A 66,693-nucleotide genomic window follows, 5' to 3' on the forward strand; every position below is an offset into this window, starting at 1 on the left:
AAGCTGCCGCTACTTCGATCGCCTACCGAGCGTTCCGAGTCTCGCTGAAGGACGTCCGGCTCGTCGTCAAAGGTCTAGGGCCCGGCCGTTTGGCCTCTGTGAAAAGTCTCCAACAAGCAGGTCTCAATATTGTGTCAATCACCGATCACACTCCGGCTTCCTTATGTCCTCCTAGACCTCGGAAGCCGAAAAGACTCTAGTTTGTTTAGGATAAGATATGGAGCATTCAATAAATGTTTTAAGGTCAGTTTCTGCCTGGCTCAAAGCCTTCTTCATGCTATCTTCCCGCCCAATATAATCTCTCGTCGCTTGGAATGGTCAGGGGTTTGGAACGATATGTGTTCGAGTTTTTTTCCAGCCGTCGTTCCCGGAGGTTCCAAAATTAAAAGGAAAGGGAAAAGCCAACCGTGAACTCGTCGTACACAACTACGAACATATTTATTTACACTTGCTAGATCTAGAAGTTCCAGTGATGTGGTTTCCATTTTAAATGCATCATCATACATTGCATCATCAATTTTACGTCAAAGAGACGTTTTCAAGTTTTCGCCCTTGTCGCAGCAACGCTCTAGGAGTCTATTCCTTTTTGCACTACGAACGGTTGACGGCAGGTGCTTGTATCTTCCCACGGTTGCTACTCGCTGTCGTTCTCCTAGTCCAACAGGCTTCATCTCGAGACAGTTTTTTTGGATCGATTTCTCGGATTTCAGTGTTTGCAATTGCGTCTATCTAGTGATTCTGCGGTGGTGATCCACTATGAACTTACACAATAGGCGTGCTCATTCGTCGTTGTATTCCGTCTATACAGATCATCTACATCACCTAGTACTTTATTCCGGTTACCCTCGACCACCTGCCTACCATATTGCATCCGTGAATGGGTCTTCGCCGAGGTTGTTTTTGCATAAACATTATTGTTGGTTTCGTTTCCTTCGAGTTTTTGTGTTCGTCTACGAGTCCGTGTTTGTAGCGCTCAGTGAGGGTGTCTCTGAGTGAGATTTCGGGTGACCCGATAGATAGATACGGTTCGACTGTATAGTTTGGAATGTGCCGCGACACCCCTTATAAATATATTGAATGTAGTATTCTATCACCTGCCGTCGTGATTCTTCGCTCAAACACTATTTTCATCGTGCAACCCGGTGCCGTCGATTTTCCCCCTCGGCATGCTCGATGCATATTCAGTCGTCCTTCTTCAACTCAATAAGCGCTTACAGGTCGATCCGAAATCTCGGAATGGTGAATGTTCCTATAAACTCGGGCGAATCGCCTCCCAGGCCGGGAACGTAACGAAGACCACACACACACACAAACCTTCAACACCAACTACACTTGCCAATGTGTGGCGTCTGGTCGTTGAATCGGGACTAAACCATTGGTTCACGGAGAAAACCGCGAAACCGATGCCTTTTCATCGTTGAATTAGTCTTCATTATTGTGGCAGCAAAACGTGAACAGATTTCCAGGCCGGGAGACGACGCTCCATATTCTTCGCCTCGTATTGCTCGTGTCCATTTCCCATAGTTAATGCTTAGTTATTATTTTTACAAGTTCGATCTGGGTGCCGAAAGCTCAGCACAACTTCACTAAAAAGTCGGAGCTCCGACCAGCTCGATCCTTGTCTATCCAACAATTATTGGAGCTAGCTAACACCTCTACTTGCCTGACCTTAAATATCAATCCATGGTTCCCATGATCATCGTTCTCTCTAAATATTTGGCTCCTGCTAATGATTGGCTCTTTCTCTTCTAGGGTCGAAGTGCTGGATCTGCCCGCATAGCAGTCCGCGGTACACTCAATAGGAGTTGGGGTGATGAAACTTGCAGCTCTAACATCTTAATCTTGTTTGTTACCATAATAGACGAATCCCCATCGAGGTCATGGCGGGGTACGTTTCAGGTTTCAGAAGATTATTCTTCCATACCATCCGATCAAACTCGGTCCGATCACTCCTTATGTCGTGGTAGTAGTCGGGGGAGCTAAACAATTTGGCTAACAACAACAACACAACCCTGTCTAGGATTTGCATCAGTCCAGCCTTTTCATCGATTCTCAAACCCAACAAGTAAATTCTCATCCTTGAAAGGCTCCGTTCGGCTACACTAAGAATTCAGTGCTGCATGTCAGGGGTGTTTGTTGCAAGAACCTGAATTTGCATGTATTGCGCGACAACTGTCCTCTGCTCCAGATGACAAACGGTAACGATAACACAAGTCTCTCGGCCGAACCAACCGATCCAATCAATGAAAGTGATACACAGAGTGATCAACGAACCAAGTGAATGATCGACCGACGGGTAAATGCAGCGTCTACGGGGAAGACGAAGGCAATCGGAGGTCTCAAACCCTCTCAAAGATGCCTTCCCCTAGAGTTTGTACTATCCGACAACTGTTAGTCAAGGCGGGAGCCTGGTCGGTGCATAGACGTTTCTGGCTGAGACTCGCTTGCCAATATTCATAGTATTCTTGGTAAAGAGTCCTCGGGTTTTCAGAGACTCGTCAAGTCGCATCTCGAACGTACCTACTGCGCCCCTCAAATGCTCGAGCATAAAACTTGCCCTAACGCCGGTAAAAAGCGGACGTATTGTTTGGCACTAGATTATTCTCCTGCGATTCTCTGAGCTCGCTAATGACTCGATGAGCGGTACTGGTTATCGATCGTCGGCAATGCTAGCGACTTGCACGAACTCTTGGAAAACATTGGATCTTCACGCAGAGCCTTCCGATATTCGCTCCTCGTTTCTCCCCTCCCCATTCATTGCCGCCGTCGTCGTCGTCGTCGCTTCCGCTTCTCTTCGCTCCAGGGTAGCCCTGTTTTTCATTGAACGTGACTCTAGATTTAAGGCCTAGTGAAAAGCCCCACAGCTCGCTTTTCTCGTGGTACTGGACTGGTTTCGCTGGGTTCTGGTGGTCGCTCATCGTGGAGCTTTCGCTCGGGCGAATTCCATTCACCTCCCTCAGACGAATTCCGTCGACGATCTACGTCTACGATGCGCATCCCTCAAACTGTTCCTGGTGAGACGTAGTGCTTACTCGCCGTTTTTGTCTAGTGGTCGGCATCCGCGCCCCGCGTGAAAACCGACTACTTCGCTGTACCGGTAAGTCCTAGCGTTCACATGTTCTGCGTGAGGTTATGCACGGTGTACAAGTGTGATTTCAAGCTGGATTTTTGCGTGAATCCTGTCGAACACAGGGGGCATACGAAGGGCTTTTCCCGGGTATGAACCCGCATGTGCCTTTCCATGTCATGTCGGGACGCAAACTGTTTCAAACACACCTCGCACGTCTTGTCCTTACGTTTCGTGCCAAGGGTCGCATCGAGGATGCTCACTGGAAAATGGAAGAAGAAAAATTACTGAATGGAGGCCTTCGACAGCGTCGATCTCCCGACGGGAGTTTTCCCAAGGTTTTCCCTCCCTCTCCGGGGGAGACACAGGTTCAGAGGAGCCGTGTCAACGGAGCGGCCCCTGTCCCGCCGAAACTCGATAATAGTGAGAGCGACGAAAAAACTCACGCATATCCTTCTTGAATGCTCCGTTGGCCAGGAGACCCTGGGGTGACAGATGGGCGGTTATGTGGTGCGCAGTCATCAGATGAAGTTCTGCGAAGCTTTCTGGGCATTGAGGGCATTGGTAGGTCTTATTCGCCGAAGAAGACGAGTGAACTCGAAGTTCATGGCGTCTCCAATTGCCTTTTTGGATGAACTTTTTGCCACATGTACCACATTCATACGGCTTTTCGCCTGAAATTCCGAAAAATCGGATATCGGTCTAAAAAGATCATGCCTCTGCGATATATCCATGGAGCCTTCCTGAGTGGAATTCCCATCCAACCAGCCCGCGAAAATCCGCGCAGAAGAACTGCCCTCACCTGTGTGCGTCATTTGGTGATTTTTCATACTACCGTGATGTTCGGTAGAGTAGGGACAGAACGCGCAATTGAATTTGCCGTTAGCGTCCCGTTGGAAGCTCTTAGCGAAGTCCTGACGACGTTCCTCGGCCAATGACGGATTCTCCTCATCGGATTCGATCTGGGCGATTGCTTGAGGTGCAGAAGGCGGAGTACGCGCTACAACCACTGAGGGTTTAGTGGTTACAGTGGCTCGAACTTGCACCTGAGTAAGAGGTCCAGTGGGCGAGCCGGGGGTCGTTTTCAGCCATGTCAGAAGAACGGGGGTACGGGTGACAGCTGAAAATGTAAATCTCGTTTCAACCACCGTAATCGAGCTTGGAGTTCTGCTCGTAGCGATCGCGACTCTCCGGGAGAGCATAACCGCGGTCCACAGTCCGGCACATCTTTTCTGCATGCCATGCCGTCGACGAGCCCTCCGCGATCCTTCGGCCTAATCCCCTCGGAGCGATAAGGGAGATTTTTTTCTCTGCGAATCCACAGGATCACGGTAGAGCTGATCGGCGAGAAAACCAGAGTAAAAGGAATTGATGAAGCGTTTCTGCGGCTACTCACAACGAAACCGTGCCATACTCAAAATGTGGAAATCAAATCAAATGTTTGCTAGCTACGAAGATCTCTGCGACGATGGCGAAGACTCGATCACGGTTTCTGGAACACACAAAGAAAAAATTAGAAATTTCCTCGTGTCTCGGGGGGGAGTCCGCGAGCGGAATGCGCGATGATATCGTGCGCAGAGGATTCACGGGGAGCGGCGATTTCTCCCGGAACGCTTTCCGAAGAGCTCCAGAGTTCCTCTGATCACAGGGGAAACTCCGCGAAATTCCGAACGTTTCACCGCATCACCGAAATGTTCCGGCACGCTCCCGCATTGAGACCCGGAGCGAGCGCGGAGGAGAGTGCGCGCACGGCTCCTCGGGATCGCGCTGGAGTTCAATTGAAAGGCATCGATAGCGCGGAAATCGAACTCGATGCTCCGCGGCGGAGGTCGTTCGCCGGGTTGGGACCGTTCTTCACTGTGGAACTCAGACACTTCTCCGATGTCGTCCACTTCGGAGCGCGAACACGAGCGCGCATGTTCGAAGCCAAGTGCGCACCGCACCCCCGACCTCCGTGTAGCCATGGATGGAGAAAATGGCTTCCTAATGAGCGTTCGCGCTTCTCTATCCAGTATTTCACCGAATTCCATCGGAACCCGTCGGAGCAGCACGCTCAGACGATCCGATCCGCTCGAGCATTCGATCGACGAACTCAGGAGAGTCGAATCCCTCCATAACCTGAACGTATTTCACCGATGAGTATCCGACCGAAGAATCAATGGGGATCGCGCAGGTAGTCCTCTCTCATCGAACTGTCAAAATAGAACCCATGACGTCATGAGAGCGCCAAAATTCAAAATTCACCATCTCGTCCTAGTTTCGCGAGCCACTTATCCGCGTCCCGTCGAGCAAAAGGCCGTCTCTGCTCGCGGTGGGCTAGTCCCTCGAGACTACCATGGAATTTGTTGCTGAATCCCTTTCGACAAGGACGCAGGTTCGGGGGGCTTGCGATTCCCGCACATTCCGCTTTTCCGATACTCTGAAGGTTCTATAAGAAGACTCGATTACGAGCGTCGGAGCTTATCGATAAAGTGTTCCGTCGGATTTGGTCTTCGTTTTCATTTTGGAATTGTGGAGAGTCTCATCTAGGATGCGGTCTCTGGGTTCATCATGGATTCCGAGACTTCGCGCAGGATCGAAGTTCTCGTGCAGCGCTCTCGGAGTCCGATCGCATCGCCCTCAAAGAACCCGCAGGAGTAACACGTCGAGCATAAACACGTGGAGCAGACAGCCTCCGAATGATATGCTGCTGCCTGCTTATATTCGAGACTCAAGTCTGGAGACTGGCTAGCATAAGCATGGGAAAGCTGACGGACACTTCAAGGGCGATTTCGGAAATTATGATTGAGGTCGCCTCGCACGTCGGTGGGGTCGACTATCTCATGGAAAGCCGAGTGGACCTTAGAAGGATCGGGGGTTGATATCCACTCGAGCTCGGATAGCAGCCTCAATCCGATCACTCACGTTCGAAAACGGCGAATTTCGGGAAGATTTTGTCGTCCTAATACAAACTTTCTCAAGGCGCGAGACTTGAGCCTCATTGAAAGGACATCCAAAAGAGGAACGGCATTCCCTAAACCGGCATCGGACGACATTTGGTTGTGGCTTTCGCAGGTTTCATTATTCGATCTTAGTTCCGATAACATTCATGACGTCTTATTCCGTCATTTTCCCTTCATAACATTCATGGGCTCTGACGCCCGTATGTCACTCGTCTAGGTGATTCCCGTTCAGCGTCAATTCTGTGTGTTCTAGAGCTCTGAGCATATGATTAGATAAATATAAGAGAGCCGTAGGGGTTTCTCGATGGGTTCCACGTTTGGAGGGAGGACTGAGAATGGTTCCAGGAGCAAGAATGTTCGCGCACTACTGGTCTAGAGTTCTGGACCTTGATTCGGAATGAGCTGGAGGTCCCTCTCGACCAGTATGGCTGTAGAGATCGAACGATCCATCATTTTATGATCAAATGGCAGATGAGTCGTGGCAATCGCAAGCTGCGTCAGCTAATTTTAGAACGTTGTCACCAGGCGAAATCCGTCGTGTTCGGCTTCAATCGTTCCTACCAGGAGGTGACTCCATCGATATGATGATTCCCATTCACCGAATCACAATCGGTCATGGGATCGTACCATATGAGGATAAGAGACGCCAGGATCGCAGGGGGCGATATCTGGGAAGCCATGGATCTCATCGACGAAGACTCTCGAGGTCAGAACGAGTCCTTCCTGATTGAGCATGCGCCTTCGAGTCCTTGCGCCGAGCTTCGAGTCCTGAGGGAACGTACCAGGATCGAAAGACGGTCGGAGATCTCGACTCAGCCGATGAGCGAAAGAGACCAAAGCTCAGAGTCAGCTGGGAGTTCGCGTCCGAGACGAGAGTAACGTGATTCTCGCGACACAAGACACTCGCTCGGATCACAGCAGAAATTCCTCAAGCGCTGCTTGGACAAGCAGCTGAATGTTGGATGATTTTCATCGATCGTCGCGATTGGGATCATGAATAGTCAAGCTCCAGCGGGCACCGGCAATTCTGGTTCCCGCAAATTCGGAATTCTTGGATCTCAGTGAGAGCTAGGCCTCAAATAACCCACTGAGGCTTCAGTGATTGGAGGTAGACCGCTGGCCTCAGGAGCGGAATGACTTGAACTTTGGTCTGATTCCGCGAAAGACTTCTGCTATTCACTGAGCTCCCGGATGAGGCTCGGGTGATCCAGAAATCGCCTTCCAGACACGCGTGGAAGGCGAAGTGATGCTCACATTTCTAGTTCGAGAGAAGGAATCTCGATTCCCGCAGCACGGCTGTAGCCTTCTCAGAATAGTCTCGATGGAGCTCTTGTATAGATAATCTACGGTGGAAAGCCAATGGATAGAGGGAATCATTTTTCGCAGAACCAATGGGGAAGATTGTCTGCAGCGATAGCAAGCCGGCTACCACCATCACCAGCAGGCGGAACACAATCAGTAGGTCAAATTGATGGAACAGATGGAGCGCCGCTCGAATACGATGGAAATCTGCTATCATCCATCGACACAGAAATCAGACGTACAATAAGCCTAGCTCGAGAGACTTCCCGATCAATTTTTCCCAACTGCTGGCGGGTATCTGGCCTCGATTTGACTTTTGTGGCGACTGTAAAGGATGACTTGGTTCTTCGACAAACTCGTGATGTCCACCCCTTGCCCTTTCAGCCATTTCGGGGCCTCGATTCCTAGGCACGACAGGAATGTTGCTCCCTGAAGCTCCTCCGTTTGCGTCTTCACTTGGGTTTCCAGTGCGGATATTTCGTGCTCCTGTTTGAAGTCCTCCCTATCATTTTACCAATCATTTACAGCAACAATCAATTCTAGGCTGGGGAGAATTAATTGCTGGTCATCCTCGCCGTGAGATCATGTTCCATTACTGCGAGGCCGTCCTGGTACTGAATCATGCGTAGAGCTCGGAAGTTCGGGCATTTTGCCATGAATGCCTACGGCGGCCCTTTCCGACGCTTCTCCATCGGAAATCCCTACTTGGGTTTTACCGCGCCCGAAGTGCCTTGTTGAGCCACCCGGACCCTGTTTCCCGGGAATTCTGGGAAAATTCAGGGTCTTCAAACGAATTCGGTCATGAATAGGGTCGGCGAACCCAAGCTAAAGGAACAACTAATCTTGCTTCCGATAGGATCCGATGGTCCGCCAAACGTCAAATTGTCTTTCGATTATGTAGAATGCTTCCCATCAGACCAACATCGATCACCAGTCGATGGGACTCCAGGAGGCAACATTGATATCTCATGAAACGGTTGACGAGCGGTTACTTGCGGCGTTGCCCTGCCTATCACGCCTATTCTGAACAGTTTCGATGCCTCTCCTAATGTATTTCAGTGCCTTTTTGCCTGCCTTTTTCGGCATTCTTCAGTGCCCGAACTCCAGAGCTCAAATCATTAGGTTCCAATATCAGAGATTTTCGAAAGCAAACGGGATAGCTCTCGAAGTCCCCCCCCGTAGAGACCGTGAAATTCTGGATTCTTTATCGCAGGAGAACTCAAACAAGCACAGCAGTCGGGAGCTCCTCGTCGCCCCGCGTTTAATGGATATTCCAGCAGTGAATAATGAAAATCTACAGAGGCATCAGAGCGTCCGTTGGCGCGGAGCTTGGTCAAACTTCTCGCGTTTCGTTTAGGTCCCCTAAGGAGCGGGTTCGAGGACCCCCTGGGGCTCCCGAGATCAGTCCCAGGGGAACCCCGGAATGTCGAATGACCATTATCCGCCGAACTCGGCCGACGATCGCATTCCAGCGCCGGGGGAAACCAACAAGGGTTTATATCACTCTAAGATCCGACTTTATCAGGGCTTCTTAAGACTCAGAGCGCCCAGAATCGAAGGAAAAGCGAGGAGCCGCCACATCGCGCCAGAGCTTCGAACAAAGATCACGAACATCATTGTATTCATCGGCATTGTGGATGAACCGCTGCAGTTCGATTTCAAACACTGAAATCTCTCCGTAGCGGGCATCCTGGAAACGTCTCATTCGTATAATTCGACTGTTTTCGGGGGATCGACCCCTATCGGAGAAAAAGACGACCTTTGATCGTGAGTAGCCTCTTTTACGAGCCGTCTCTTGTGGTCGGTCCTGAGCTCCGTGAGAGACCCCACGAGGAGTTTTCGTATTGTCTCCGGCTTACTAGATTCAGCAACCGTTCTTAGTGGCACAGAAGTGTCAACGCGACTATTGCCGAATCGACCACCGTCACCTCAGTATCGGAGAAATCTGCAGGGTTCCGAAGGCGTTTAACGCCGCTACAATGACCTGCTTCGGAGCCAAGAGAAGCCTTGACTGTCTTTGAAAGGTGAGCAAAGCTTGCATCAGCTGAATGTCTTCTGATATGTTGAGGTTGAGAGAGAGGGTAGTTTGCGTTAATTCAGACTTTTGCCGCCACCACCGCCGATTTCATTCACGCATTAGATGAAAAGGATCATTATTATCCAACGACTTCGAACCGCAGCTCGTTTAGGCGCTAAGGTAGAAGCAGCACCTAATACTGCGATTGTTCTCTCGAGCGTGAAGCGGAGTTATAAGTAACAGACCTTTTCTCGGTCCATGAAATGGCGGCTAAAAGTGTAAGTTCAACCTAGTGCAGGAAAGCCTGTTCTCGGGTCCGGCCCATATTTCCCTCGACAAAGAAGTCCCTAATCGGGATTCCTCCCAGCCAATTAGCATCGATCCCACCATTTCCATCTACAGATCGCCGCAGTCTAGACGAGTCACGCGGAAATTCGATCCACAGATCACAAAGTGTCTGGCGGAGATGTTCCATGACTAATGTTTTGCGCAGACTGATTATTGTTTATCGGTCTGGATCTGGGAATGCGGAGCTCCAGACTTGATCACATCGACCGATTCCAACTGCGAACATCGCATTCCCGAGTGACCGATCATAACCGTCCAACTCGGCCTGAAAAGACAGGGAGGGTCCTTTGCGAGCGTCGTGATGGGGAATTTCGCGGGAGCAGATTTCCAGCTCCACCTGGCCTCTAGCTCGTCTTCGGCAATATCGTTCAAAAATGAGCCTCTGATCCGCTGTCGAGAAGGCGTTTGCCACCACTTTGGCACGATACGTTCTATTTCCTACATATTGTTATTAGCGCCTGCCCGTCGATGTTACGGAATGATTTGTTTAGGCACTTCGAGAGAAACGATGTTCAGCCACATTTGGATTTGGAGATTCGCGACATCCGCTGGACAATTTTCGTGCATTAGCGATGCCAGTAGAGAACACAGGGTGAAGAGTATTCATCTCACCGCGAAAGGAGGACACTAGCGACTCTCGGGGCAGCTGGTCAGGTCGGAGGCATAGCGAAATTGTTCTCCATATATAGTGTCTCTCTGCTGGATAGAGCGGACAGATGTTTTTGTAATCGCAAACCGAGCTGATTTCCTCTACCTGCACAGTCGGAGCTCATCACAGTATTCGGTGTTTACGGATTGCCGTCAAGCATTCCGGAGAGGCATTGGAGGGACCTGTTTCCGAAGCTCACTCATGGAGATTCCGCATCGGTGCCCTCGATCGCGGTGCTTGTGAAGAAAAGCGCGAGGAAGACGCGACGTGAATTGTTCGCGTTGATCGCCCGCCTATCCTAGCGGCTCATTTCCCGGATCAGTTGAGAAACTTCAGACGATTTCCTCTTGCTCTCTTCCTCTCCCTATTGTGATCAATTCTCCGACTCGCAGTATAAAGCAGATGGCTCTTGGCCGGATGTCGTAGACCGGCCGCTGGGCACTGTTCGAGTGGCATTCGAGCCGACTGACCGTCGGAATTTCCTTCTGTTGCAGCTGCGAACGAGGAAGAAAATGTACACCAAGTGCTTCAGCTGCGGTGAGGACGGCGTTCTATACAACAGTGAGCAGCGATGCGAGGTCTGCGTGTACTGCGGGGTGGTGAACGCGGATTCGCTTCTGGCCGAGTTGGCGGCTGATTCTGCCGCATCGCTATCGCAAACAGAGACGAAGTTCGGCTTCAGGAGGAATGGAACACGTCAAGCGCTCACGACGTACGCGACGGCGGACTCCAAATCCGGTCTCACGAAAACCGGCCAGCTGGGCAGAGAGTGTCTCGAACGAATCATGGCATCGTACGGGGTTCCGGCTTCAACTCAAGGGCAAGCCCTCCAGATGTACTGGGACAACCTCAGGCGAAGATTCCACTACCGCGAGGCCAAAGCTCTCGCGGGCGCAGTTTTCATGACGATCATGCGCATGGAGAAGCGAGTCGTGACCTTCAAGGAACTTTCGGAATTTTGTGACACCCCCGTGAAAATAATAGGAAGACAATTCAAGCTCGTGCAGAAGGACCTCATTTCAAAAGGTCACGTCTTGGCCCACCAGCCTTCGATCAACGAAACGGTGCAGTCTTCTATCGATCTGTACGCGAACAAAATTCCTCAAGGGAAGCCTCTGAATTTGCCGGAAGTCGTCAAGAAATCCCTGATGCTCGTCGAGTGGATCGACTCGTGCACGATTGTACAGCAATGGCCACCGCATCTCTTCGCACTCTCGGTTTTCTACCTCGCATTCAAGACGGTCAACGTGGCTGATTGTTTCAACATGCAGCTCAAGGATCTCAATAGCATGTACGATCTCTGTCACGAGAAAGTCCTGAGCATACCGACGTTCAACAGGATATCACCGAAATCGCTCGTCCAGGAAATCATCGACGTGATCAACAGCCGGGGCTGCAGCGCAATCTCAGTGACCCACGATAGTTTTTTCTTCCTCTTCGATATGATCATGGAGATGAAACCGGTGTTCGAGTACAAAGTTGCGTCGGAGACGCGCACCACCGAAAACGACGAGGCTTTCAAGAGGTTCCGAGAGGAGAAAGCAGCTCAGGTGAGATGAGATGGATCGAGATGCGTTCGAGGCGTCTCGGAACCCTTTTCTCGCAATCCCGATCGTGAGTCTCCGCGATAGAAATACGAAATTTAAGCCGCTCGCTTTTCACAGGAATTGCGAGAACTGCAGGCAGCGGAAGCAGGGGCTACCGACGATAATCTTTCGGCGATCGATGACAGCGAGATAAGCGAGTACATTCTCTCGGACACGGAAGTCGAAAGGAGGCAGCAAATGATCAATATCAGCAAGAAAGACCCATAAGTTGTTTGTCCATTGAGAATTCGTCTAGGGTATACTGTGCAGCTACACAATTGTTCAAACGCAGCAAACGATTTCTTATAGGGGTTTGCAGATGAAACCGGAAATTTTTTTCAGAAATGAAATTATTTTTCCGGAAAAACTAAGAGGCTGACTTTATTCAAAGTATTCTCCCAGGGAGGCTATGCACCTCTCCCATCTTTCCGGGAGAGCCCGGATTCCTTTACGGTAGAAGTCTTCCTGTTTACTGCCGAGCCATTCATATAGCCATTTTCGAACGTCTTCGTATGTCGAGAAGCGCTGATTTCTGAGTGCGGTGGCCATCAATCCAGATAGATAGTAATCTGAAGGAGCTAGGTCTGGTGAATAAGCCGGGAGGTCGAGGACTTCAAAATTCAAAACAGCAAGAGTTTCCCGGACGGCTTTCGCTTGGTGACTCGGAGCATTGTCATGCAACAAGATGACACGACTTCGATCTCGGTCGCGTTCCGGACGTTTCTGGGTGATAGCGCTGTTCAACTTCATGAGTTGCTCTTTGTAGCGATCCGCGTTAACCGTTTCACCGGGTTTGAGCACAGAAAACTTCCTGACCGGTCTTCCACGCGGTTCATTTTCTTTATTGAAGTTCCCGGCTTTAAACTTTTCGTACCAGGCGTAACATTGACTCTTGCCTAGTGCGCGATCACCAAAAGCCTGAACGAGCAGAGAATGTGCCTCACTCGCCGTTTTGTCCAAGTGGTAGCAGAAAATGAGGGAGCTCCGGCAAACTTCCTTATCTGGCACAATAGTCGACATTTTCGGTCGTATTAATCGAAAATTCCACAAGTTGATTTTCGAACGCGCGCTGTCGTTTCGTAGAGCCTGGGAGGCGATGTAAAAAACGCATTGTGGTTGGCGCGAAAATATGAGCCAAAGCCGAAGCGAGCGCCAACTAACGGATTTTCCGGTTTCATCTGCAAACCCCTTACTCTCAGTGCCAAATAAATCGATTCAATTCGTCGATTCTGTACATAATCGAAATCCTTGGAGCAACTGGTGAATTTCGGTCACGGTAATGAAGATTTCATCAAAAATCGTAGCGCGCTGAATCAGCGCGGGTTTCGTAAACGAATTCGAATGAGCCTGGATAGAATGAAAACAAAGTGTCTAATTACGACTCGATGCCACGAGGAGCTGCTCCCGGATAACACCGCTAATGCTGACTTCCGAGGACTTACCTGGCTCTGGATGTTCACGATGAGCCCGAGTACCCGAGCTTGAGGACATCGCCGTGTGTGTCGATCAAATGTCGGTCCCATTCCCGGGGAAGATCCCAGTAATCTGGACAGACGAGCGCTTCCGCTGACTTTGACGCTATTCGCGCCGAGAGCAATCGCCAACTTTTCAATCGATGAAGAAATTCAATCATAGCCTATCTTAAGCAGTAGGGAGCGATTGTGATCAACACTGTGATGCTGTAAGAAATAACAGTGGACGGGTCAGGGAACTCTATTGGTCCGTCAGGAAAGGGAGCCCAGGCTGACCGCCACCTATTGCTCGAAGCACAAAATCTCGCCTCGAAGTGCCTCGTGTGGCAGTGTCTCCCGCTAAGATTTTCAGCAGTATAACGGGGCATATGCTGCAAGATTAATGTACATTAAGACTATGGGGACGGACATAAGACCAAATAAGTGTGCCGGAGTCGGGTGAAAGATCATTCCCGAATATATTTTCAATAAATGTCCTTCTTTGTGAGGAGAAACAGGTACAAGGAGTCTCGGGCCATGATTTACTCATCCTTTACGGTATTTATTTCGTCGATTTATTGAACGATTCTTCACTCCTCTAGTCGAATCTCTCGATTCCTTCCTCACACCGCGAGTGATCGGAGCACTCATCCTCGGGGGCGACAGCTACGGAGATTCTAGACTAAGATCCAGAATTAATGCCTGATCTGCACGATTCCGCCAATCTCCGAATGATATCAGATCCAGAGGTCGGTAGTCCGAAAATAATGCTCGTATTGAAGATCAGCATTCATCCGAATCTGCTGCAGAGCACGCTGTATTTGAAGAAAAAAAAACGTGAATCGTCGCTTCCATCAGGGCTCGGAGCTTGGGCGACGCTCCTGAAGCCGAAGCTTGGCAGAAAAATCAGGAAGCTGGCACGTCCGCTTGCGAGACATGCGAACGGCGATCGTGAGTGCTCGTCCCTCATCCCACAATCCTAATCGAATAGGAATCGTGGAGACCTCTGACCCGCATCAGAAAACATCATGCAGAAAATTCAGGGCGAGATCGTAGACAATCATGCGATCGAATATCTATTCTGCGAGCTTCGAAAACAAGATACTCGGCAGTATGCATGAATTCGGCCCTCTCAGATCTTTTACTTACCCGAAAATCCAAGACGGATCTAAGATTCCGTTGACTTGCGCTGCGTCGAGACTTGTTCTAACTCGAGCCGAACGAACAAAACTCGTTTTTGAATTGAGGCTTTGTGTCGCCCGGATCAAGTCAGCTGATATCTCTGGGGTCGTGATCCCGCACGGATGAGCTTCTTTCGGACACCGAAATTTCCCTTAAATCTTGCTGACTTCTCCCAGTGCTCCCAAACCGCGGATGGACGGTCGCCTTCGAGGAAGCGGAAAGAGGTGGAAATCCTCCGTCTCCGGACTCCAGAGTACCTCGGAGTCTAGGTCTCGGAGTGGAGTGAATCCATCTCTATCTGTCTCCGATGACGGGCAGCGAGGAATAGTGAATGATGTGAGCGACGCGGGGGTTGGGGGGGAATAAAGCGATGGACGGATCATGCTCACGGAAGAGCAGACACCGGAAACGGTCGTAGCCCGACGACATCCAAGGTTTTGCGGGACGAGACTAATGCACACTATCGTGCTCGCGTTCAGGAAGACGACCGTGCCGCCGCGTTCTCTCCCCGTCGATCGCCCCTGCTCCTCCGCCTGCAGAGCAGAGATGTTTTCGATTCAATCACTCTCAGAGTAGGTGTTGTCTGGTGTTGAATAATTTCGAAGACGTTAGCGAAGTCGGCGCTCTCCCGGCCAGGGCACTCTTCGAGCTTCTCGACCATAATTGACTCCACCCGAGAAGCCTCCCGGTGACTCCGCGTCCGCTCCTCGGAGTCTGAGCCAAAATTCTTGACACATCACCTTCATTTATCGAGCGGCCATGTAGGTGTCTCCCTTGCCAGAACACCGATGTTCGGAATGAGCCCAGCGCCTCGACAAAAACTACTAAAACGATTGGTGAGATCAGCGTTTCTTTCGGCATGGAAAATGAATTTCCACTCACCGATTTAGGAGCCGAGGCTCGACGATGGTGAACAGTGACACCGGCGCACATCGAACCACGAGGGTTTCCGAAGAGCACGTGAACTTCAGAAGAGTTGACTTCAGGTCCGGAGACGCACCGGAGCAGCGAGGCAGAAGCTCTACAAAACCCTCAGCTAGAGAGTTCGAATCTCCTTCGAGCCATGCCTCGTGCCCAACCGAAGCAGCTGCCGCACAGGAACCTTCCCCGAAGAGGACTGAGACTGATCTGACCGAGAACTGGTCTTTTTGAGCTCCGGCCTCACCTCTGGCTTCGTTCTCCACCCATCGACGAATCTTCTCCACCCCCGACTTCGTGAGGGCGTTCCTCCATCGCTGCTGCCACCGCCGCCGTCGCTGCTGCTGCTCCCGCTGAAGATTTGCCCCTCAACATACCATGGGGACCTTGTAGGGCCTTCCCGATGGGGCCTGGCACGTGAGCCCAAAAAATGAGTGGATAGGTGGGGCCAACTGGGCGCGGACTAGGCGCGGCTAAAGCTTCGATGCATCCTGGATGGATAGACGGATAGAAGAACGACGACGGACGACAACGACAAAACCCACCCAAACCTCTGGCGTCCCTATTAATAGAGCCCCAGGTACGAAGACGACCACCAACGGCTCTGCGCAAGCATATTGTTATCTACGACCGAACAGGTGGAAACACGATTGGAAACCTTGCCTCCAATTTAATTGCGCCTGCAAGGCACGTAGCATGCACGCGCGGAGAGGGCGTGAACTCGTAGTGATTCCTCGCATTCAATATTAAGAGCGCCCGCTTTTCTGGTCTTGCTTCGTGTTTCCACGATACGACTTATCGTGGTAGCGTGACTCCTCTTTTTTTGACGCTTGCGAACTAGAGCGGGCGGGAACTGAATCGCGTCCCTCGACACACCCACAAACAATTTCGGAGAGCCTTCGAAACTTTACGGGCGCATTAAATCGGATAACTAAATTTTAATAAGGTCGCCGAGTTATTGTCCGCTACGGTGCGCGAGTTTTTTTTCAGACAAGTCACTAGAACTATCAATGCGTTTCGCTCGCTGGGAACTTCGAAACTGATCGGTCGCTCGAATTTCGGCTTTTCCGGGTATTCGTGTACATCTGTTGAGATAAACTCGAATTTCAATGAGTTGACAAATTCGCTGGACACGACTCCGGCCGTGGGGACGATCAATCGCGCGGAGCACCACTCGATAACCTACTCGTCGATTGAACAATCCGACCCTCCGGTCGGTACACAGTTAGTTGGCGGATAGGTGGGCACATGAGTTCTATCTCGAATTCCCCAGACCACCATCGGTTCGATTCGACAGTCCAATTAAGTATAGCGTTGCCAAGCACTCGATCTGCTTGCTGAAGTCTTCCGGGGAGATCGCGCCCGTTCACACCGAGCGTCGCCACTGGCGCCAACCCGGTAACTCGATTTGCCGAAATTCGACAAGCAGTCCGATTATTATTTATCGAGAGCGATCGGGGCTCCGAGAGAGAGAGAGAGGAGCGGAGGAGAACGGGAGGGAACGAGCCTCGGAGATGATATCCGGCAAGTGCGAGAGAAGCTGAGAGAGGAAGATCGACAAGGGAGAAAGCAAGACAGAGAGAAAGAGACTTGTGACTCGCTCAGTTACGTGAATTGTGTGAATATAGAGCGAACGAATTGTTCGACGATGACGGGTCCTCGTTGAGGTGCTTGGCGAGCTTGTACAGCAGATTATGGCACGGGCGGAGTCCCGCCTGGGGGACCGGTGGCCGACGACGCGACCCTCTCTGATCGAGGCTATCGGAACGAACATTGGGCTCGATGTTCGACGAACTACACGCCACCACTGCACCCAACTCTCTCCGGTCTTCCATTTATTCCGCATGTCTGTCGGTCCAGCGAGCCGCCCGCCCCTACGCCATTCATTCTCTCATAGTGCTGGGACACTTCCATGTTTCTTTCGTGCTCAAACCCTCTTCCTCTCTCTCCCTCGATCGTCCTTGGTGTCCCCTTCTCCCCAGATAATAAATAATTGTCGTGCACCATCTCAAATATTCCTCCATCGTACAGAACTCCCTCGAGTGAGCCGGTCCCCGCTGAAACTCACAATTAAAACTCTCGCGTCCGACCCCGAATCGTGCTCGATGTATTGTCCATACCCCATCGAACGAACGAACGAATGAACGATCAATCCTTCCCCTGAAGCTTTGAATTCTACCCGTCCGTCAAAGTCAAACGAAATTCTCTATCTGATATCCGTCGCGAGATGAATTTGTCAGAAAGTTCCTAATTTTGTCTCGTCCAATCTTTCCTGGTCACGTTGCGCGGTCACGTGCGCTCAGCGGTAGAGAGTCGGAGAAATTCCGCACGGGGGGAAACCGAACGAAATTTCAGAAATCGAGATTATTCTCAGAGGGTCAGTTCGAATCAGAATGCACCGGATAAAGAAAATCACATGAACATACGTGTTGCGAGACCGGAACAGCGGGTGCCCTCGAACGTGGTTTCACGCAGAGTGTCCTCCGTCCGACTGAGGAGCTCAGCCGACAGACCATGAACTGAATATCAGGGACTTCTGTCCAACGTTTCGAAATCGTATTTTCTCCCACGGCACGCGGGTGAACTGGCCGACGGACGAGCGAGCGGGCAGGCGGGCGGGCTGAGAGAAAGTTCGCAGTGAATGCGCCGTCCGACGAACTCCAACATTGTCGAAACCAACAGTTGTCGATTTCACATGGAGAGGACCGGCGGCCCACATCTAAACGGCACATTGTTCTCAAGACAATACGTGATCCTTTAGAAGTTGGATATTTCGTCCGAATCCGACGAAGTTACAACACTTGACGAACTGAGAATCTCCACGACTGACTGACTGACTGAGTGACGGACTGTCGATCGGATGAACGTCCCGTGCGGCTAGCGAACATAGAGACGAAAAAAAGAAGGATATCGGCCCAGCACTCCACTGCGGATTGGACGGCATTCTCCGAGCCACTCCACAAGAATCTGTTTGAGTTCGGCCGGCAGTTCCTGCAGGTGTAGAAAGTTCCGCGCGTAGGCAGCCAGGCGAGCTAGACGCCCCTCTTCTCTGTCGTGTTTAGGAGCGCCTCTCATAGGAATCGTCCACGAAATAAAATTACTCGCCCCAGTTGTTCTCCTCTTCCTCTCTATTACAAGGCGTATAGCCCGTCGGGCGCCGGCGCCGTCGTGTTGCCTCGTCAACGCTCAGTATTTCGGAATCATATGGGAACTTCCTCTGACGACCCCGGGGTTATCAATGAATCATTCTGGTCGTTTCGAATCGATTCCAGGTATGGAGATTCCTCGACCCCGGATACCTCCTGGCACGCAAAAGTACGATTATTTCTCGGAGATGCGGGCGTCGTTCCCGGAGAGTACGGTTTCAGGAAAATCAAGACTTAACGACGATTGAGGAGGCGCGATGCACGTTCAGGACTCATGATGCAGAAAGAGTATTCCGGAAGAGAATTCATCCGCTCCCGAAAGGCGTGAGTGAGAGTGACCTCCCGGCTCAGATCATGACAGTGAAAAATTAACGCAATCCGAGCGCCACACCCGCTCTTACCAACCCGAGGAAGACCGCAGGAGATTTCGACAGATTTCAGCTTTCGGGGTTCATAGAGTCGCTCGCGAGACATTACAGCTTTTGCGATACCTCTTGATCCGATCTCGAACGTAGTCGAGCAGCGGAATGAATCGGAAAGTAATTGAATGTTTATGATCATCTGATCCGATGGACCTTCTCGAGTCCTGATGTGCGAGGGGAAACTCTTGAAAATACCAGTCGATCGGAGGGAAGCGAGCATTTTCAGAAGAAATTACACACAGGGGATTCGCGTAGGCATCTCGGCCTCGTAAGGAATTGAATCCGATCGACGAAAATCATCGTCGGCCGCCGAGCGGTGTTTCATGCCGAGCCCGTAAACTCGCGACTCCGACGATTTCGGGACGATTGGGAAAAAGTTTCGACTCACCTCGACTGCTCCACCGTGACTACTCCGCTGCGGATCCCCATGTGGACTCGTCGGGCTGTAGAACGTTACTGAGCGACATTGACTCGGTCCCGTTGAGCTCGGTCACCCAGTGCAGGGTGGAGTTCACGCGACCCCTAAGCTACCTTCTCGTTCGCCTCCCCTTCATTGCCTCCGCTCGCTGAACTCTGCGCACCCATACCTCGAGGCTAATGTGCAATGTGCACTCCATGCAGCCGCATAAAACAGGAAATTGCCACGGAGCATGGTGATTCCCCACTAGGGATTTCGAAGCATCGCGGAGCTCCGCTCGGACTTGAGAATTTTCCGAAGGAATGCTCCACAAATGTCATCCAGATCGCTGGGACCCATTCTCCGAAGCTTGGAGATCCACGGCGTTCCCTCTCGGGATCACGAATAATTCTCACGAGAGTTGAGTGTCCTGACCGTTTTAGTGGAATTGAGACCATGGAATCGATATTGAGCTTTCTATTAAAAGTTTTGTCTCGGGAAAGTGCAGAGAATCGCGTTCCGGAAGGCTGAACGATCACCTCCTACTTACGGCTACTATAATCGTTCATTTCGAGCTGTGGAGTCGGAGCGGCTGTGAAAGTTCGATTTTAAACTCGCCACGCAGCTGGCTTTCTCGTTCATATCAGTCCGAATCGCTTTACGCCAATAGCGGTCTTAATCGCGTCCTTGGATCCCTGAAACCAGAGTCTTCAGTTCGGTATTCTTTGACCTTGGGTCGCTTCCGGCTTTATGATTTATGATCACAAAACGATCACCAAAACCAATCATGGGAGCTCGCAGAATTCCAGAGACGGAACACTCATTTAGCTACACTTGAACCGTTCCGGAAAAAATATTCCTCTATCTCCATGAGCCTCGAATACTTCTGCCTCAAGACGCATCGGAGTATTTTCGTGGAGCTCCGTGATCTCCGGAGAGGAGCGCGTCCGTCGGCGGTCGACAAAGCTCAGGCCGTGGGCGCGACCCCTCTAGAGTAGACTTCAGATGCTCAGGAGTCAGATCAAGCTTCACGTCAAGATAATAAAGGCATAACATCGCTCTCTCACCGAAGAACTCACAGTCAGGGCGTTGGAATCATGTCAGGATGTCTGCACCCTCAAGCCCGTATCGAGCCGTCGCGTGCTTCCTGGTACTGCCGCCGTGAGGATTACGCGTGAACGCGAACGTCGGGAGATTTTTCCGAAAATTACCGCGCAGGGCGAACCGTCCCCTCCGCATCCCCCCTCGCTTCGGATGTGTGCCCGGAGGCTCATCTCTACGATGCCAGTCTGAAGAAAGGGAACTCGATGATGATTACTGGAGCGATTGTCGGGCATATTCCCAAGTCCGATCATCAGGAGCAAAAACGCAAGGTCCTGGGAGGCGACCAGCCGATGACTCTATGGTTGGATTCGACAGCATCCAATACACGCCAATACATGTCTCGAATCAGCTCCGCTTAGACTGAAATCAGCCTGTGGTTGTGGATGCGATTATCCGAGATATACGTCGCCAAATAAATGGCAGGGACTCTCTAGCTGGACAAATAGTCCGATCGAAAAAGACCGAGGTTCATTCTTCCGGAGACTTTCTCGGTCGAAACGAATCAATCATACGGCTTCGGTTTCCGGCGGGAAGTTGTCGATCGCGCGCCTCCGTTGAGCTCCCCGCTGCGATGATTAGACGATCGTTTCGCCTAAGCAATGACGAGGAACGAATCCATGGTCGTTGGTCCTCCTGAGCTTATGCTCTCTCTGGATGCTTCCAACTTGGTTAGCCTGAGATTTGCAGTGAACTCTTTGTAAAATTCTCATATGCCGACTCCAAGTGCACTGTGATGTCTCAAAACGCATGACATCACTAGCCCAAGAAGCGCAAGTCAATCATGCTGCCGACGATTCTCCTTCTTCGGGACTCTGGATCTCCAAGTCCAATGCAATCCGGGGTAATTGACTTTCCGATCGACCTCTGACGACGTTCTTCACCGATTTCCGGAGAGAAGGAGAGCCAAACAAGAGCATGCGAGCTTGCGGATCACTGAGAGCGACACAAGAACGTCTTGATCGCCGAATATGGCTATCTCTAGTGAGGGAAATCGAGCCCAGCTCAGATATGTCCTCCGAGACAGTTCTCCCGATGCACCAACAGAACAGATCTCGATCTCCCACCTCGAGAATTCCCTCCCGCCTTTTGACCCGACTATGACGACTGTAGCACTTTACGGAAGCTCATCGGTTGCATCCACGATATCTAAGGGTTTGGCAAGTTTGAGCGTTTCGGAAATGGATTCAGTGGCAGATCCAGGAGGTTCGCGACAAGGGGGAGGGGGGCCTCGGATGATGCTCTCCGAGGGAGACACTAACTGAGTCCTCCTCCAATTGGGGGAAGGAGGAATTCGGTGGCTGTGAGGGGCAATTATCGTCCGAAGGCCCCTCTCCACGGTTCCGCATTTGGATAAATTACGGCTGCCTGCAGCTCGGGCCAACTATACCCGAAAGCGTCGCTCTGAACATTCTTACCTAAGAATGATCCCACAGGATACCCGCAGCGATGCGGAGGCTCGAGTGCGCTGTCGCGGGTGCTGGACCTCAGGTTCTCCTAGGCCGGGAGCGGCTCGGTCGATCCGTTTTCGCAAAGTGATATCCGTCTTTGCGAAAAGTGTGCCGTCCTACGCTTCTCCGAACTCTTGATGATTGGCTGATGTATAATCGAAATTTCCAGATTGGTGGAGGGCCGAGGGATTCGGATGCGATTGAAGGGCCGAAACGGGGACGAAGTACCCAAAGAAGCAGTGAGACAACTTCTTGAACTGAAATGGAACCATTTTGAGATGAGATTGATTGGTCGGGGTAGGGAATTCCTAGGGTAAGATGTAGGCCATAAGCTAGCTGAACGAGTTAGGTTGAGATGAAGAAAACTGAGCGAGATTCAGTCCTACGTCTTACGAGTTCCTCCAGAACGAGCCGAGTTTGACGAGGATGGCGAAGCCCACGCCTGAGGAATCTCGTCGGTGACGACTGTCCTCTTAACAGCAGTGAAAAGGAATGAGGCTCCGATGGGGTGAAGCCTCGAGTTCCCTCGCGCGTACCCACAACATCGGCCACATGTACGTCAAGCGAATTTCACGAGACTTCGGTAGTTGCATCCGCGAGGCTCCTCATTGAAGGATCGGGAACGGTTTCTGCGAACCCTTCACATTCTTCCCATCAAGGCTGTCGGTACCCATATCTGGGCTCGCACGTGGGTGGTTCGCAGTTTCAATCATCGATCCCAGATTACACTGTGCGATCGATTGATATTCTGAATGGATTTCACGATGATCACTATCATCAGCGTTAGGAGTCTTTCCACGAAATGTCCTCGCTGATTGGTCTTCAGAATCGTTGATAAACGGAGTTCGGAAACACAGGACCCGCATCGCTTGCATCGTGTGAACGAGAACGGTTTTTCTCCGCGAGCTCGAATTGCCGCGCTGATTGACGAGTACCGACGATGAGTTCCCCCGGAGGGCCCCCGGAGGAGCCCCCGAAGAGGTGAGCCGCTCGCCATCCAATGATCTCACGATCTCTCAAAAAAGTTCCTCTCTCAATGCTGCGAGTTATGTTCCAATCTCATCGTAGTCATCCTACTAAACCGCTCACGAAATTCCGCAGGAAGGGACTTGTCGAGCTTCCCGATGACGTGCTCTTGCTCCTCGCGTCCCATTTGGACGCCGACTCATACGCCAGGTTGCCTGAGAGCAATAAGCGGTTCCGTAGCCTCGCAAGATATATAGCTCAAAAGATGATTGTGAGAAATGTTACGATGTCCGTCCTGGACTTTCTCTTCGTGAACGGATCTTACGTGCGGGAGCTGGACCTTTCGAGAAGCAATTCGAAGCATGCCTTCATCATGGCTGTTCTCCGGAAATCTCCGAATGTTCAGAAGCTGAATTTGGCAAGGTGTGAATTCCCCGAAACGATGCGAGATTGGGACGTATTCGGCGATATGGAGAAACTGGATACTCTGCTAATAAGCCCTTGGCATTCATCTTACGACAATTTCGTCGAGACTTTCTCCTATGCTCTGATCCAAACTCTCTACATCGAGGTCGAAGATAACAAGAGGTCATGGAATTTCGTTGTGGCCCTGCTTAACGCGTGCGATTCCCTGAAGTGGGTCCATATAAACCTATACAAATACCCGCGGCAGAATACAACGGCCCCCAAGAATAAGCATCTTACCCCCAAGCGCTGGAGCACGCTGCAGACTGTCATCATAAGTCGTCAATGTGCTTATCGCGGATGCAATCCCAAGGTGCCAGGACTCCTGCGAATGATCTTCGCTCACAACAGCACTCCCGGGATTATCGAGTGGGCCGACACCGACAGGAACTGTTATATTTATGACAAGGGTCACTTCAATAAGGGGACCCCGGACGATTCATTCAGCGAAGACGCTCCGACTCTTTTGAAGCAATACCATCACGTCGAAGTGAGTCTGCATAACGAACACGCCGCTCTGCTGGAATGGCCATGGGGTTTGCCCAAATCGCTCCGAATTTCCAGGATCGACGGTTGGCTTTCCGACCTCCCACTACCCTCATCGCTGAGAGAATTGGATTTGACGAGGTGTCATGGTACTTTTTCGAACAGAATGCGCGCCAAATTGATAGCTTCGGCCCCACTGCTCGAAGTTCTCGAATGCTCCCTCTGTTTCTTTCGCAAGGCCGCACCGAGGAAGCCGAATGAGCCAGTCACCGCGGCATTACTGCGAGAAGAAGATTTCAGAGGATCAATGTTGAAACTCAGACTGAAGAAGTTGCACATCAGAGCTTTTTGCCATTTAGCTTTCTGCTCGGAATCGAGGTGCGGTAACCACTGCTCCCAGTTGAGGAACTGCCATACCTGTGCCTCTCTGACACCGTTGAGAGCAGAATCCTTCGCACTAGACATAAACGAACTGAAAACCATCGAGGTACTGACGATCGCGAATATTGTTGTGGATGAGTCCGGCTACGATAAATTATTTCACTCGAGAGCTCGTAGCGTGCGATTTCTATCGAAGGGATACCTTAATTATATCGGTTTTAGAAACTTCATCCGACGCTGTGAGAATCTCCAAAATCTGCACATCGAAGGAGTACAATCGGACCTGCAGTCGGGAGAGCTGTGGGAGATCCTCACTGAGAAGGACAAGCTCCGACAGCTGTGTCTTAGAGCACCATTGAATCGAGATCGCTCCGTCGCTGTGACTCCAGCCTTGCTGCGAGTAATTTTGGCCATGCTCCGACGACTCGAGTGCTTCCATTACCATTGTTCAGATTTCAAGCTCAAGCACGCCTTGTTGTCGTTCTTGGAAGGGATGAGGGAGTACGAGATTTTGAAGAGGAAAACACACTGGGCTCCGACCCACACCCGACTGGAACCCGAGAAAGCGAAGTCGTTAGAGGTCATCCTCGGACGAGGACTGTGCATATCAGAGAGTTGTGTTGGCATGAAGCCAGCTATCGGCTGGAACTTGTGAAAAAAAGGCCAAAAGATATCCAGAACAGAGATATCCAGAACATTGACCGCTTCATAACCCAAACAGGACTGAGTAAACCCTAGAGGGTCTATTCTGACCTCGAAATCGTAATGTATTGAATCCGCCTTGCAGCCGATCGGTCCGAATTCGGGATCTCGCTCGGCATAGGAGCATGGCTTGATAACGTAATCTCTATCGAAGCGAATAAACCAAAAATACATGACAATGGAAATTCGCCAATCATTGAGATCTTCCGAGGAGTTTTTCAGTCTCAATGAGGCAACGTTTGTCCGCTGACGCGTCTGGCGTCTTTTCGGAAACGAGTCGCTCCGCATCTTCCGTGATGGCTTGATCATTATTGTGTCTGAGCTCCTAGGAAAAACATTTCCCAATCTGTTAATATGCCCCTCGTGACCGGACTACAGGTCTGTCTTTCGGTTTAAGACGGCCCGGACGGCATCGACCTGAGTTTTAAGAAGGTCTTCGGAAAACTTCGTACGCTCGACAGTTGCATTCCGCTGGAATTCCTCTGACCCGGTCATGGAACGAGGGATTTGATTCCCAGCATCGGGCTAGACGGCTTATTCCTCCGCCAGGATTTTTTGAGAATTTTGTCTACTCGATGTCTCCGCATGCGGGCAGGGGACGGAATGGCCGAGTGACTTCAGCGATCTGTACTCCTCATGCGAATAAGCCCATCCACTCAGACTTACTTCCGTGCTCGGGGTCACTGGCTCGAAGCCAGAGAGCGACGAGCCTGAGAACGACGAGACGACTCCCAGGACGGCTCCGATGATCCCGTTTGTCTTTTCCGGAAACCAGAATTCATTCCGTAGATGAAGGACGAGCCCCATTCAGTTCTGGCCACGCACAGCAAGGCTCTGTGGGGCGGCTCAGAGTCAGTAGAGGCCGTACATTCTATTCCCGATCGAGATGCCCATGTTGTTTATATTATGCGAGCTTTCGGGGCACCGAGTCATGAGCACGGTTCATTAGATCGACGGTGAGTCGATGCTCCCTGACAGGCTATAGTCAGGGGATTGCAGGATCTCTGCACTCGAATCCCCCTTCCACGACTCGTGGGCCTCGCGTCGAATGAATCCTCTTCGCATTGAGAGAATGATATCTAATTAACCTAGACCCAGACGAAGGGATCAGGCCCCTCCTTCTTTCCCCAACCCAGAGGCTGTTCCACGCAATCCTCCGAAGGAAAACGCGCGACTTTCCTCTTCCAGTGTCGTCTGCTCTGTTTGGTTCTCGCGCCCACGGCAAAATCCTACAGATGTCTACAGCGATCAGGTGATAGGGTCCTCTCGCGCGGTTGGTCCTCCCTGTCGCCGACTCCCAAGATAAGAAGATTTACGACGTGCAGAGGCGAATGGTCAGTCTGACGGGGAGCGATTGGAGCGAATCGATTCGGTGGTCCTCCCAGTGTTTCGTCGAGCAGGATAGGATAGGCTAAGGGATGAGTTCTGAAGACGTACGTCACCACCTTTAACAGCTGATGACAAATCTAGACGTCAGAGAGCTCCTAGCGTTAATCCCCTCACTTTTGTTTCCGTAGAGAGTGAATTGATACCTAGGGTCAATCGACCACGTTCTCGAGAACGAACAGCCACGAGTTTTCCACCAAATCTTAGTCTATCGGGGACGATCCTGATTCCAGGAGTCGCTTTTCACCGGCGCCAGGATGGGCCTGAAATTCGCAGCGAACATCTCTCTGATGTTCAAAGAGCTGGCGAACATGACCGATCGATACGGTGAAGCCGCGTGGCGAGGTTTCGCAGCAGTTGAGTGTCAATTCCCGTATGACGTGCCTATTGAGGACATGGTGAGAGCGAAACACGACGCGGGGCTGGAACACGTTCTGATCAACTCATTCCAAGGTATTTCTTAATGGTATGATATAGACGCTGGTATTTCCGCCTCTCTCGATGGAATGAGGACACCGAGATTCGTCAGGACGAAATCAATTTCTTGGGAACTGCTAGGGGAGAACTATGGAGACCTGGGCCTGGCTTGCCAGCCTTCCAAGCACGCTGAGTTCAGAAAATCTCTGGAGATTAGCATCAGATATGCAAAAGCCTTGAATTGCAAGAAGGTACGTGACGCTTGCGGCTCGCCATCATCAACCGTTCAACGAATATTGTCGGGGTTTATCTGGGACGTCACCCTACCACCGAATTATCGGAACCTTTCACGGTGCTCCCTTTTCTAGGTCCACATAATGGCTGGTTGTCCTCAAGCTGGATACACGTCTGCGGAAACCGAAGCGGCTTACATTAAAAATCTATGCTATGCCGCCTCACAATTCGAGAAAGAAGGACTGATGGGATTAATCGAACCGCTTTGCAAACAGGTCGGCCCTGAATAAGTTCCCTAGAGTTACCTTCAGTGAGTCTAATCTGCGTCTTCAGGACCCAAAGCTTATTTGCATAGGTACCCGTAAACCTCATCATCTTTCTTCGCAGACCCGGGAAGATTATTTCCTACAAAGTTATGACAAAGCGGTCGAGTATGTGAGACGCATCAACTCTCGCAATATTCGCATCATGTTGGACGTTTTCCATCTCCAAATGCTCCACGGGAATCTCTCAGCTAACATTTCTTCTCTGGCCCGTTACGTCGGTGAGATATATGAGATTTTGGAGCTCGCTCTCAATCGGGTCTGATGCGACCTCAAAAGCAAGCATGACGAGAATCTCAACGACTCGTCGCGCTTGAAAAAGCGTGGGGAATGAATTATTTTGACGGTCGTTTCCATTCGAAGGTCATGTGCAGATCTCCCAAGCTCCGAAGAGAAGCGAACCTGGTTCTCCCGGCGAAATTGACTATCTGTATGTGTTGGACATTCTCGATGAGCTTGGGTACCGGGACTACATCGGGCTTGAATATGTGCCGAGTGGACGAACAGAAGACTCGCTGAAATTCTTGAAGGACTGGGGATACATGCCCGACGTCAAGATAGACTGATGGACCTCTACGCCAGAGACCGGCATCGGCGATATTCTAGGTCGGGGGACGCTCGCTTCAAATACTGAATGCATTCTGCACATCTGCATTTCGCGAGTGAGGTTGATAAACAGAATAAAGTCTGGAGGCTCCCAATCTCTCCCCTCATATCGGAACGAGTATCATCCAGATACAGCTGATTGATTGCGCATCGGGTGGGAATACGGCAAGCATCCGCCAAGATTTTAGGGACCATGACCGAGGATGTGTCGATGACCTCATGACTGTTACAGCGAACTTCCCCGCAGCGAAACAAGGTAACTTGTTCGTCGGCGATTTCCGAGCCGGTCGCGTTGCGATCCCGCAGCTCTTCGCGGCTACGGCGAGAAACAGCAATACGCGGGTGGGATGCCTCGGCAAGGGCCGATCTGGGACTCTTCATAAGACCCGCTTCCAGATTTTCCAAGGAAGCGCTCAACAATGCACGACCGGGGGAGCGGTGAATGTCAAGAATCAAGGAACCCCTACATCCACTCGTTTCCTAGCAGAGATCATCATCATCAGCGTCAGGAAAACATTTGTCTGCTGCCGCGTCTGGAGCGCAGGCATTTTTGATTTTATTCATGAGTTACCCCCTACCCCTCTATGCGGAATCTGTGGCTCCTCTGGAACGCGGTCGAGCTATAGCGTTTCTGCCTCCTCCAGGGAGGCGTTTCTGGAAAGTCTCATGTGTGGGTGAGAAGAGAGCACAAAATGAAGATGGCGTCATCGCATCTATAATCCATAGAAGCTTCACTGAAAATTTCGGGGAAAACTTCATTAACCCCATTCGACCCCGAATCCGGAGTCTCCCCGACAAGACAGAGGTCCCTTCATGAAAACGACGCTCTGAGCATTCGATTGCGCCCACAGAGTCTTCAGGGAATTTCTGGAGAGAAAAGGAAAAGGGAGCGTCGTTCCAAGCTGAGCTTCTAGCAGACTCTGTCGTAGCTTTTGTTGTAATGGTGTTGTATTTACACCAGTTTGAGGAGCAATCCGTACTGTTGAATTGAATCTGTGGTGATCGGACTTTGCGAGCCGGATTTGAACGTCGAGACCCCCTTCGGGACTTTCCAGTGGAGTCGGACAGATCGTTTGAAGGTGAGCTTTCTCGAGAGGGCACTCCGTGCGTGAGCTGCGCTCTTGGCATCTTCGAGCGGAGTCTAATTCCGTCGTAGGCGACATCTCAACGAAAAGCCGGTGAAAATCACGATAATACGCTCGCTAATTCTTGGAGAATATCATCGAGGAGCTCTCGGACCGAAAGACTATTGCGCATTTCTCCGAACGGACTAATTTCACCGATAGCTCGACTGCGTCACATACCGGTCAATACCACCGGAGCGCTCCCGGGAGCTTGAGAGCGGCGTCGAAAATCTGGCTTCAGAGAAACATTGCATGCCGGGATCTCAGGGGCGAATTTCGTGCAGGAAACTTCCGACCGGGCTGTGAGCGTCGCGTCGCCCTCCACCCGGCGTCTATAATCTCAAGCTTCGATTATTTCACAGGCTAAAAAATGGCGGCCCCAACACCTTACCTCGGCTCTAAGATCTGTCTCATCTCGAAGGCCGAAATTCGATATGAGGGCATCTTGTATACGATCGACTCCAAGGAAAGCACCGTCGCGCTTGCGAAAGGTTCGTCAAATATCGTTGTCATTCGATGCTTTTTCGTTGAAGAGCGACTTTCGTATGCGACGTGCGAAAGTCCAGAAGCGACACCCCAACATTTGCCACACTCCGCACGCTCGCTGGAGAAAAAGTGGGGAATTTCGAATATCCACCGTCGTGTCTCGATTACCGGAGATTGCTGACTGAGAGCGTTGCTCGAGAATAATCGTGCAGTGTGTCTAACGGACCGATCTCGTTGCAGTGCGATCGTTCGGAACTGAGGACCGGAAAACCGATACCCCGTTCCCGCCTCGGGATGAAATTTTCGAGTACATAATTTTCAAAGCTGCGGACATCAAGGATCTTCGTGTTTGTCAACCCCCGATCCCAACGCTGGCTCAGGACCCGGCCATCGTGAGCCACTCGATAGGCCCACCGCCCCCTCCGGCGGGGGGTGCTCCCTCGTTCGGGGATTTCTCAGGAACACCATACGGACAGCAACCGCCTATGTTCATGCCACCTCATCAATCTCAATCTCCGTTCGGGAGCGCTCTTGGTCTTTCTCCAGGTTCGCTGATGGCCACTCCGGGAGCTCCGATTCCCTCGGCCGACCCGAATCTGGGGGGTTTCCCTCCCAAGGCCGCGCCTTGCGCTCCTATCGTCGAAGCGTCGAGGACAAGTACCCCCGAAGCGCCCAAACACCAGGAGCATCGACGTGAGGGTGAAGGAGAAGAGGATCACCGTCGTCCCGGGCACTCGAACAGTAACTCCTATAGAGGAAACGCTGAGGGCTACAACAAACATCCTCCCAGGGAGGGAGGTCAGAGAGGCGAGAACTACGGTAGGGACAACTATCAGCAGCGGCGAGGCGGTCCTCATGGATCTTCACAAGAGTTTGGACACGGTGGCGGCGGAGGAGGCGGCGGTTACGGTCAGATGCGCGGTCGTGGTGGAGGCATGGGTCGCGGAAGAGGAGGAATGGGAGGACTTCGACCCAGAGGGCAGCTGCAGGCCAACAAAGAGCCGCTCAAGTTCGACGAGGAGTTTGATTTTGAGCAGGCGAACCTTGAGTTCCAAGAACTCGAATCAAAAATGGCGAAAACGAAAATCAGCGACGGTGCCGGTACTTGCGACGATGAATCCTATACTTGGAGCGAGGAGGAAAATCAGGAAGAGGCGAAATCCGAAGGCAAGCCCGCTCCGACGGACGGCACCGAACCGGCGGAATATTACAACAAGAGCAAGAGCTTCTTCGATCAGATCAGTTGCGAGGCACTCGAGAGACAGAACGGTGCCAATACCGGCCGCGTCGATTGGCGCCATGAGAGAAGCATCAACAAGGAGACGTTCGGAGTGTCGGCTCCTCCAAGCTGGGGTTACCGACGTGGTGGATGGAATGGTGGCTACAACAACTACAGAGGACGCGGAGGCTACGGTTACAACAGATCCCGTGGATACGGCGGAAATCGCAACTACGACAACCGTGGACACGGAGGCGGCAACCAGGGTGGATACGGCGGATACGGAAGCAACCGCGCCTACGACAGCAGGAATAGGAACAATGTAGGTTGCATGAGCTTCATTCCCTACAGCATTCGTACAGCTTCGATATGTCGACCGATATCCGCGAAGTCGAGGATTACCCCCTTGACCTTCCCGTTCCGACATTCATCTCTTTATCTATAATAATTCTTGGATTTGCTTATCTCAGGGCCCTCCCCGGGGTGGTCATCGTGGGAGACCAGCACCCCCTCAACAGGCGTAATCTTGAGCCGTGTGACACCGACCGACGACACAATCTACAGGAAAGAAGAGAGAATGGAATGAATTTCGTTTGCTTAAAACATCATCAAGTCTTCACAGGAGCAAGTAACAATAGGTTATGGGTAATCGCCGGAGCACATATCCGCGGTGTGTTCAGATAAGCGAAGCACGCCCTCCACGAGCTGAAGCTGCACAGAGAGCTGCCGGACCAACGATTTGTGAAGAAGAAGAAAGAGAGGAATAAGACTCTGCTTCCCTCAGTGTATTTATCATAGCTGATGACTCAAGATCGAAGGAGCAGCTCAAGTTAACAAGAACTTGTGATTTGAACCGAGCCGATGTACATAATCGACGAGAGGAGGAGGGAAACGAGAGAAGAGAGACTTGGAGGATCCCTTGTGTCGAGACGGGACACCGGTCGGAACACACGGCGGCCCTCGACACCCGGAGCTCGCCCCAATCGTTCGCAAACACGGCCCGAGGATTACCGCCGAGAGATTACCGTAGATTCAAAGAGAGGGATTCCGTACTTTCCTGGTGATACTTGACATCAAACACGATGCCGGAGCGTAATTTTTCGTGAGTGAGGAGACAAGCCCGTAGACAAACAAATGAACTCATACAACGTGACCGATGAGCTGACGACGTTCGTGGATGATCGCCCCGATGGGTGGAAGTACTTCGACGCGGAGTTCGAATCAATCAATACCCGCTGTCACTTTCTCAGCTCGGACCGGGAATCCGACGTGCTTCGTATTTCGATTGTAAATCTCTTATTCCTCGATTCGGATTAATTGACTGACTGAGTGTCAGACGATCATGCAGCGATCGTCAGTGCACAAGGAAGACGCCGCATGTTGCCAACTAAATACACGTGGAGCCTACAATCAATGAAGAAGAAGTAGGCGCCTCAATCTCGGGAAGGAGCGAGGAGAACTCACGAGACTCTCCCGCTAGAATTCCGTTTCTCGGATCGATAGTTGTGACTCGGGATGAAAAATCCGGAAGGAATAGAGGTATGGTTGAGAACCCTCCGGATCGTAAACATCCACGGCCGACCTTCGATTGAAGTCATCGCGTCGGCTGTTCCATTGAAATGAGATTCCCCCGACATACAGTTGAGAGTCGTAGCTCCTCCAATCACTCCTGTTACGGAACGGATATTCAGATACGGATGGGGAGGCTCTTGGTCGTCAGTTGAGCTCCCTCGATACAACACAATTGAGGACGGTTATTCTGTCCCGCTCGTCGGGGATCAAGAGAGCGGGCTTCGGACCCGCCTCCAAACAAAATAGTACTAACGACGTGTTCCTATTGAACAACAACCTTTCCGGTCAGCAATTGCAAGAATCAATCGAGCTGAACGAGTTGCCTGAAAATCGCAGTAAGAGCACGAGTTCTCCTGACACGAAAATGGGAACTTATTCGAATAGCCTCATGCTTGGTGGATATTTTCACGGTCTCCGCGGAGCAGAATAAATTATGCGAGAGATTGGAAGAACGACTGGAAGATATTTCTCGAAAGTCACGCGGGAGACCAGCTAGAGGAATATTGACAGCTAGAAAATTATTTGGAAGGTGAAATTGATGGATGAGCAGCGACAACCAGAGGAACGCAGAGTACTGCCGTCAGAACAGCGATCAAGACGAAACACTGTATACAATTATTATTATAATAATTATGATAATGATGATGGTGACTATCATGGTCCTGAAGCGAATGAATAAAGGAAAAGATAGGAAAACCAACTGTGGAGATGATAAAAAATCCAATTCCTCACCTTACTCTCCTTAGCTGTTCAGGTACCAGAAATCATTGCAAGACCCGAGCATAACGACGCTTCTAGACTTGGAATGTTTTTCTCCAGGCTGGTATCCTCAGCTTAACATCGGAATTTTTCTATTCGAAATGATTGTGCGGGATGCCGAGCGATTGATGCATGCCGCGCTCCGGCGATTCCGAATCGCGCCCCTCTACCGAACCAGCGCAGCCCCCGGCCATGCTCTCAATACCGATGCCTTGTTCTCGGAGTAATTTCACGTGAATCGTGAAAGTATTCATATGTACCCTCCCCCGTGCCGAGACCACGAAAGAAATGAGCTCGTCAGAGGCAGAATGCCGAGCGCATGATGCGCGATATATAATGTACAGCACGAAAAAAATGAAATCGTCAGATCGATTCCACGAGAGTAAGATTAGCTCTTCGGGCTCCTATACTAGGCGGGTGGACGACGGATGGAAAACGCGCTCAAGAGAAGTCGCGGCGGGACCGCGCTCCCGCATCGTGAAAGGAGTTCCCGTCCACTAGGAATCTAATCGAATCAATTGCTTCGATCTCAACTCGGCATCCCTGACCGCGACTCTACTCGTGCGCGGAAACCGGTGAGCAATCGAAGATAGACAGCTTGACGGGGACCTTCGGAAAGTCAAACAGAAAACCCCTTGCAGAATTCCGTGAGCTGCTTCGATGGGGACCGTTTAGGTGATTTTTTGGAGCCTCGATAGAGACTCGAGCAAGCGAGCGTCGAATTCATTTCGTACGCTCGGCAGACGGTTCCTTGATATATTTTCTGAAACTAGGTAATTCTAGGCATAGTTCCCCAGTTTTGGCGACGTACATATAGAAGGGTGTCAAGTGGGCGCCAAGGGACTTCACCACGGTCTTCGGAATTCTTTCCTGTATGAGAAGACGGCTGTGGTTCTTTTTGTGGTACGGTCATCACTCAAGTGTTCATGGAACCCAGCTGGCGACGAACGTCGTGATAGGGACACTGTGTTCACTTTACCGGACCGAAGATGATGATCGTATAGCATTGGGTCCGTCTTGCCGATTTTCCATCTGACAACTACTCGGATGCTATTCAGCTGACGGCTAGGATAAAGGTGCGTCTTCATAGTCGGAAGTTGGAAGGCAGACATTGAATCTAGCTCGAAAATATTTTTTTAATCATACGGATTCGCGCCGTGACGATGAACGGTTTTCCGTCGGTTGGATAGGTGAATATTACGTTTTTGAGATGGCAGGCCTTTATTGGCTCAGATCAAAAGATACCCCGATTGAGTTGAGACCGATCTGGACCCTGTCCGATTCCGCCAAACCTCTAGCTCGGATGTTCATCCAGATATCAAACAGGGGGCGCGGACCCCTCATGTTTGCGTGGGTGTGATCAGGCGTTCGTGTTGGAATCGGAGTCTGATTCTGGTCACTGAGCTTCGAGCTTTCAGCCGAACAGCTGTACCGTGAATGCCATGCAGAGAATCCGACTGATAGCTCCTCTCTGTTGCTCGGGATCCAAAGACTTAGTCCTTCGAAACTTCAGGAGTTTTCCGCTCAATTCACTGATCCAATGATTTGACGAAGCCCGTGACGCGGCTGTAGCCGTCGTCTGTATGGCATAGACGGCGAGACTCGATTCTTAATCATTCTGAGAGCTGACGGATTGGTGTGAGCTCCTACATTACGCGTATTCCGAGCCATTACCCTTCTTGTTTGCACGACAGGGCTCCATCATGCAATCGGAGCGGACTCCCCTCTTGAAGCCTGAAGCCCTGCCAGGAGCTCCCCCTCCGCCCTACAGTGAAATTCAACAGGATCTCGGAGCTTTGGGCGAATCTTCGTCAACCGACGATTATGTGCGGTGCGAAGTCTGTTCATATTCCATTGAGAAGACGACGAAAAAGAACAAGAAAGTCATCACATGTCCGAGATGCAATGAGAGCACGGTGAGTAATCTCTTCTCCGATGTAGCTCCGAGAAGGTCCGACCGTTGGTCCTCGGAATCATTGGACCCGACCATCCTTGGAGTTCCGATAGGGTCGACTTCCTCGGAGGAAATACGTCCGAATTCGGCGGAATGGAACCGGGAAGTAGAGCGGTCCGGAACAGGGAACCGATTCCGGAGCTGAAACAACTATCGTCCTTCGTTCCAGGCTCTCGGACCTCCCGATGAAGGAAAATCGTACTTGCGGTGCCCCGAGTGCAATTGTCTCCTGATCGTTCGTCAGGGAGTCCTCAAAACCATCTGCCCTCGAGAAAATTGGTGCGCGACTCCGATATTCGGGTCTCTCAGAGCTCAGAGCCAAACGTCATCCAAACTTACCGCAACCGACAGGAAAATTCTCTTCTACTCCTGACGGCTGTAAACACAAGTCCATTCCTTGCAGTAAGACGACCATAAGCGTCAAAACGGGGAAAACGGTGAAGACCAACCGACCCTCAACGTCGGCGTCTTCTTTGGGAAATGTCCAGCGGGATCCGCAGTACAGAATCGTTTGCGGTCACTGTCATAATACATTCATCCAGGTGATTTTGCGCATCGGAATCTCTAATCTACCAGTCGATCGTTGATTCACTTCGGAGCAGGCGAGATCCCAAACTAACTTTCCGCGTACTCAGCTTGAGATCTCTCTTCCCTTGCAGGAGATTCTTCCCACGAACAATCGGATCGTTTGCGCCTTGTGCAATAGAGAGTCCAATATCGGGGAGCGGGGCGCTCGTGGCACTGCAGTGATGTATATCGGAATCGGATTAGCCTGCATCATTGTATGTGTCGGGCTCATGGCCACCACGATGGGTTTGCGGCACAATGCGGGCTACTGGTACATTTATCTGGGTGAGCAGGAAACTCCTCGATTTCATTATGTCGGATCGACTTGGAGCCTAAAGCTGCCTTCATTTGTCGTCGCATCGTCCTAAATTCATTTCTCATCAGTGTTGACCGCTGTCTTTCTTCGTTGCAGTTCTCCTGGCGGTTTCGATCCTCTTGATTCTGCGGGGTCTTTTATGTTTATGTATGCGACACAGCACGCTCGAAATTGCGAATCCTGTCGCTTGAGTCAGAGCAGATGATTCGACCTCTCGGTTGAGCAATATGATGGGGGAACAGCTTTGTATTTATAATAATAAACGTTTCCAGATGATCATGATACATGAGATCCCATTTAGATTCGCTAGGAGTTAAGCAGAGCTGGAGTCCGATTTCCGTTCTCAAAATCCCCATGAGCTGCCCAACCGATGAAATACTATCGAGAGCTGCTCACCTTGTCATTCGGGAATTCAAGAGAGGAAAAATATCAAGACTTGATGATTCCATTTTATTCTCGCAAGAATGCACCCTCTCGCGAGGGCGAGTACCTGTTAATTCATATAGAACGCCTCCCACAAAGCGGGATTGTGCAACATTTTTACCAGTCATGGAAAACCGACGATCGCGCGAAACCATTCGGCTCTTTATCAACGACGCAACAATTCACAGCCGAACGGGAGCGGGCATGGATCCGTCATCGAATTCAACTGATCCGATGCGATCATTTTCTTAAACTAAATATTCTTCTTTGGCGAGCAGGGGACATCGCGCACACGAGATCATCCGGAGCCGTATATGAGAGCTCTCACATGTATGTATGTCTCCACGTGATGCGAATACGCTTACGCATCATTGTTCACCCCGAAATTCGACTATTGAATCAAGAGCGGCAGTTTCGTCAGCCTGACGGCGACCTGCTTCAGACGGAATTCGTCATACAATTTTTTCTCATTATCGGGGACTGGTCGAAATTTTTGAACTTTCGGATCCTGGTGTGGTACGGATCTTCTAGGTCTGCCGGGTGCTTTCCGCTCTCGAATCGCTCTGGTTCTGTGAGTTGTTGTGCGTGAGATACTTCGGAATCCGGAATCGCTTCTAGCTATGTAGTTTTGTACTGAGTAATGCGATTCCTCCGGGAGAAGATCCTCGTCCGATATCTGGGAGGTATTATTCGATTATTCTATGAAGATTATTTGCAGCAGGAACTCCTCTCGGAAAACTGTTCTAAATTCTTCCGAGTCAAAAACTTGTGCGAGTTGAAGTTCCAAGGACAGAATCCATCCGAATTATCACCAAGATTCACCGACCTCTCTCATGTCGAGTCTCCTGAGCACAACGAGGGGAGCCACACCTCCGTTAAGTTTGCAGTCGGCGGTCACATGGTGAAGCGTTTCCTGAAAAGCGAGCGACGAAACCAATGAATAGGGGTGACGAATGCGTGAATATTGATATTATCAATGAGTCATGCCGGAAGCTGAGCGACAACTCGAGCCGAGAACCCAGAGGCTCACCCGCTGTTCCAGCAATAGCGAAGTAGATGATAAGGAGAACTTGCCATGACCCCTATGCCTCGTTACCTTGGCTTCGGGGTGAATCTGAATTGAACTCACCGGGTATTCGATTGGTTTCCTAGATCCTATGGCGCGCTTTCCCATTCGCGAAGATCCGTTCACTACCGAACTCTTGCGGGCTCCCTGCAATCATGTGATTTAAGGATCTTGGCCGAACATTTCCCTCCCTTCGCACAAGTGCGTACCTCCTCGACTCGGGGAACCCGAAACGAAGTCTAAGATCCTGCTCCGAGAACGCTGTGATAAATCATGTCACCGATCCGGGGCTCTGTTCGAGGCTTTCTGATATTCTCACCGTGTTTTTTGTGCGAAGAATCCGACTCGGACTGATATCACCATCGGAAGCTGACGGCGGGCTCCAGCTCGACAGCGTCGTCCCTCTTTCCGCGAGATTCTAGAAACCAGGCTCCCTACGTGAGACCACGAGAAATTCTCCGTTTCCTTTCGAGAATCTCGACAGGGATTCCCCAGGCAAGCGGTGAACCAACCGCGGAGTTCTATGAAAACCATCAATACCCGATTGCTTACCGCCAGACTAGCTGATTTCTCTAAGGTGACTGAAGGGATGAGTTTTCCATTCAACTTCGGATCCTGGACGGGTTTCCGCCCATGGTTCCGCTTGGAGTCTGGTCTGGAACCTGCCTGTAACGCGGATGCGCCGGTCAAACTAGGAGCACCGCTCCTCCGCACGGATCATTCGTCCATGAATTTCGAGCCCGAAATCCTTCACGAGAGGGGAACTATATGTCGCGTATTCTTCCCTGGAGCTGCGATGATTACCTGTGGAGCCCATTGATTGGAATCATCGATGTTCTCGAGCTCTACCCGGAGAATCTGCTTGCGTAAATCCGCGGGGCCCGTCGGAGCGGCTCGGAGTTCGGAACGCTTGGCCTTGTCCCCGACGAGGGTTGAATGAACTCGGTTTCTCTTCCACGGTGCCATGGCTGCGCTGGAATGTAGGAACGCAGAACCTTGGGCGATGACTTCCGAACTCATGACCTACAATCATCCTTCGGCATCTATTCAATGACTCTGGATAAGTCAATGGCTCTCAATGGCTCTATCTCCGCCGGAGATAGTCCGCTTCCGGGACGAGTTTTTCAGGAAGCCAAAGATTTTCGGCATCGCTCCGGATTCGAACTCTAATTCTCGGTCTGGCTCTTGCTTATCAGCCGATAACATCCTGGTCGTAGTCAGCTTCTTGGATAATTGGAACAAGGCGTGCTGCAGAGCCTTAAAAAAATTCATTCATTCCCTTCCAAACTTCTAGGAATTACCGTACCTCTGGAAATCGGCGTGAGATATCTTTCCGAGTCCGGGACTATTGGACGGCAGCTCCCGCAAAACTCACTTCTGCTTGCGAGAGCACGGCTGACCCACTATTGACCGATAGCTCAGCGAAATTTATAAGCTGCGACTTCCGGAATCGCTGATTCGGGTTCCTTCCACGAACAACCCCCCCTGACTCCGTTTCTGACAGATTCAGAGCTAGTTCCGCGGAATAGGGCCGTCTGGTCTCCGACGCGAAGCCTCGGAGAGAATGGCGCTGAGAGGTTTTGATACTAGTTTTGAAACTTGACGGTACCGTTCGGTTGCTCGAAGTCGCTGGAGGGATCGACTTTGACCGAATTATGGGTAACTCAGGCTCCTGGGCACAAATAGTACGGAAACTCCGGACCGGTGACGAGCGTCATCATCTGGATTCGGACGCTTCGCAGGCATATCGACTCTCCGCCGAATACGGGATACGTAAACAAAGCGCGTCAACTACGTTGTCGTCGGATGAATTCGGAGCTGTGAGCGAATCTGTCACACGATAAAAATCGGAAGAACTACTAGAGTTCTTGCTCCCACTCCTTTTCTGAGTGATATGGCTGCTTCTCCTGAATTGGAATGTTCGTTATGTGTTTAGGATCCTAGTCCGCATCCGAAGAGAAATTCATCGAAAATATGCCCCCTACAGTGAGTTCTATTCGAGTTTGCGCCGGTCCTATAGGCGAACGCAGCTTCCTCCCCGCTGCTTACGGAGCGGCGATTCTGCTCTTTGCTCGAACTCGATAAGAGGCAGTATCCGAGCTCCCAGGCCTTCATTGATCGGTGGAGAATTACCTATTCTGGACTATTCTCCTAACTCTCCATGAACATCCTTGTTTCGTGATGTTATCGTGAGCTATTCTTCCTCTTGCAGAATGCAGACTTGGAGCGTTATCGGCAACCCGAAGAGGGATTGGATCAATGGAGAGTGAAAAAGGCTTTCCTCGAGAAGAATTGGGATGAGTTTCCCATGGAACGTCGCCCGAGACTGATAGCCTTGATGCACTGTTTTCACAACATTCACGTATGGGGATGCTCATATCCTCTCGCGGTGATGCAGGAGGTGCAACGACTCTCTGGAGGTCTGATGACCACAAAACCCAAGGCCTCTAGGAAGCCCGATTTTGTGAAAATTAACTTCGTCGCCGCCACCCCGACTTTAAATAGATTCCAAATCTTAAATGAGGAAGAAAAAAGGGAGGTGGGGCAGGCAAAGCTGTCGGAAAATGAGGGCAAGGATAAGAACGATGTTTCGAAAGCTTCCAAAAGGGAACGGAAGCGAAAGAAGAAGAAGAAGCAGGCTCCTGAACCTACTGATTGTGAGATGGAAGTGGTCGAGACTGCGGATGATATTGCTGAAATCGATCAACCCAGGTGTGGTCTAGGATTCAGCCGCAGCTTGACAACGAACAGCTCCACCGAGAGCGATCCAAAACACGAAGGAGGCTTCGTGTTCGGCAAGAAAGACGATTACATAAAGAAACTCGGCTTCGTGAAGGCGACCGAGGCCAACGAGGGGTTCCAGTTTGGCAAGCCCGTCCTAACGAATCAACTACCTGTTCTCGAAACGGGAGTTTTCCAATTCGGGGTGGATAAGAGCAGCGCAAACAAGCAAAGTTCCACCGAGGAGTTCTCATTCGGTAATGTTCGCACTGAGAGGCTGAAATCTTCGGAGGATCTCCGACAGAAATTCGAAGACGCTTCGCTACAAGAAGCGACCAGTGAACCCACGGAGAATCATTCAGACTCAAAAGCTGTTAATGGAACGGATCAGTTCAAAATCCTCGCGGCTCTAGAGGCGGCTAGAAGTGCCCTGAGGAAAGTCAGGCCCCCACTGGCCCAATCTCGAGTCGAGTTCTTCATGCTCCAAGTCAACTTAGTCACGCAGGGTGAAATAAAGGTCTCCAGCGATGCCGCCGGCCAAACGACACTGACGTACCAAGGGGCTCTCGTTGCCAGCGGTCCGAGCGAACCCGCGGCCTACGAGGATTTCCGGGGGAAAATCCTGAGTTCTGAGCCCTGGCAGGTTTCGTCGCGAGGACCACATCTCATCCTCGAATCTGGGGTCCCGGAAGTGTCGCCGACTCCAGCGAAACGAAAGCCCAGGGCCAAGGCGTTTTTCGATGGAGCTGCATCCTCTGGAAGGACATCCTTTCCGGGGGATGGGTTTAAAAATCCCGCGCTTCCGTCAACGGGAGATTCTTTGGGTAGCCCCGCGAATCTGTCCACTGGAGAGAAGTCTCTATCAGCCGAAATTCCTGCGAATACCACATCCAACGCCAACTCCAAAAACGCACAGAGCAGACCGCTGACCAGAGTCGCGCAATCGGAGATTCTACGCAATCTGGACACGGTCCGCAAACTTTTCTGGAACTCGAATTTCATGACAAAAATCGATATGCTCGGCGGTTTTGAAAAGGATCCATTCGTGGCTCTCAACATGGCATTCCAGATGGCGGTTCTAAAACCTGTCCGGGAAGCTGAAGTCGCGACGTCATCATGTAAATTTCATATCTCATCTTCCGGGGATCAGAAGAGTTGTATCTTAAGAGTTCACGGCGTCGTCGTGACGGAAACCTCCGCGAAATCGAGAGGGGACGCGAGGAAGTTGGCCGCGCTGCATTTTCTGAATCTCTTGCGCTCGAGGGCACAGTTAAGAATCGCTTTCGAGAACGGGGAGCACCGATTGCTCAGTCACGGAAATCCGGGGCCGGATCTCAATCCAAAACTACAAAGGAACGTTCAAGCACGAAGCAACACCCTGATGTCGTCGAAGCCTTGCGGATTGGAGGGTTTGTTCCTGGTGAAGTCTGCGCAATGTAATTCGGATCTGCGCGCCATCCTCGACAGATCGTCCCACGCTAACGATATCCCACCCCCGGTTTTCACTCATACCCTCGAAGGGAAGGAAGAAGTGTGCCGTCTGAGCCTGTGCGGAGGCAAACTGGAGTTCGAAGGCCGAGGGGACACGAAAGCCGGGTCCAGGGACAGGGCTATGCATACGGCGCTGAAGACCTTGATCGCGAGTTGTCCAACGATCCTCGTGGGTTCCATGGCGGCCGACACAAATGAGTTCTCGAGGGAGACGATGCCGTTGGGGACCAACACTAAAAGTGTGGCTGACGGCCTCAATCGGAGGCTCACCCAGGACAATGTGGGCTTCCAACTTCTGGAAAGGATGGGCTGGAGTGGAGGGAGTTTAGGCGGCGGGGGAGGACTGATAGAGCCCATCATGCTCCAAGACCACTCCGGGAACCGTGGTTTGGGTTATTCCAAAGCAGAGGGACCCGGGAAGCGCTTCAGAGCTAATATATATGCGAGACTGCGGGAATTCCTGAGAGAAACCGATGTCTTTCAAGAACTGAAATTCAGTCCAACGTTCAGTAATGACGAACGCAAGCAGATTCATACAATCGCCCGAGAGTTAGGTGCGTAGGCTTCGGTATTTCAATCGGTCGGCAATCGCTATCGGTCTCCGCTCGTTCCACCGTATGATAATTATTCCGGCTTCGTTTCAGGGCTCAGGAGCAAAAGCACCGATCGACCCGAGGGTCGTGTACTCTGCGTCTCTCACAACATTGATTGGAGAAAGATTTTTGAAAGTCTGATGCAGCGGGGCGGCAAAATCGGGAAATTCCAACTCCTTCCACCCGGATCGTGGTCTGTCCCGGATCCGTCGAGGAATTCTCAGTGATGTTATATATTGCATTCAGTATAAAGAATCACTGTGTTAGCTGTGTGTTCTCGACGGGAATCTTTGGAGATCCGGACTCGCTTGGGGATCGGGGCTATTCGTGGCACGTTTTCCTTCATCTCCGGGGTCAGGTCGAGGAAGGGTAGGGGCGGGAAGCACAGAGTGGGGTTCGAGTTTATTAACTTCTTCCGATTGCCTTAGGGAGTGCAGGCAATGCTTTCAGAAACAGCTGAGAGCCCTGAAGCCCTCAGCTGCCCTCTTCCTCATCTCAGATTTTCGATGAGTCCCAAGCTCTGCAGTTTGAAGCATCGACCGTCGTTTACTGAATCGACGTCTCTGCCCGCGACGACGTCGCCTGAGCACTGAGTGAGCGCTGTGGCCCGGGAGAGACCACTCGGATCCGGCGGACGCTCATGAATATTTCTCGATATCCTCATTCTCTCGATGAGATTAGTCATCGCTCCACCGATCGTTCTGATTACAGACCATCGCCTCCATTTCTCGCAATTTCTTATGGTTCGGCTATGTCCACGTACATGGCTGCCGCGCACCATTCTGGCAGATCCAAATTTCGCGCGCCTCTTCCTCCCTCCTCTCTGATATCTGCGGCTGTCTGCAATGTTTTGGGAACGAATTGTTTAGATGTGATGTCCTTACTGCCGTAGTCAACAGCACCACGGAGCTCTCCTCTCATCGGCACAGAGCGACGGACGATCGGTGCGTTCATAGAAGGGTAGCGGATGTTTCCCTTTTTGACCGACGTCGATTAGGAAATTTATTGATTCCTCTGCACCATTCGGTGCTTGTACGGCTCAGGTTAGACTCTTCTCGATCGTGTCGTACCTTATCAACTTTGTGGAAGTCAGAAGAAAGGGCAACACTCTTTGACCGAAGGAGCGGGCTCGATGCCGCGCCGCCTCGACCGATTCTGAACACGTTGACACCCATATTCAAATTCGCTCTCCACGCATCGCCGCTCCAGTCTCGTCGTCAGTGACTACAATTCCTAGCTTCGTAGGTAACAACCCCTTGCTCTCCGATTCTCCCCCCACTCCGACTCGCGAATGGTGCCAAGTCACGATGGATGTGTCCGGAAATTTCAGACTCTCATTCAAAGAGTCTTTCCGGGCTTTCTTAGGAACAAACGATCGCGAATCTCGAGAGAAGAGTTCAACGGCTTGAACTTGTGACTCCTTCCGGATCTAGCGATCGCTTGTGCCTGGTCGGTTCCGCGAATGTTCGTTCGGTCGATGATGTTTTATTGGAAGTGAACTTATCACAGCTCATTGATCTTTACCGAAAATCGGAGAATTCTTCGGAATCATTTTGAATACAGGAATGTCTCGACCATGTTCCTCGAAACTCGCACCGCTCTCATTGCTCAAACGCTGAGACTCGTGATTCGTGATCGTCTTGCGGAGCGTTGCTGAGAGTATCTTCAGAAACAGCTGATTGTCGATGTACATCGCAATGATAAGCATTCCTCTCGATTGATGGATGTTGGGGGGGGGATCCGGATTCTGTCGGCGCTGGATATCACACAATACGACCCGGTCTCCGTAGGGCATCATTCTCCCACGAGAAACTCGCTCAACTTCCGGCACCAACCCTATTCTCCGCTTTCAGTGTCGGTTCGAGTGACAAGTCGCCGAGATTCGGAATTCGCTGAGAGTTGATGGTGCGGGAAGGACCTCATAGGAATTTGCTCCATTACAGAGCATGCAATAATGGATCAGCGGAGAAGGTTTACGCCAGGTAGCTCTGGCCGTCCCCATCAGAATGTGAGTTTCCAATCTTGTGAGCGTGATCTTCGTCGAGGTAGTCTCTGTCAATGTGGGGATTCAGATAATGAGCATCCTCAGGAAAATGAATGATTTCCAGGATACGCGGCCCCAGGACGCTCCGGACAACATGTACAACCCGGGCGGACCATCCAGAATTCTGGGTCGGCCGAGCGGATCGGGGAACTTCCGGAACGGAGATCGCTCGCAAGCGCCAACGGATCCCCGCCCGCATGTCGACGGGACCGTCAAGGAGAAGAAGGCACAGCTCGTGGAGAACCGTATTTTCTCCCTGGATCGACCTTCACCGATGTTCCCGAACGCTAAATGGTTCTGTCGGTTGTGCCATCAGCATTTCAACCAGATGGTCTCCGCTGTGGAGCATTGCTCCATGAAGATCCATGCACGAAAAAAAGCCGCTTTGGATTTGCGGAAAGTGGTGTTCGCGATGCCGAGGGCGGTTGGAGATAATCACAAGCTCGCGCTGGAAGAAGAACTGATGAATGTTTACAACTCCCAGAGGATGACGGAGGCGAACCTCGAGGTTCGCGAGGCAATTCTGGAAGAGATCTCGAATTACCTACGGGAGAATCTGACCGAGTCGAATTTGAAGGTCGACGAGAAATACCTCGAGTTCAAGCTGCTACTACTAGGAAGCTCCCTCAGTAAACTCGGACTGTCGACCTCCGACATCAACATGGACTTCCACCTCTGCAATAGTGGGCCCCCAAACATCCAGGCGAAAATTTATTTCGAAGTGCTGAAGATCCTAGAAGAATGGTCTGCTCTGATAGATTTCGACGCTCAGCTGAACGCGGCCATACCGATGGTGAAGGCTTTCCACAGATCATCGAATTTCGCGGTGGAAATTGTTTTCGGCGGAGTTGCTTCGCTGAAAACGAACCGCCTCCTACAAGACTACGGCTCGCTCGACGAGAGAGTGGCGCCTCTGGCCGTGAATTTCCGCTATTGGGCGAAACAGTGTTCTCTCGACGATTCTCACATAGGTTTTCTACCCGCACACTCTTTCGCGATCATGACCGTCTACTATTTGCAACAGATATCCCCCCCAGTTTTACCGTGTATTCACGACTCTATGAAAGACACAGAAGATGACGATTACAAGAAACCCGAACAGCAGAACGACTGGAAATCCGAGAACAACATGAGCATCGCTGAATTGTGGCTTGGCATGTTGCGTTTCTACGCGGCGGAATTTCCCGTGAGAAAGTTGTGCATCTCGATCCGGAGCCGGAAGAAGACAACTCTAGCTACACGCCAATGGCCTTCGAGATTCATCGGAATCGAGGATCCGTACAGCAAGAAGAAATCCCTAGCCAAATGCATAGTGAGCGAGCAAGTGATGCCTTACCTGTTGATGTGTCTCCGCGCCTCGTACATATATTTCGCGTGAGTACTACCTTTGTTCCATTCCGAGTTCCCCCACGTCGTCGTTCGCTCCCTCTCTATGCAGGTTGGCTGACAACCATTCTCCCGTTTTCGCAGTGTGCCGCGCACCGGCGAAAGACCTCTCTTCGATCTTTCGTCTCATCTGAATCTCAACGAGATCGAGGACCCTGAAGGAGACGACATCGAAGACGGGCTCGCCGCGGATGAGGAGGTACCGGAAGCAGAAGACGATCAGGACCAGGTCGACGAGGATCAGGAGGCGGCCCCTGAAGCCGAGTCGGCCGACGTCGAGGAGCTCAAGGACCTCCGAGGTTGGAATCAAAGCTGGCCGCCCGCGGTGCAGACTCAAATTAGTGAATGCGAAAATTTAAAGTTCTCAATGGAAAACGTCGAAGCACTGACAGGGAAAACGGTTCGTTTCCTCCGGGACATTTCTCGTTTCGCATATTCGATTTTTTTTTCCCATCAGCGATGCATATCGATGCAGACCGTAAGCCGCGAGTGTTCCTTTCAGAGTGCTCCGGTCGTGTGCATTCTGTGCCGGCAAGCCGGTCATCGCTCCAACAACTGTCCGGAAGCCAAGTTACCGGAAGCCGTGCCCGTCGACGGTTCGGCTTTCGCCGATGCGTTCGGACATCACGCCGAGCTGTGTCAGTATATCTTCGAGAACTTCCGACCGACGATCTCGGAACGCGAACTGAGCGCTCGGGTCGAAATCGTCCAGAACATAGAGAGCTTCATACAGAAAACGATGCCCGAAGCGTACCTGACGCTTTTCGGCTCATCGAGGAATGGTTTCTCGCTAGAGAAGGCGGATCTGGATATTTGTCTCAAGTACAAAAACAAAGAAGATATCGACCCGAGCATGGATGTCAAAGACATCATCAAGAGAATCAGCAAAATTCTCGAGAAGCATCCAGACATCAGCGACGTTCAGGCCATTGCGTCGGCGAAAGTCCCGATCGTGAAATTCCACCACGACCCCTTCGGCGTCGACGGAGACATATCACTGTACAATGTTTTGGCCGTACACAACACTGCCATGTTGAAAGCGTACAGCATGATCGACGAGCGTGTCGTGCGTCTCGGTGCTGCCTTCAAACAATACGTGAAACTCTGCCATATGGGCGACGCGTCGAGGGGCAGCCTGAGCAGCTACGCGTATATTGTGATGCTCATCCACTACCTGCAGGTGGAGAATGTGGTCCCGGTACTGCAGTCGATACCGCCGATCGGCCATCCGGCGGGAGAAGAGCTGCCCAAGGTCATGATCGCCGGCTGGAACGCTTTTTATTTCAAGGACATCGAGAAGCTCAGCGAGGTCTGGCCTGAGTATGGAAGCAACCGAAAAACCGTCGGTCAGCTTTGGCTTGGTCTTATCGATTACTATGCGACGAAATTCCGCTTCGATCACTTCGTCGTGAGCATCAGGCAACTAGAGCCGCTCACTCGACTTGAGAAAATGTGGACGAACAAACCATTGTGCATCGAGGACCCATTCGAGCTCGATCATAATTTGGGGACCGGAATCTCAGCAAAAAGTGAGTGCGCGACAAAAGCCTCCGATATATTTCTCCCTATCCAGGGTCCAGAGGAGCTCCCCGGTGATCGGAGCTCTACCTGAATTCCCATCGCTACATATGCGACCAAATCGACGGAGAGTGACTCTGACCTTGATTTCAGTGGCGAGATACATTTTCTCCGCGCTGATAACCTCGAGGAACTGGTTTTTGCGGAGTCCGGAGAAGGTGTTTTCCAATTCGGCGGCGACGTACAAACATTTCATGGATGTCCGGGAGTTAGCAGTCGGCAAACCACCCAAAGATCGGGGATGCAAAAGATGCGGGAAGATTGGTCATTGGATGAAAGCGTGCCCACTGAAGCACGGCGAAGCACCAGGTGAGCTCGAACGGAGTGGAGATGTCCAGTTCTCGGAATCGGACTCGAAGGTTATCTAGGAGGATCATTCGACTCTGGAAAAACTTCAAGGATCTATGCAAGCTAACTCATACGATGCTCTTTATTTCGAAACAGATAGAAGATCGAATCGACGCGTTTGTCATTCTTGCGGGCAACCCGGTCATATCGTCAAGGAGTGCCCGACGAGGCTCAAACAAATCAGAAGTCAGAGAGAACGCCCCATGCAGCATCATCAACAGCAGCCTCTCATGCAGGACAATCGGTTCCACAGCCAAGCATTCCCGAAGCCCAATCATCCTCATATCGCTCCGGACGACATGAATAATTTAGCTGGGAACAGTCGCGCGCCTAGAGTGGACGGAGGTCTTGCCCTCGCACCTGAAGAGAAAACAGTAAGTGAGGAATTAGGAAATGATAGGAAGAAAAAAACAAAAAGCCCTCCAAGAAAAGCTTAGCTCAGAAACAGCTTCGACCGGGGCCGTCCACCGCGACGCCAGAGAAGCGCGGTGCTGAGGAGACTGGTCCGCGGGAGACACCTGAAGGCGGAGCATCCGAGCCGCAGCTCGAGGAGCTCGAACAGCCAGGGGGAAATCAAACAGGCACAAAACGACGAAAGCTCAGGCGCCTGCAGCAAGATGTTCAGCAGGAGGAACAAGAGCCGTCGACGTCTCAGCAGAAGACGAAACGGCGGAGGAACAAGCGGAAACAGAATCAAGCGGACGCATCGGCGGATCAAAAAAAAACTTCGCCGGTGGTGGAAGCGGAGTCTGGGCCCGAGAAGAAGACGCCACCGGGAAAGACGGAGCAGAGAATGTCCGGTCCTCGAGAGACTCGAATGAACCTGACGCCGGGACCCTCAGGATCAGTCGCGCGTAAGGCCCCCTCACGTAGCGATAGAACCGCAAGGCGTGGATCCACGATCCCACAGGGATCGGATGGGGAAACGAAACCCTTCACGTTCCAATTCACTATCCCGGAGGAGGTGAGAGAAGGTGCGAATTCCGCCGAGAATTCTTTCGCTGCACGAGACGGCGGGGAAGTTCCAGACGGTAATGCGTCGAAAACTGAGCCTCCGAATGCGGGACAGAGTAAAAAGTCGAAAAAGACTCGCCTCTCCCGTAGAAAACGCCGAGCTGGAGAGACCCAAGGCTCTACCCCAGGTCCTCTGGAGACCACAGCCCAGAGCTCGAGTGAGAGCGCACATTTCGCCTTAGCCGAGGGGCAGGTTGCGATTCCGGGCAAACCGCCTGCGACTGTAGCTGAAGAGGCGCTCTCTTCCCGGACGAGTGATCCCGTAGAGGTTTCCGAAGACGCGAAACCAGTATTGCGAGAACCAACGGCCGAACCAGCATCTCAGTGTCAAGTTCAAGAAGCAACTGCTCAGGAGGATCGCGATGAAGCAGGGGACCCTCCGCGAGTTCTCAGAAACGCCACGAATCTCGACACAGTCGATTCGATTGGTGTCGACGTGTCCGATGGGCCCGGGCGGAAAGACGACGGACCCGGAAGCAACAGAACAGAATCGGAGGTCACGGAGGAGCCACAAGAGCAGGGCACTGGGGGCTCCGAGGGGCATGAGAGGGAATGCTCGCGATCGCCCTCCGTCACCGAAACGGGAGTTCCCGGACGCATGCCTGGGCCTGGGAAAGATGCTCGGAAAGCGGAAGTGGAATCGGAGGCGGAGCAAACCAGAAAGAGTCCTCAGAAATCTCGCCGAGCGCAGCATTCCACGGAAGCTCCCGCGACGTCCGACGACAATCGTCTCGGGACACACTCCCGAACAGACAGAGCGAAATCCAAGGTCGAAACGGTCGCAGAGGTGGAGTCCAGCCAGGCGGCTCGGGGTGCCGATGCCAAGGAAGATGATGGAGCACAGGCCGAAGAGCTCGAGCGTCCAAATGACGGAGAAGAAGCTCAAGCCGATTGTGATAATGTCACCGTCCGGCGATCGCGAAAAGCGATGAAAAGAGCCAAGAACAAAGCTTCGAAGAGATCGCAGAAGAAACGTGAGCTACTTGCCGCTTCGAGTCTCAGCGATAAGAAGGAGGGGCAAGACGAAGGAGGTTCTGACTCGCCTCCTTCGGAACCGGTTCCCAATTCAGCCGCCGAGCTCGCTCTTTCTGAGGCAACCCAGAATTCGGGAATTTCGGAGGCACAGGCATCCGAAGGGTCATCAGCACCAATGGCTGAAGGAAGTGGCGAGCAGAGGCCTCAGGGGAAGAAAAAGCGTAAATCGAAGAAAAAAAGTGTGACAGGGTAGTGGAGAGAAGTGACAGAGAGTCTCACTTTCACCCGGTACCGGCGCGTTTGTGATTGAGCGTATCGCCAAGTTCAGGATTCCGTGAAGGATCGACGAACTTTTTGTCAATTTTCACGGGGGAAGTGGAGGAATTCAGTTTTCGTATTATTTGCTTTATCGAGACCAAGCCTTGTGAGATTTTTTTTGTTTATCCTCTGTACATAATCTGAACGGCAATATCAATGAAACCAGATGGATCGGTTGATCAGAGTTATTATTCAGTTGCTCATGTGCATCGTTCAATGTCTTCTCCGATCGATAGTGAGTCGATTAGTCATCCACAAGAATTTTGTGTACTTTATTTCTCCAAAATAAAGCGTGGCTTCAATTGAGGTGAGGTTTACTTGTCAGAAATAGGCTTCCCACAGTTCCGCTTCCCTCGAAACGGCCCCCACCTCAGGCATTCAATTATCCTAGCCTTAGGTTTCATTCTGCTCCTCTCAGGGCCTTGACAATCTGAGTCTGCTGAGTGTTTCCCTACTCTGCTCTATAGTCCTTTGTGATTCCCTTGGAGTCCTTCATCAGAACTTCATCGCGAAAACTCCATTCGGTCCCGATTGTGGCATGAGATTCCGTCGTATCTATCCTCTCACGGACTATTTTCCGGAACTCCTAGGAAACTTCTAAACTTTACAGGATTCACCCGATGAGGCTATGCTGCGCATCATGGCTCATCTCGAGAGATCATTCAGGTCGTAAGTACTATTTCGACAGATTCCACCGTGGGCTTCGCACAAAGTGACAACGCGGTAGAAAGCATTGAGGATGAGATATCCTATTTATCAAAATTGACTCCTAACGAGTTTCGATTGTTCCGATCTTCTCGCGAAATATTCCTTCGAACGAATCAACAAATTTCCTAGACCACTCTTGAGAGGGCCCAGTGCCCTCTCAATCCAGTACACGCTTGTCACGTATTTCGGTGGGTGATCGGGGATTTCCTCGACTGCGTTTCGCCATCCATTTATCCTGTACGGACACTTCTTTTGCAGTTTTTCCGGCCAGCAGCCGCAGCAACTCTCTCCGACCCACCTTCAGTTCCAACAACAGCAATTCCAGCTGCAGCAGCAACAACAACACCTGCATCAACAGCAGCAATATAATTTCTCTCACCCAATGCATCAACACCCGCTGCACCTGCAGCAATCAACACAAATGCAACAACCGATACAGGCTCAAATGCACCAGCCGTCGCCGGGACAGATTCAGCAACCGCTGCAGTCACCGCATCCCATGGCTGAGAACTTCAACCACGGTGGTCCCTCCCCGTGGCAGAATGTGCAACGTCCACACGGTTTCCCGGCTCCGGAGATGACCTCATCGACCTCGCCACCGATCGAGTACGAGAACCGAATCGGACCCCACCAGATCCCACCCGGTTTCCTGGGTCGTCAACAACAGCCCGCGATGCCGTTCCCATCGATGTCGTCAATGTTCGGGGTTCCGCAGCCAAGCCAAAGTCGTGTCTCGTATTTGTCAGACTGTAAGCATCTCCCGTCCTCACCGGACGGAACAAACGTTCATCATCGCCCATCGTGTATATATTCACCGAAAACGGTCGAAAATTTTCCCTCCATCCCCGATAACGATGACTTGTTGAACTCTTTTCAGTGGAGCAGTCCTGGGAAAACCAGATGGCTTCGAACAACGATCACGGTTTCAACCGACTTCCTCCTCAACGAGCTCCGCCTCCAGGATACGGAAATTTGATGCCTATGAACGATTTCCACCAAGAAAAACTTCCGTCCGCAACTCCTCCCTATCAGATGCCGAATCAAGCTACAATGGAGTCGGCTTCGCGTTCCCAGATGACTTGGGGTCCGCCCGAAAACAACTTCGTGAATCATTAAAGCCTCCAGTAGTCTGCATAGGTCTCAGCCTCGACGACAAGCTCGACTAAGTCTGCGTCTGATATGATCGTGTTTTTTCCTTGTATACTCGAAGGAATGAGAGAGCGTGCTTTATTGTTTGTATATATCAGCGCATCCGTTTCATGTGTAGAATCATCCGACTCGCTGCTGAGAGCTGAAAACAGCAATTTTCGCCTCGTGTAACTTACCTTATTCATTCAAAAGCTCTCGGGAGTCCCGCATGACGCGGAACGACCGGAGGAGACGTTTTTTTGTAAATTTTCTATGAGACTGTGAAAACACACCTGACCGTCCCGGTGTCGCTGTGTTTCGCTGGCGAAAAGCAAAACCTTAAATGCGGAAAGTTTTCGGCCATCACGGGGCGAGCGATCCTAGAGCGAAATGACGCGGAACAATGTTCTCACTGACTCCGAATTGACTCGATGCTCTGTAAACCTTCGGTACCACAATCTTCTGATGTGTGGAACCTTTGTGATTTGTTGAAGGCTACACATCTTTCAATTGTACGGTGAGAATAAATTCTCAAGCATCGAAATAAGAAAACCGGCGTCGGATCAAAGACTATCTTTCAATCCAACCTTCTCCATGCATGAAATATAAAAAAAGATCTCTTGTCCTCCGGAAACTCAGTAGATCGGAGTGTGGATCAATTGACGAGCTTTGCTGAGAATATCTGTTTCAGGATCTGAGGCAGTTCCTTCGTATCCATGCAGACGAATCCGTGTCCCGGCGGCAGGCTCTTCTTCAGACTGCAAGGTTTTAAGAGGAAATCAAAATCGAAACTACGGAAGTCCATATCTAGGTCATCTTTTCGGTATTCCGCCCCTCCTCTACGGCGGGGATTCCGGAGATATTCCTCGAACCGATTGGGCAAATATCGGGAATCGATTTGGCTCATTGGATCAACTCACTACTGCGCTTGTGCTCCCAGAGATCCTATCAGAACCGTATATGCTTGCACTTCGGGCTGTCGAGAGGTCATTTCTCTTGCAAGCGCTCGTCCCGATATTCCGTAACGCTCGAGATTAGCGTCACTGAGTAGTATGACGCAGTTCTCGTCGTAATCCTCGCAGTTCTTCAGACCTTCGACCGCCTCCTTCATCGCCTGGAAGCATGGGGACACTCACCAAATCGACTCGAATGGTCGGGACTGATCGTGTCCCTCGAACACCCAAAAGAGTCTTGATGTTCTAATCGCGAGAATTTTCGATGAGGGGCCGATGGAATCCCAGACTCACCTGTAGTGTGGAATCCCCCGACATACAATATTGAGCATGAGCATACATCCTCTGTAAGATTCGGAAGCGTTCCTTTTCGTCCTCAGGAGGCTCGCCCAGCTTAACCAACGGCAGGCTACTCTCTTCGCCGCTGTGTCCTCTGATTTCATACTGTTGCGGATAGGGAATAAAGGAGACGATTTAGGGGGAGTTATACGGCATCGGGGCCCGCATCTAGTATGGACTGAGTATGGAGGACGGATTTGGAACCCACGTGGATTTTGTGCTTGAAACCATGCAGGGCGTCCATCATCATGATGACGGCCTCCATCTCCCGCTCCAGTCGCGCGTCGTATCCGTTGAATCGATACATCGAGCCGCTCACATCGACAAGGAGAACCAGACGCTTCGGTTTCTCTTGGCGACCTCTGTTCTTGTGTTCAGGTACCATTCTTCGCTTGAAGATGTTCTTCTCGCCTGCTGCGGCTTCGACGAGCTTCGTTTCGTCCACGTCCCCTTCAGCCCGGTGTCGGACCCACTCTCGTTCCTGCTTGTTCCCTTCGAGACCTTCGAGGACAACTCGGAGCGCTTGGACAGAATTCTTCACCGAGTCGAGATAGGATCTGAAACATTCCGAAATACTCTCGCGTGAGGAACGAGGACTCAGCTGATTCCCGGCTTCTCGGATTTTCTGCTTTGGGGAGAACACCCCAGGTCTCGAGTTTTGGGTAGTGTGGGAAGGAGAGGAAATTCTCCGCTCTGAGTTTGCCTTCAATTTACCTGTAGGTATTATGCTCCGAGTCGCTCATCTGAATTTCTTTCAGTCGCCTCGCGAGAGCTTCCTTCGCCATTTTCCTTGCCCGCTCGGCGATGTGAGGAGGAACCGCTCTCTTAACCTCATCCGAAACCTGGTATTTCCGAAGTCGTTTTTTTTGGAGCTTTTATCGATGGAAATCGCGCCACGAGACGCTCAACTTCACCGTACGTTCGTACCTGATGAACGTCGAAGCCCTTGTCGAGCCGGTAAGGACCGCCGACACCGCCGAGACCCGCGGTGTCGGAACCCCCGGTCCCTCCGGCCCATGTGTTACCCCCGTGGTGTTCTTTGTCGTCAGTCTTGCCGTGTTTCGGACCCGATGGTTGGAATCGGGGGTCTGATCCCAAAGTCTTCTGCCATTCCCGCAGCTCTTCGATAAGTTTCGCAGTTCCTAGCAGGGGGTGATTCGCGTAAGAACGGAACGAATTTCGGAAAGAAGTCAATCGAAAAACTCGTGATCTCAAGGGGACGTAATCTTCTTACCCAAAGTAAATACATTCAAGTTCCACCCGGATTTCGCCCGTTCCAGAGAGAACAGTCTTCCCGGGACGGTATCACAGCTTCTCAAAAGAATATTTTTCTGCAATAGGGGCTGACGCGCCACTTTCATCTCATTAACGTTCACGTATTCGAGACAGTAAGGGTTCGAGTTCATCGTGGACGCGATGACCCCACCCTTGAGAGCCACCGAATCCTCGCAAACTTCGTAGGTAGCACGCGCGATGCCAGACAGCTCTGCTTTGTCTTCGGAGAACTTCACTCGACCTACATGGAATTATAATTGAGTAATTAGGGATGATAATATGGATTCTTCCTTGCGCCGAACATGTACACGGCATGATTCGCACCCAGATCGACGAACCTATTGTGTGCAGATCCGATACGAAAGTATTCCGATCTACGAAGCGAAGCCCGTCCTGAAGCTGCGCGTCGTTGCTCGAGCCATCCCTCAAGTTCACTAGGAGGCTCTTGTTGATCAGGATGTGATCCCCGAAGGGAACCGCTTGCGTTATTCCTTTGTCAAAATATATCTCTGTGAACCGATCGAGGGAGTGGTCCAAACTCAGAACACAGCATTTTTTCCTGAAAAATGCATCCGCTCCTCCAGCAATCATTCATGAAGGGAATTTGAACCCTCTCCCGTCGAAAATTCGATCGGCACGGAGCGACTTACGGGTTCGTTTTGATTAAAACAACATCGGAGTCTCTGTACAAGATTTCACCCGGCGGGATATTCGACAGGTTCATGACGTTCTGTTCCAGATTTGTCACGTAAAGATGGCCCGTATCCTGGAGCGAAATTCGTCGATAATGCTCGACCTGATGGTCATGTCGATGGGCGAGTGAGCAACTTGGAAGACACGTCAGCGACGATATGTACTCACTCTGTCCACAAGGCAGAAGTTGCCGGGCTTGCTCGTTTTCAGACCCAGTGCGGCGGCCCCTCTACACCTGAGTGGGAGCTCGCTAACCAGCCACGTCCGCGACGTCTCATCCAGAGCAGCGACGACCGGTTTGCCCTCGTAGGAAACGATGTGTGGTATTCCTCCTGAGAATCATTCGGTGGGTTGAGGGCACTTATTTCCTCTCGTGGGACAATCAAGAAAAGAAATCGAGTCTCAGAGAATCTCTACCTGAGATCACTAGGTCCTTCACGCGAGACAGCGGCACGGACCACTGTTGGCCCAACTCGGTGAATTTGTCGATTCTCGGGAAATTCGACGCGGAATTCACTCGGTAGCCCTCACGTAAAAACAGCTGGTCCTGGGAAGAGAATGTTGCGTTCGTCGAGAAAGCTTTGCAGCAGGAGCCGAAACTTCCTCCTGTCGGATGGCTCAGACGACTCAACTCACGATGAATTTGAATTGTTTCTCCTCTACTCCGACCTTCGACGTCGATTGCCAAGTCAGAGGGAAGGACGTCAGTTGAGACCACTTGCCCAAGTCTCTCGACTCGCCGAGGAACACGTCAGACGCATCGGCGTCGAAAGAGATCCCGTACGACCGAACAACATGGCCTGGCGAATGAAAGAAAACTCATTTGCTAAACGAAAGAACATTTATTTAACATGAAGATATACAGAGAGAGCCCGTCAGTTGGTCCAGTAAGACCGCACCACTATCATGCCGGGCCAAGACGATAATTTCTTCATAATATCGTGGTCTTGACAGGGTAACGGTGGACAACCTCACCGATTAGCCTTCGAGAATTGGGTTCATGGGAATCGAAATCCAGCACATTGTTCAACGCCTGGAGGATACCGTCGTCGGGGAAAGCTGCTAGATGTTTGGTCACGCTCACCAGCTCTCTCGTTGAGAACGGATATCCGATTTGCCCGCTGTCGTAGAGTTTCCGCAGATCTGTGGGAACCGAGAGATTGGGGGAACGTGAGAAAAAACATCCGCCTCCTACCCAATAGAATGCGAGGTTTCTTCAAACTGACTCCGATCGAGAAAATCTCACCAGCGAAGAGATCCACGAGCTGAGCGAGTGTTTCCTCGGGAAGATTTGGAGCGTAATTCGAGAGGAGTGTGCGTTCGGAGGCTGCATCGGGAGCGTCAATCGAATGTACAGACAAGGCGTCACCGACTAACGGGAAGAAGTCGTTGCCCATGAAGGGAAACCCGGGTCGGTTTGCCAAGAGTATTGCCTTAAAGGTGAGAGATAATGAGATTCTTGGGGACTCGACTCGCTTGTCTCTACTTATCGTCGTCCATCATTATTATCAAGCGGGCCCAGGTGGCCAGACCGTCCAAAAAATCAGATGTTGTCGTGCGCTGATTCGGGACTTTACCTGGAATTTGGGATGAATCGGAATTTCCAAGGGTCCGCATTCCTCTTTCCGTTTCCTGAGAACCCGGCGGCCGTCGGCCAGAAGCATTTCGCCCCTTGCAAGGAGCGAATGCAGAACACGCGTGACTTGTACAGGCGCTTTGTCGGCTTCATCGATGACCACGATGCGACCTTCGGTCAGCGCATTCATCAGGGGTGAGTTTTGATAGACGATGCTCCCGTCTGGAGAGAGACAAACCCCGGATTCTTCTTGATCGTAATCACTTATAATAATCACAGGGCACCTATTGCTTTTGTTTCCGCGCGTGTGATGGACGACTCACTGACGAGGTCCTCCATTGGTTTCGAAAGAATCGATAAATCTACCTGTACTCGGAGTTTGGACTCACCGATTAGCTGGGGTTGAACCGACAGAGAAGCTACCGTTGTATCTCTGTGCAACTGCATGTACTCTCGGGGCTGATTGCAAACACCCAATAGATAATCTATGATTTTATTTTTCCCGACTCCTTGATTGCCAACCAAGAGGAGATGCTCCCCCAGAACTAGATCTTGGGAAATGCGGTGCAGCTGCTCCAGTTGTCTCGCGTTCTCGAAGAAAAGTGTGCCTGCGACGGTTAAAGGTCTCGTATATGCCTCTACGTCCGTGATTTCTTTCCGCTCCATGACCAGCTGCCCTCTAATCGATTGTACCACCAAGCGGAAAGCCCGGGTCCCGTTCGGTGCGTCACTCACTTGGAATTTTGGCGGGGGATTCATTATCGAGGTTCCTTATTAGAACGACGTCGCCTATCGTGACCGTATCCCGCTCGATTTTCATTTCTATTTTATTCGAGCTTCCAGCTCCGTCCGCTTCCACGCCGCACTTCGCCAGCGTTTCATCGAAAGCGATGCGAGTCAGTTGGGGGGCGAATCTACGAATGAGGTCTCAATTTTGAGCGAATGAACGTCAAAGCAGGCTTGGTTAGCTCTAGGTGGGTGACGCGGTGATTCTCGAGCGCTGACCGTCCACTCACTTGATCAGGGTTGCTTCGGAAAGCAAGTCGTACAAATTCGAGTCCGGGTATGCATTGAGCTTTCGACACAGTCTCAGCAGCTGCCGGGTGCTGAGACTCTCGGCCAGAGAGCGCAGAGGGGCATCGGAAGACTTGCGGAACGCTGAGATGACATCGAAAAGTTCCTGAGGGGGACTCTTGCCAACTAGCTTGGAGAGAACCTCTCTTTGTTCCGCGACCGGCAAGGGAGGCAGATGGAGCGACATGAACATCGAACTGACTTCGGCTAGAAACCAAACAACAATCATTTCCTTCCCGGAACCAAATTGGACAAAAGAAATTGGAGATGGACACAGAGTTGACATTCGGACAGCCGGTATCTAACTCACGGGACAGCCAAGTCCGATCCGTGGAATCCTTCTTGGGAGGTTCAGCTAAAGCAATGATTTTGAAGTTTGGATGCACAGGTCTCATTCCGTCGGGTTTCCCAAGAGCTTCCCAACGGTCTTGACGTAGCAGGGTCGAGCTATCTGACAGCCATAGCTCCCTCTCGTGGATCAAACTGCGTGTAGAAGAGATGAATGATGTCTCTTCCCTAGGGTTGATTAGTCATGGCATGGTTCTGAATCTTGGCATACCTTTGCAGTGAACTCAGAACGGTCGGATCCAGAACGTCAACTCCGTCAAGGATCAGACAGTTGCCTTCCAGCGCAGCTTTCACGATCGGTGAGTCCCTGGAGTATGGATAGATGCCGATTTCGACCGGCGAACCAAGCGAGGTCATTCTCGAAGGGCACCTCATTCATAATACCTAATCATAGCAATGGGTTGAGTATTACCTCCAGACGGTGGTCCCCTCATCGAGTCGCCTACTTTGGAGTAATTCTCTCGCACTCATGTCTTTGTACAGGGGAATATGAACTATTGCAGAATCGTCGAATCCCAAATGCGCGGCAGCAAAATGCGCGAGCGTATTTTTCCCACAGCCGCGCGATCCGATTATGCAAACATCGCCTGCAGAACAATCGAATAATCCTGATGGGCTGTATCTTATCAGATCATCAGCCGTTAGTCTGTCTCTTATGCTAATTTTTATTCACTAATTAAGGGCGACTCACCGACTGAAAGCGCCTTGCAGAGCGTGCTCACGGCTCGTTCGAAAGTGGAAGTCAGGATCAGATTGGACTTTGAAGTCTTTTCGTCGTTCAGCGTGACTTTTCCGCTGGAGGGAGGATAGCTACTTGACTCCGCTCCCATGCCCTCCTTGGAGATGAGGTCAGCGAGAACTCTCTGTGCGTCTTCTGTCAAATGAAAGCTCGGATAGACGACATCCAGAGCCGCCCCGAAAGGCACGCCTTTCTCCTGGAAATGTGGGAATTCTGGGCGTGATCCAATGCTTCCCGTCACGTCGTGACGCGAGCCATAAGCAGTGGGATGGATTAAACTCGGGGAGTTCTCGTATAGTCACCCATAACTGTGCCATTTTCGAAGCGGAATCGAAGTTGAAAAACGGCAGCCCCAAATCCCTGACTTGTGGCGAGTTGATCGTGTACACTATATTCAAAAATTTCTCTAGATGATTCCCTCTTGTCGGCGCCAGCTCTCGAAGTTCCGATAGAGCATCGTCGTAATCAGGGAATTTCAATGACTTGCATTGGAAACGTGACCTGAAGGGTGGATCCAATGTATTTCCCTGGAAATTCCGGCGGGAACGCTCAAATCAGCTGAAAGGCGCTCTTCTAGATTCCTTCGGTCGAGTCAGATTTGGGGTTATTCTTCGTTACCTTGAATGGTGGAACTGGAGCGCCTAGGGCGATGACACGAAACTGCTCGTCAACTCTCCGCATGCCCCACTCCGCGAGTTTCTCCGGACCGACTTCTTGGAGGAGTTCATCGAATTTCTCGGCTTTCAATAAGAAACCTCCATCATCCAGATGCATCTCACGGTTCTCCAGGAGATTATTTATCAGCGGGAGGAGGTTCCGCTCCGCGCGCTCCACGCCATCCAGAACCAGAACGCGACCTTCTGTAGCGGCTCGGACGGCGGCCTGGGGAGAATAGTCGCAGGATGAAAATTCCGTCCCGGATGAACGCAAGCATAGTGGAATGCGGACTCCAGTGGCGGATCCAGGGGGCTCCGTGTTGAGGCCCAGTATCAGCGGCGGTTGGCCTCTACCAAGTCAATGGCTTTGCCAAAAGAAAAAACTCAGTATCTGCTCCTGGCGGACTCGATCACCGTGAATATTCCAGAACAGGCCCCTCTCTAAGAGTAGCCCGTCTCTAATAGAAGCCCCTCGGCGGGATTCTCGCGTCGAATAGAAGCCCGTCTCCAATGGAAGCGGGGGAAACGGGGAATCGGCTCAGATTCCCGAGAAGCTCTGTTCCAGAACATATGTATCTCGAGCTTCAGAAGTCACGAGAAATCCAGTTTTCCGAAGTCCCTTCTTCCTAATCACCGTCATTGCACAACCGCGCGTAGAATCAGGAGGAGGTCCCCCATGATACAAGCCCCTCGCCAATAGAAGCCCCTCTTCGAAGGGGTTAGAAATAATAGAAGCCCGGGCTCGTATCGGGATATTCACGGTATATGATTACCTGGTCTCGCCATCCGGCTTGGTTGCCACTCAGTTCCCGGTACTGCTTCAGATCGGAGTCCGTCGTGTCAGCGCTTAGCGCGACATATTCCACTTCCCGACCCGTGAATTCCAAGTACTTGAAAACAAGTCTCCTCCGTTCGGAGCCCGGCGGTGCCAATAAGAATACATCCTGTCCGAGATGATCTTTCTGGAGGAGCCATCGGAGTAAGCCCCAGGTTCGTGGCGTTTCATTCTCACTCACTGAAATTTAGAGATTTCTGGCATGCTCTTTCCGGACGCGACTAGCTCATGATGAGAAAAAAATTATTCCATTCTAATTTCCCATGATTTCTCACGGTCCCAACCCTACTCACAATATTTCACCGGAACCTTCTTGGGGTCGCGCGGCTCTGGCAGCTTCGCCGAAACATCACCCAATTTTATTGTGCGCCATCGATCCTTGCTTGATTTACTGCTCGCTTGGTTGTGCGCGCGTCTCAGAATGAAGCCGACCCCAAAAGGGAACCTCATACCTCAACCTGAGACAAAAGGCCTCCGGTTAGAACCAGTCCCCCCCTACCACCGATCTCGAGCGGATTCGAACCACGAACGTGACAGGTTGGAAGAGAAGGTCCGCGTTGCGTCCGCCCGAACTATCATGGGGAGATTCCATCGGAGCTCCCTCATCAAACCTTCCGAGGAGTTCTCCCGCTTTCCGGACAGTAGATACCTCCGATGAAAGTGAATGTATCCGCATATATCATACTCCCTCTAGCTAGGAAATATTCTTCGCGCGAGTTTGCAGAATGGATCTCCGGGGAGATTTCAGCGGCATCTCGAAGAATTATCCCTCCGAGCAGTCATCGTCAGTAGTCCGAATCTTCAGTATCGAGTGGAAGACAGAATAATTCGGAGTCTGGATATGTCTGTCAATCTCGAATCGCCGTGAAGGACGAGCTCCGAAAGGGGGGTCGACTGCTTCGGGGGAAGGCTCTCGGGCGGCATCTCCACTCACTCTCTCGACTCGAACGGTCAGATTGTCGTAAGCGATGTCGTGTCACGTCCGGAGTGTTCTGCATTCACGAGAGTTTCCGACGGCACGTTCGCGAAAGTCTGATGGAAGAACACGGAATGTGTCCACTTGTTTACAATCTGATTATCGCGCTCTCTCAAAGCTGCAGATGACGTCGGATGGACCCGCGCGCAAGTGGTCAGCGGTGAGGGACAGCCCGGTGAGATACCTGAGCGGGATCAGAAAATCGCCGTCCCTCCGAACGGTTTTTGCTGATCGGAAAAACATTTCATGACGACGAATATCCCTCTCTAGTGGGGCCATCCGACCTGGAGGTGATATCCTCTTGCGCGGATATGATGATGATGACAATGATCCGCACAGACAGCTCTTTGTCCTCATCGGGCGCTCCACTCTAATTTCCCGATATTCATGTCACATTTGAGCCGCCCACAGCAGGGGTTCTCTAACTCTATCTCGAAGCTGAGAAGTGTCGTCATCGGATGCTGGCATTAGTTAGGATGGTTCAGTTGGCCAGCTTCGATCCGTCGTGAACCCCTCGCGAAGGCTGTAATGTAAGACTCCGTAAACAAGCTAATGGACGTATGACTTATCAGGTACTTCGCTCTAAGGCCGAATTCCTCTTGAGGAACGAGTGTCGCGCCGATCTCCGGGGCGCATGGATCCGGGTAAGGGGGGCCACATCCGAAGACTCGGGACCCCGGATCCGTAGTGTATTCATAGCGAATATTTTATAGAACAATCCTGAACCGCCTTCGAGAGTCTGAAACTCAGAAAACGCGATTCCCGGATGCAGTGTCCACGCTCCCGAATGATTCCTCCTAGATCCGGAGCTAACATATGGAAATGAATGGAGCCGGTGTACGAGCTATAGTGTATACCCCATCGTATAATTCCGACTGCGTTCATAAACCACGTATCGACTTCCTCATTTGTCTATCGGAAATGGGCGACGCCGAACAAGCAACGCGGGTAGCCGCGCTGACAGGGAGTGCGGAAATCGGTGAGTGTCCTGTTCACCGGATCCTTCTGACGGGAATCGCTTGACTGACGCTGCTTGCCCGGAATACTGGGCCGAATAGAATGATCACAGTTGTTTGACTGAATTCCGGGCCCGGAGCCAGAATGCGACGAAACCTAGAGAGAGAATCCGGATGGGGAATCGCCTTCAATCAAGGGGGGACTTCCGTTGCTGCTGTGATTCCTAATGAGTCGGAAATATTATATATTATGACCCACGATGTTCATTAACTTCGCGGGATCATTTCCTGACGCTGAGCGACCAATTACGAGGCCAGGAACATTGATAATGAATCTGGGATTATCTAATCCGTTTAACCATCAATGTATGAGTGGAAAGAAAATTTTTGATCCAGACTGGATCGATCTTTCGAGTTGACCTTTCATCGAAGAGGCTCTGAATCGGAATATTTCCGAGTCGAATCGGATCGAACGACTTCTTCCGTTTTTGTTGAGAAAGAATTGCGCTAGCTGACGGGCTAGAAGCGACCCTGGAGAAGCAAAGACGGCAAGATTCGTCGATTCTTCCGGCGGTTCTTCCGCCTGAAGAGCAGTACAGATACTCCCTGCACAAGCGAACGAATGGATTTCTAATTCACCGTATCTGTGCTTCCGAATTCCCCAGTCATGCTCAACAATTCGTGAGATTCAATGACTGTGCTCTGAATTCATGAGTTTACATTCACTCTCCGCCCTTCTATTTATCCATTTCCCTCGATTTTTTCCAAATGCCCCATCAGACGATCGTTATACCCCCCTTACCGAGGATGATATGACAAATTATTTCGTTCACGATGTCTGCTTATGGTCGGTCTCCGACAATGGGCGTGGTTACACAAAGCGGGGAGTCGGAACATTGTCCTATCGGTTTCCATTCCGGGTCCTACTTTCCATGCTCGAGCATTCAGAGTTTTTTCTCAGTGGAAGATTAGATCAGCTTGACATCCCAAGTTGCTAGAAGAAGCTCTTGCAATGCTGATATAATCTCGAAGCCTCCCTTCCTTTGTGAAGATCAAATGCTAAAGATATATGGTGAAGTCCGTCCTACATGGACGACTCTTGTAAAACATTCTGAAGTGGAATCGAGGCTATAAGAGCATGAAAACAACATGGAGCGAGGGAGGGAGTACCCCTCCCGGTCAAGCATGAGGGTCGAGCTCAAGTATATTACGCATCGAAACATCATGACGATCTCTCTGAGGAATGCTAACGTTCTGATTCATCAAGCTGCCCAACTTGGAGCGTTTCAGACACCAGGTTTGGAATTGAATGAGCGGGCTGGGTGCAACGTCGGATTCTATCCGCATAGGAACAGGAATGCATGGAGTATTGGGCATATAGGAGCAATATTGATACTCTGAGCCCTCTCATCTCTGCGCCTCAGCCTTCTCCAACTTCCACGCGACTTTGAGAACGGTATCGCTCCAGGGAACGAATTCATGAGTACTTAATATTTCGATTCTCGATGCGGTCGCCCGTCATGGGTTTTTCACGACCAGAATCGTGTGAGCATGTGAGCACGTGAAGTCGGCTAATTCTCTCGAAGGCCCCCGATTAGGTCGCGGAGTTCAACGGACCACAGAAAAGAGAATGCTGCTCTGAGAATCCTGCACTCATTCCCATTTCAGGCTCACATCGGTTCGCGATTGGCTAAACCACTCCTGAATGCGCATCGAGCACTTCGACTACATGCGAGCAAAGAAGTCACGGCAGAGCTGAATTACTAAGGATGAAAACGCGACGGTGAAGCCGAATGCCAGAATTTCAATGGGAGCCTCGGAATTCGATCGGAAGGGCTGTTGAGGTACACGACCCATCCATTCGAGGAGTTCGGCCAGAGTCCTGCTCATTTTTCCTCCTCTCCCGCAGCATCCGTACTTATCTTGGATTACCCCCTGGTTGTGGCGAGCTTTGAGCCTCTGTTCAATCAGGATCGGGGCTCTTAGAAGATCGTGTCGCAACATTATCATGGCATACCCATTCCATACGGAGTTATCTATGAACGAGAGCAATATTTCACATTTGCTCGCTTTGACGTGAGGAGGGCATCTGATCGATTGCCTCCGGTCAGGATAGATAATCCATTCCCTCCCATATTTATCCAGCTGGATCTGATACATATTCCATAAGTCGAAGTAGCGTTGGAACTCTTCCATTTCTCGTTTCGATCCGCAATATATCATTTTCTTCTTCAGCTGTTCGGGTGTGTGGATGACCGCGAGCCACAGGATATTCACGGATCGAACTGAGCGCACTGAGTCGGTCATTGTGTTTTTGAACTGCGTGGAGATGCATTCGGGGAATCTCAGGATGCGCGAACCACTCGGCCTGCTTATGACGGATGTCATGTCGTCGACAAGGATGGAAGAGAAGAAGAGATTCCCCAAGATCCATAGGGACGCGGCTGACGGAATTCGACTTTTTAGGTGCCCCGAAAACTGAGCAGAACTCGAGAACGTACACAGGATGTCGAGGAATGTCAGAAAGGACGTATCACTCAACAGCCAAACGGATGTACCGAGCAAAATCATTATACTCAAGACATATCTGTTCGCGACGTGTCCTTGAATCCCGACGACGGGAACTTTCCGATCCAGAGAAAACGCGAGGACTGCGTTCTCCATGAACATGGGCAACTCAATCGTATTCAGCGGCGGAACATCCGTGTAAACGAAATTCAGGGACATGTTGAAGCATGGCGCGGAGTCGCTGATGAAACTAATCTTCATGACGCTGTTCGCTTCTTGCACGAAAACCGAGTTCTTGATGGTCTGTTCCTTCGAGAGTCTCACGGGACACGAGACCCTGTCGTTTGTGGCTAACCAGTCTGCGAGACACGAGCTCATAAACAGCGGTTTTCGTTCAGTCTCCAAATTCATTCGAAAGCCGAAGGGCATCTCGAGGAGGATCCTCTGAGAGCAGCTGCCGATTGAATCAGATGGCTTCCCAACTGAAGCATCCGCGAATATTATCTCTTTGAAATCGCTCGGGAATTCTTGCAAAGCTCTCGACATTATTGAAGCCGGTGGGAAGTTTTGCGTGATCACAACCAATAGATCATTCGCTTCAGGGCGCCGAAGGAGTGATGACTTGGTCCGCGGAGGGTCGACGAATGTTCGACGGTAGGTTATCACCGTTAGATCGAAGCAGAAAAAAGCAACCCGGTGCTTGTTTCGGACTCTGGCGCTAGAGACGAAACTATCGTCGGTTTTAGAGCTCATTATGTCCCTGGTCAAGTATTGATGCGGCGATTGTTCGTACCGCTGTCTGATGTCACAGCCGATGAGCTCGATGAGGATGCTTCGCGCACTCACAGTTTTCTCAACCTCTTGAATCACGAATGCGACGAGACTCGCTTCCTCTACCGATGCTTCGCGGGAGCGTTTCGGGGAGCTCCCCACATTCTCCAACTCGAGATCTGGGGCCTTCACGTTGTGTGAACTTAGTTTGATCTGGAAGATTATGAAGGCTGCCAAACAACAGGCGCCACATCCAAGATACCTCTTCGACAGCCAGAGTACCCTCATCGTTTTCTTCACAATTCTCGATTTCCTCTCTGGCGGGTCATGGTGGCGATCCCTTCCGGACAATTCCGTCGAACGCATTCTCCCCGGACGACTCCGTCGGGTTCTGGAAGTCTTCAGGGCAGCAAGACTTTCCTTTCCTTCTCGTCCTGCGTGAAAGTACTCAGTGAGATTCGATCACACCCTACCTGCGACCCCAAGCGCGGTAGGCCGATTTCCTCTCCGAAGAGGGCATTCTTCCACGGTGGTACTTGGTAGCACGTTCGAAGCTACGGGAACAGCGGATATCGCTATGCATTCTTCAGACATCGAGTCCAACTTCCACCAATCTCTAGCGCGGCGTCGGAACTCTGTCACCGGCTGAAGGCACCAACGACAACTGGTATTCGCGCAGGAGAAAGCCGCCCCCGACCCGGGCAGGGTGAAGGCTCCTCGGTCTTGTCAATACGATCGAAGGCAAGGCGTTGGGATGATGAATAATTTAGCAGCTGGCAGGGGAATTCGAAAGAACTCACAAGTTTTTTCCGCTATCCTTGCTGATCTTCCTCCAGCGTGGAAGCATTCGACTTCGAGCGGACGAATAGAGAAGTTTCGGACCTCGCGCTCGAGCTCCCGGCTTACCAATCAGTCAGCCGAATCTCCTCAGCAGGAACCAGTTGACCGGCACCATTCAACCGACATATGGTCAACAATGAGCAACACCGTTCGACCGGAGCCTTTCGGAGGAACGGGCATGCCAGGATCCGCACACGCAGACAGGGAATCATTCGAGGTTTTCGGATTGAATACCGAAATCCTGAACAACTTCGCTCCCTTCCGATTCGACATCACCCTGAAATATTTGATCGCGATACAACTTCCGTGGATTCTCGGACACTCGCACCGAGCAAATGGTATTCGGTGAACTTTAAAGGAGCGATCCGGCGCACATGGCGGATACGCTTCGGGGAAACCTTTAGAACCTCAAAGGAGTC

The 66,693-nt window shown here is 51.3% G+C and overlaps 10 protein-coding genes across 10 annotated transcripts in view; 7 read left to right on the plus strand and 3 right to left on the minus strand.

The window, feature by feature from the left end:
* The window catches only part of mRpS11 (mitochondrial ribosomal protein S11), a 7,598-nt gene extending 7,351 nt beyond the window's left edge, over positions 1–247 (plus strand). The window contains exon 5 of the mRNA XM_018639060.1: positions 1–247. This exon is cut by the window's left edge and continues 18 nt beyond it. Within this exon, the coding sequence (XP_018494576.1) occupies positions 1–200 (200 nt within the window). The 3' untranslated portion in view covers positions 201–247.
* A 2,649-nt stretch (positions 248–2,896) lies between these two features.
* On the minus strand, positions 2,897–4,479 carry LOC100903962 (gastrula zinc finger protein XlCGF8.2DB). The gene is made up of 4 exons (XM_029111163.1): positions 4,464–4,479; positions 3,870–4,187; positions 3,514–3,741; positions 2,897–3,329 (listed from the first exon to the last, which is right to left on the minus strand). Exons 1-4 carry the CDS (start codon positions 4,477–4,479, stop codon positions 3,112–3,114), a joined length of 780 nt encoding a protein of 259 aa, XP_028966996.1. The 3' UTR covers positions 2,897–3,111.
* Positions 4,480–8,960: 4,481 nt separating this feature from the next.
* On the plus strand, positions 8,961–12,139 carry LOC100904109 (uncharacterized). The gene is made up of 3 exons (XM_003737481.3): positions 8,961–9,335; positions 10,820–11,875; positions 11,990–12,139. The coding sequence occupies exons 2-3, from the start codon at positions 10,838–10,840 to the stop codon at positions 12,137–12,139; spliced, it is 1,188 nt and encodes a 395-aa protein (XP_003737529.3). The 5' UTR covers positions 8,961–9,335; positions 10,820–10,837.
* A 14,376-nt stretch (positions 12,140–26,515) lies between these two features.
* Gip (hydroxypyruvate isomerase-like protein Gip) lies at positions 26,516–28,035 on the plus strand. Its single transcript, XM_003737469.2, has 5 exons — positions 26,516–26,818; positions 26,924–27,033; positions 27,151–27,291; positions 27,404–27,560; positions 27,703–28,035. The coding sequence occupies exons 1-5, from the start codon at positions 26,623–26,625 to the stop codon at positions 27,903–27,905; spliced, it is 807 nt and encodes a 268-aa protein (XP_003737517.1). The 5' UTR covers positions 26,516–26,622; the 3' UTR covers positions 27,906–28,035.
* Positions 28,036–28,912: 877 nt separating this feature from the next.
* On the plus strand, positions 28,913–31,391 carry tral (LSM14 family protein trailer hitch). Its single transcript, XM_003737483.1, has 4 exons — positions 28,913–29,024; positions 29,432–29,560; positions 29,796–31,096; positions 31,245–31,391. Exons 2-4 carry the CDS (start codon positions 29,440–29,442, stop codon positions 31,296–31,298), a joined length of 1,476 nt encoding a protein of 491 aa, XP_003737531.1. The 5' UTR covers positions 28,913–29,024; positions 29,432–29,439; the 3' UTR covers positions 31,299–31,391.
* A 2,654-nt stretch (positions 31,392–34,045) lies between these two features.
* On the plus strand, positions 34,046–36,222 carry LOC100902526 (type 2 phosphatidylinositol 4,5-bisphosphate 4-phosphatase). Its single transcript, XM_003737470.2, has 6 exons — positions 34,046–34,181; positions 34,800–35,021; positions 35,229–35,338; positions 35,463–35,601; positions 35,719–35,911; positions 36,039–36,222. Exons 2-6 carry the CDS (start codon positions 34,809–34,811, stop codon positions 36,131–36,133), a joined length of 750 nt encoding a protein of 249 aa, XP_003737518.1. The 5' UTR covers positions 34,046–34,181; positions 34,800–34,808; the 3' UTR covers positions 36,134–36,222.
* A 162-nt stretch (positions 36,223–36,384) lies between these two features.
* Positions 36,385–38,933, minus strand: LOC100902665 (uncharacterized). Its single transcript, XM_003737471.2, has 7 exons — positions 38,738–38,933; positions 38,236–38,404; positions 37,984–38,097; positions 37,751–37,849; positions 37,495–37,578; positions 37,192–37,278; positions 36,385–37,041 (listed from the first exon to the last, which is right to left on the minus strand). The coding sequence occupies exons 2-7, from the start codon at positions 38,395–38,397 to the stop codon at positions 36,757–36,759; spliced, it is 831 nt and encodes a 276-aa protein (XP_003737519.1). The 5' UTR covers positions 38,398–38,404; positions 38,738–38,933; the 3' UTR covers positions 36,385–36,756.
* Positions 38,450–42,463, plus strand: LOC108864108 (uncharacterized). Its single transcript, XM_018639074.1, has 3 exons — positions 38,450–38,470; positions 39,644–42,197; positions 42,288–42,463. The coding sequence occupies exons 1-3, from the start codon at positions 38,450–38,452 to the stop codon at positions 42,461–42,463; spliced, it is 2,751 nt and encodes a 916-aa protein (XP_018494590.1).
* Positions 42,464–44,190: 1,727 nt separating this feature from the next.
* Positions 44,191–51,723, plus strand: LOC100904685 (uncharacterized). The gene is made up of 10 exons (XM_029111170.1): positions 44,191–44,244; positions 44,345–45,654; positions 45,751–46,066; positions 46,169–47,195; positions 47,338–47,568; positions 47,689–47,966; positions 48,503–49,663; positions 50,510–50,568; positions 50,866–51,356; positions 51,485–51,723. Exons 1-10 carry the CDS (start codon positions 44,191–44,193, stop codon positions 51,721–51,723), a joined length of 5,166 nt encoding a protein of 1,721 aa, XP_028967003.1.
* A 667-nt stretch (positions 51,724–52,390) lies between these two features.
* Positions 52,391–60,673, minus strand: c12.2 (von Willebrand factor A domain-containing protein c12.2). Its single transcript, XM_029111129.1, has 26 exons — positions 60,517–60,673; positions 60,162–60,403; positions 59,351–59,614; positions 59,035–59,259; positions 58,685–58,928; positions 58,406–58,580; positions 58,205–58,300; positions 57,956–58,128; positions 57,588–57,852; positions 57,307–57,485; positions 56,961–57,179; positions 56,573–56,793; positions 56,242–56,428; positions 55,971–56,138; positions 55,632–55,795; positions 55,413–55,542; positions 55,164–55,327; positions 54,953–55,068; positions 54,641–54,861; positions 54,262–54,543; positions 53,955–54,169; positions 53,742–53,869; positions 53,236–53,584; positions 52,983–53,132; positions 52,656–52,849; positions 52,391–52,493 (listed from the first exon to the last, which is right to left on the minus strand). The coding sequence occupies exons 1-26, from the start codon at positions 60,671–60,673 to the stop codon at positions 52,391–52,393; spliced, it is 5,031 nt and encodes a 1,676-aa protein (XP_028966962.1).
* Positions 60,674–66,693: the final 6,020 nt, after the last annotated feature.

This window comes from Galendromus occidentalis, unplaced genomic scaffold (genome assembly GCF_000255335.2).
Source record: "Galendromus occidentalis unplaced genomic scaffold, Mocc_1.1 scf7180000075558, whole genome shotgun sequence".
Classification (NCBI taxonomy): Eukaryota; Metazoa; Arthropoda; class Arachnida; order Mesostigmata; family Phytoseiidae; genus Galendromus; species Galendromus occidentalis.

What these genes read in the sequence shown, in the direction of transcription:
- LOC100903962 (XM_029111163.1), bottom strand. An exon ending in TCACCAAATGACGCACACAG is followed by an intron (nt 3,742 to 3,869) that starts GTGAGGGCAGTT and finishes TCGGAATTTCAG; the next exon opens with GCGAAAAGCCGTATGAATGT. An exon ending in AGCATTCAAGAAGGATATGC is followed by an intron (nt 3,330 to 3,513) that starts GTGAGTTTTTTC and finishes TCCATTTTCCAG; the next exon opens with TGAGCATCCTCGATGCGACC.
- LOC100904109 (XM_003737481.3), top strand. Translation starts at nt 10,838, where the DNA reads ATGTACACCAAGTGCTTCAGCTGCGGTGAGGACGGCGTTCTATACAAC. An exon ending in GAGAGGAGAAAGCAGCTCAG is followed by an intron (nt 11,876 to 11,989) that starts GTGAGATGAGAT and finishes CGCTTTTCACAG; the next exon opens with GAATTGCGAGAACTGCAGGC.
- Gip (XM_003737469.2), top strand. Translation starts at nt 26,623, where the DNA reads ATGGGCCTGAAATTCGCAGCGAACATCTCTCTGATGTTCAAAGAGCTG. An exon ending in AAGCCTTGAATTGCAAGAAG is followed by an intron (nt 27,034 to 27,150) that starts GTACGTGACGCT and finishes TCCCTTTTCTAG; the next exon opens with GTCCACATAATGGCTGGTTG. An exon ending in TCGAACCGCTTTGCAAACAG is followed by an intron (nt 27,292 to 27,403) that starts GTCGGCCCTGAA and finishes CTTTCTTCGCAG; the next exon opens with ACCCGGGAAGATTATTTCCT.
- tral (XM_003737483.1), top strand. Translation starts at nt 29,440, where the DNA reads ATGGCGGCCCCAACACCTTACCTCGGCTCTAAGATCTGTCTCATCTCG. An exon ending in CACCGTCGCGCTTGCGAAAG is followed by an intron (nt 29,561 to 29,795) that starts GTTCGTCAAATA and finishes ATCTCGTTGCAG; the next exon opens with TGCGATCGTTCGGAACTGAG. An exon ending in ACAGCAGGAATAGGAACAAT is followed by an intron (nt 31,097 to 31,244) that starts GTAGGTTGCATG and finishes TGCTTATCTCAG; the next exon opens with GGCCCTCCCCGGGGTGGTCA.
- LOC100902526 (XM_003737470.2), top strand. Translation starts at nt 34,809, where the DNA reads ATGCAATCGGAGCGGACTCCCCTCTTGAAGCCTGAAGCCCTGCCAGGA. An exon ending in CGAGATGCAATGAGAGCACG is followed by an intron (nt 35,022 to 35,228) that starts GTGAGTAATCTC and finishes CCTTCGTTCCAG; the next exon opens with GCTCTCGGACCTCCCGATGA. An exon ending in ATCTGCCCTCGAGAAAATTG is followed by an intron (nt 35,339 to 35,462) that starts GTGCGCGACTCC and finishes CATTCCTTGCAG; the next exon opens with TAAGACGACCATAAGCGTCA.
- LOC100902665 (XM_003737471.2), bottom strand. Translation starts at nt 38,397, where the DNA reads ATGGCACCGTGGAAGAGAAACCGAGTTCATTCAACCCTCGTCGGGGAC. An exon ending in CCAATCAATGGGCTCCACAG is followed by an intron (nt 38,098 to 38,235) that starts GTAATCATCGCA and finishes TCCGCGTTACAG; the next exon opens with GCAGGTTCCAGACCAGACTC. An exon ending in GGAGACTCGACATGAGAGAG is followed by an intron (nt 37,042 to 37,191) that starts GTCGGTGAATCT and finishes AATACCTCCCAG; the next exon opens with ATATCGGACGAGGATCTTCT.
- LOC108864108 (XM_018639074.1), top strand. Translation starts at nt 38,450, where the DNA reads ATGACCTACAATCATCCTTCG. An exon ending in TGACCTACAATCATCCTTCG is followed by an intron (nt 38,471 to 39,643) that starts GCATCTATTCAA and finishes TTCCTCTTGCAG; the next exon opens with AATGCAGACTTGGAGCGTTA. An exon ending in TACAATCGCCCGAGAGTTAG is followed by an intron (nt 42,198 to 42,287) that starts GTGCGTAGGCTT and finishes GCTTCGTTTCAG; the next exon opens with GGCTCAGGAGCAAAAGCACC.
- LOC100904685 (XM_029111170.1), top strand. Translation starts at nt 44,191, where the DNA reads ATGGATCAGCGGAGAAGGTTTACGCCAGGTAGCTCTGGCCGTCCCCAT. An exon ending in GACCGGAATCTCAGCAAAAA is followed by an intron (nt 47,196 to 47,337) that starts GTGAGTGCGCGA and finishes CCTTGATTTCAG; the next exon opens with TGGCGAGATACATTTTCTCC. An exon ending in CTCGAGAGATCATTCAGGTC is followed by an intron (nt 50,569 to 50,865) that starts GTAAGTACTATT and finishes CTTCTTTTGCAG; the next exon opens with TTTTTCCGGCCAGCAGCCGC.
- c12.2 (XM_029111129.1), bottom strand. Translation starts at nt 60,673, where the DNA reads ATGAGGTTCCCTTTTGGGGTCGGCTTCATTCTGAGACGCGCGCACAAC. An exon ending in TCCGAAGCAACCCTGATCAA is followed by an intron (nt 57,486 to 57,587) that starts GTGAGTGGACGG and finishes CCTCATTCGTAG; the next exon opens with ATTCGCCCCCCAACTGACTC. An exon ending in GGTTCAACCCCAGCTAATCG is followed by an intron (nt 56,794 to 56,960) that starts GTGAGTCCAAAC and finishes GTCTCTCTCCAG; the next exon opens with ACGGGAGCATCGTCTATCAA.